General features: G+C 53.7%; 2 protein-coding genes across 5 annotated transcripts in view; one reads left to right on the top strand and one right to left on the bottom strand.

The window, feature by feature from the left end:
• The window catches only part of SCN4B (sodium voltage-gated channel beta subunit 4), a 22,484-nt gene extending 16,230 nt beyond the window's left edge, over positions 1-6,254 (top strand). For both annotated transcript variants that reach the window (XM_043579464.1, XM_043579463.1), the window contains exons 4-5: positions 425-554; positions 4,056-6,254. In XM_043579464.1, the coding sequence (XP_043435399.1) occupies positions 425-554; positions 4,056-4,149 (224 nt within the window). In that variant the 3' untranslated portion in view covers positions 4,150-6,254. The remainder of the gene's footprint in view (positions 1-424; positions 555-4,055) is intronic.
• Positions 6,255-17,838: 11,584 nt separating this feature from the next.
• TMPRSS4 (transmembrane serine protease 4) lies at positions 17,839-51,820 on the bottom strand. 3 transcript variants are annotated; one of them, XM_043579460.1, is made up of 14 exons: positions 51,513-51,820; positions 36,245-36,403; positions 36,023-36,056; positions 32,154-32,267; positions 29,508-29,660; positions 28,281-28,410; positions 26,193-26,294; positions 25,237-25,277; positions 22,918-23,077; positions 21,984-22,150; positions 21,104-21,202; positions 20,775-20,917; positions 19,470-19,619; positions 17,839-19,049 (listed from the first exon to the last, which is right to left on the bottom strand). In XM_043579460.1, the coding sequence occupies exons 2-14, from the start codon at positions 36,365-36,367 to the stop codon at positions 19,038-19,040; spliced, it is 1,428 nt and encodes a 475-aa protein (XP_043435395.1). In that variant the 5' UTR covers positions 36,368-36,403; positions 51,513-51,820; the 3' UTR covers positions 17,839-19,037. The 3 variants fall into 3 exon arrangements, with proteins under 3 accessions (XP_043435395.1, XP_043435396.1, XP_043435397.1); XM_043579461.1 differs by having other exon boundaries at positions 36,245-36,394; XM_043579462.1 differs by lacking the exon at positions 36,245-36,403 and having other exon boundaries at positions 51,513-51,815.
• Positions 51,821-60,270: the final 8,450 nt, after the last annotated feature.

Here is a 60,270-nt window from a genome sequence, read left to right as displayed (position 1 = left end):
AATCCTGTAGTTAAAATCCGGACGACCTGACCCTGAAGACTTCCTGCCACATAGAAGTTGTTGTTAGAGGGAGACGCTTCATCTTTCCCGCACGGACAAACGAGGCCCAGAGAGAAGCCGTGACATTCGATGTGGCAATTTGGGGGTCAAAAGCCGCTGTGGCCCCGCGTCTGGACTGTTCCAGAACGGTGTGTGTGTCTGTGAGAGGGTGTGTGCACGGAGGGGGCCGGGGGAGGGCCCCCTTCATGTTGTGCCTTAGCCCGGTGGGCGCCATGTTCCAGCTTCTACTTCCCGCCGCAAGGCCTGGGGAGGGCCGCGGACCCGGGGTTGGAGGGCTGTAGCCGCCGGGCTGCCATAATGCCAGGCTCGAGGTGGCTCCTGCTCCCCTCACCCACCCCCTCCTCTCTCTGCTCTGGCCGTGCAGTGGAAGAAGTGGACAACACAGTGACCCTCATCATCTTGAGCGTCGTGGGCGGGGTCATCGGACTCCTCATCTGCATTTTGTTGCTCAAGAAATTCATCGCCTTCGTCATCAAGAAGACTCAGGAGAAAAAGTGAGTTGGCTCCTGTCCCCGCCACGGGCCCACCACCCCGTCCCGTCTTCTCTCGTGGGTGTGCCCGGCGTTGTCTCATCCCTCTGCCATCTGCCCCCGTCCGCCTGCGTCCTTCCACGTGTCCCCTCACCCCGTCCCCGCTTCCCACTCCTGCCCCTCCTTCGCATCCCTGCGCCTCTCCTCCCGCCTCCCAGCCCCTCTGCCTCTCCCTCCTGGAGGAATTTATTGAGTTCCCGGAGTACACGGATACAACCTGCCTGCTCTCTCTCCTCTAGCTGTCTTCCCGTCCGTCCCGTTAGCTCCTTTCCTTCCACGTGCACCTCCCCAGCCTAAGTCTTACCAGAGGACTGACGACGCCTGCTTTGTCGAATCACAGAAAATGCGAGATTCCGTGTCCAGAAACTCTAAAGTGGGAAGACCCTGATTCTGAAAGTTCACACGGGGGAGACTAAAATCTAAGAAGGCCGATAGGGCCTTGCCGGAAACCCCAGGGCGAGCTCAGGTTTAAGGCCGGTGGGAAGGGAGAGAGGGTACGAGCCCAGCCCCGGGGCCCGGAATTGCCAGAACTGTGTCGGGCTCCTGAACGGCAGGAGGAGGATGTGAAAAAGGCGTTTGGAACGTGGGGCTCGAACCCGTGAACTGAGAGGTCATGACCTGAGCCGAAGTTGGATGCTTCACGGTCTGAGCCACCCAGGCGCCCCAGAACTGCTCTGCTTCTCTTCCCGTCATTCCGCTTTGTTGAGAAGAGGGAGTTAGGCTGGAAAGGGCAGAAACTGTACTGGTGAGAAGGGAGGGAAGCGGAAGGCAGGGGGGGCATTAAGGGAAGAGCGCTGGGGGTAGAGAGCGGGAGGCTGGGGGTATCACCTCCAGCGCTGGCTGGGATGAAGAAATCTTGGATTGTCTCCCTGCATCATGACCAGGGTTCTGGAGAGTTTGGAGAGGGACCAGGAGCATGGAGTTGGACCACATTTTGTTTTTAATAACCAGTTTTGCTGTTGATGGTTGGCAAAATTGGAGAACGGACCGTTCAGCATATGGTTTAGGAGCACTTAGAAAAGAAAACAGTGGTTCTCGGGAACCACCAGGGGTTCCTCAAGGACAAGGCAGACCAAATGTTTTCTTGCTAGGGCGCTGATAAATCGAGAGGTTGCTGCAGATGATAACACTTCACCCGGAGGTGCAGTAGAATGCTCCAGGGGTTCAGGAGAGGGTGGAACGCCAGGGAAGGATTTCTGGCCAAAGGGACATTTGTGATAGGCCTTGCAAGATGGATATAATTTAAGCCCTGGGGAGGGTCAGGAGAAGGGTGTTCCAGAACTGCTGAGAGCAGAAGAGGACAGTCTGGGAGGAGGGATGTGTCTGAAGAACAAGGCATTTTGTTTGTTGGGAGAGTGGGGCGTGTGGTCGGGGCGGGAAGGAGAGAAAAAGCCTGCAGAGGGGGCTGCGGGGAGACCCCTGGGGACCTGGGAGTCCGGGTTGAGATCGGTTTTCCTTCTGGCTGCATTGGAGCCTGTGAGAGCTCTCAGGGCCTGGCATGATCAGAGGGCTTTGGAAGAATGGGTCTGGCCTCGGTGAGCACAGGGACTGGGAGGGAGGGGAGGCTGGAGGTGGGATTCAGACCCCGGGGAAGCCTGCAAGGGGTCCTGTGAGTGCAGGAAAGCCTGCATTAACAGCAGAGATGGGGTGGCTTCCGGAGCAGAAGGGAGAATGCATGCGGGACAGCATCTTGGGATTAATTCTGGGCTTCTCCTCAAAGGCGCTGTTCCCTTTGCCTGGAATGTCTCCTCCCTTTTTTCCTGCTCATCTTTGTTGGACTCAACTTCTGCGACATGTCCAAAGAGCCCTCCCCGATCCCTAGGAGGAGGCTTCCTCGGGGAATCCCTCCTTGGCACACCCTTCACCCTATCATTGTGTTGGGGTCATGTGTTTAATGTCACATTCTCTGGAAGACTGCAAATTTTCTGAGAGCAGGCACTCAGCGCCTGCTAGTCTGACACAGTGCTGGGTACCGAGTAGCTTTTCAGTAAAGAAATCTGGAGTGCTTGGGAGTACAATTAGGTAGATTGTGGTTGTCTGGGTTGGCCATAGGTATAGGGATAGGTAGGTAGGCAGGCAGGTAGACAGACAGGTAGACAGGCGGATAGACAGACAGGTTGACAGCTAGATCCATCTGCATAGGGGTCTTTAGTGGTATGCCACCGGGCCCTGCTTATTCATTGTTACTAGGATTGGAGTGACACCAAGAATATCAAATTTCCGGGAACCGAGTGACTATTAGAGAACAGAATTGGGATCTAGGAGGAGCTCGAGAGGCTGCAGCTCTGGAGTAAATTTTGCAAGACAAAACCGACGAGGACAAAATAGCAAGTCCTTCCCGAAGGCCTCGAAGCCGGCTGCACAAGTCCGGGGTGAGGCGAAGATAGTCTGTGGCCACAGCAGCCATGAAAAAGCCTCGGAAGCTTTCACAAGCAGAGAGCTCGGAGTGATGTAGCGGTCAGGGCTTCTCTGGAGAGCCGTAGGCAGCCTGGGTACGGGCATCGAGGTGGGGCATTCTTTTTTTTTTTAAATGTTTGTTCCTTTTTGAGAAAGAGAGAGAGACAGAGCACGAGCAGGGGAGGGGCAGAGAGAGAGAGGGAGACACGGAATCCGAAGCAGGCTCCGGGCGCTGAGCTGTCGGCACGGAGCCCGACAGGGGGCTCGAACTCACGAACCGTGCGATCGTGACCTGAGCTGAAGTCGGACGCTTAACTGACTGAGCCATCCAGGCCCCCCCCCCACCCCTTTTATTTTTAATTGTTTTGAGGTGGGACATTCTTACCCTGGAACATGGCCAGTTCTGGGCAGGCAGGGTGGTGGCGCTCCTGGGGGATGTCTTCCCGTGTAACCATCTCTCCTTCCTCCTGCCGTCTCCCCATCCCGCCATACTCTGTCCACACCTGCCGCCCTCGATGCCCTGCTCTGTCTCTCCCCCTCTTCCGTGAGTGTTCTAACCTCTGCTCACAGCCGGCTCAGGGAGCCTTGAAGGGCCCGCCGGGGGCCTGGGGAGGAGCTCTTTGTCCTTGACGTACTGCCCGCTGGCCTGGACCCTTCCCCTGGGCTGGCCCAGCCTGGGAATTAACCTGGCTTGGCTTCCCCGGAGCCCTGGCCCCTGGGAACAGCGCCTGGTACTCTTTCTTGCCTTTTGCCACGTTGGGGCGACTAGGTGACGGTGAGCCTTACCGGGTCCTGCCCACGTGGCAGGCACTGTTCCAGGTGCTCGCTGATGCCTTGTGGCACCCCCACGAAGAAGGTGTCATCGTTACGTCCATTTTATAGATGAGGAAACTGAGGCCCAGAGAGGTTAGATGACCTGACCTCTCGCCACCTTGGCCCTCCAGAAGGCCAGAGAGAGGGCCTGGGGCGGGTTGTGGGGCCCACCGCTTCTCTCCAGAGCTGACCCCTTACTCCTGCTCCTGTCCTCACCACCTCACCAGTGCCCTCTCCTGCTCTCTCCCTCTCCAGGAAAGAGTGCCTCATGAGTTCCTCAGGGAATGATAACACAGAGAATGGGTTACCTGGCTCTAAGGCAGAAGAGAAAGCACCAACCAAAGTGTGAGCCCTTGCTGGGGGCCGAGCAGCCGCCGGGGGCCTCACTTTCTGATGATGGAACTGATGCTTGAGCCGTGTCTGTGAACCCACGTGCCTGAGACACCTGCTGCTTGGCTCCAGCTGTAGTCTTTCTGGGGAGAAACCGGGGTCCTGGCCAGCCTGCCTGCCCCCTCCCAGCCGGGGCTCCCCAGGGATGAGGGCCGGCCAGGGGAGGGGGCCTGTGGAAAGTTCAGGAAAGGAAAGGAGGGCTCGGCGGTGTGGAAGGTGGGTCCCCCGACGCCTGGATACATGCGGTCTTCTTCAGTCTCCCCACCCTGTATGAGCAACACCTTGGTTTTCCTCCAGATTTCTCTTTAAGAGAGGCTTGGGGGGCGATCAGTGAGGGCTGCCCCGGTAGCCGGACCCAAGTGAACAATAACGTGGAGATCTAGCCCTTTCTGCGGTGGCTGTGGCCTACAGGCCTCTGTTCAGGGTCGGGGGTGGGAGCCTGCTGGCGTGGGGGGGGGGGGGTGGCTACCGCGAGTGGCTTTGATGGCCACCTGACCCGCCAGGTCCCTCTGGGGAGGCGCTTCCTCCCCTCCACAGGGTGTCCCACAGCCCCTGCCCCATCTCCACCCCCCAGACCCCCCGTCCCCCACTGCTGGTTGGAGTCTGTGAACCTTCCCAACTGGGGCTGACCATCTTGGTCTTGGAGGGGGGGTCCCGGCCTTCCTGGAGCACTGGGGGTGCTACTGAAGCCTTTCCTAGCATTTCTTCTCGGGGAACCAGCACTGCGGACGTGGGCGAGCCGGCGTCCAGGGCCCCTCGGCCACTGGGATGCCCACCCCGGCCCCACCAGTGCTGGCTGCCCCTTCTCCTCGGCATGGCGGGACCATGGCCGCCCCTGGGAACTCCCGAGCTTGGCTCCCCTCTGCTCCTCTTTCCCTGATGCGGCAGGTGGCATCATCTTGCTTGAGGTGTTGCACTCTCAGACCCTCCCTTCCCGTGGGCTCACTCCCCCACCCGTGCCCGTGCCCGTCCATCACACCTTCTCCCCTGGCCCCGGGTTGTTCACCTCCCACCTGGGGTCAAGGCTCGCTTTCACCTCAGGGATCCTCTCGCTTTGGAAGAGAGGGCCCTTGGGTTTCCTGGCTGCTTCCCGTTCAGCTGTGCCACCCTCCCCCCTCGCCCCCCGAGGGTGGGGGAGGAGCAGGGAGAGAGTTCTCGAAGTCTTCTCTGCTTTTCTAAGAACTGGTTTGCACATCCCTGTGTGTGGGGCTGGACTGTGCCTTAGCTCCTCATGTCCTGGCTCATCCCCTCTGTCCCCTCTCCAGCCTGGACGTGATGGTCAACTCCGGTGTAGTGCTGCTTCCTCCCAAGACCACGCTGGGGACCAGGGAGCTGAGGGGGCCCACCAGTGGCCCCTTGGACAGTGATGGGATCATGGAACTGTCAGGGTCCCTGACAGGGAATTCAGCGGTGGTGTCCCCATGGGGCGGGAGGAGGGGTGAAGAGAGCCGTGTGCGGTTAGGGGAGGCCTCCACAATCTGTTCCCGCTCGCCCCCTCTCTGGCGCTCTGTCCTCTGGGCCTGGGAGGGATAGGAAGGGAGTACCCCCTTCCCCAGGGGCTAGGGGGCTGCCACCGGATTCTCCCTATCCAAAAGCGGCCGCGGGCTTCCCCCAGGGTGGAGGTGGGGGGCGCTGAATAACAGGTGCCTGGCTGTGACCCGTGGCCCTCACCCCACCTGACGGGTTTACAGGGTCCCACTCTGATCTGCCTCTAGGGCTCCCGTCCTTGGCCCCCCAGAACTCTAGGCTCGGGCTCAGATTTTTGCGGCTTTGCGAACACACAGCCTGCCAGCCTTTTGGAAAACTTCTTGTGGCCACCTTCGTGAAAGCTGCTTGCTTCTCCTTCCCGGTTTCAACGTTTGAACGAGCTGAATCCGAATCGGTTGGGCTCCTCTTACTCTCTTCAGAGGAGGCCAGGGTTTCCAGAGCAGGGGGGCGGTGGGGGGAGAGCATCATCCCGTCCGCTCCGGGGTCTACTGCTGACTGATAGGTGGTCACGCATCTGCTCTGGGCTCCGCTTTTCCCGTCTATAAAGTGGGTGTAATAATACTTACCTACCTCCCAGGACTGTTGTGAGGCTCGACGGGTTTTTGTTTAAAAAAGTCTCTTTGGCTTTGGAAAGGGATCTAGGAGGCCAGGCCTTATCATTGGAGGAGTCGTTCCAAGTCTGTCCTGTCCTCACCTCTGTGCCCCTTCCCCACGAGACAGACACAGACCCACATCGATGCACACGCACGCACGCACTTTCTCTTTCTCACCCACTCTCGCTCTCTTCCCCCTCCTCCCCCTTGGAATTATTTTAGTCTCTGCAGTATTAGAAACCTTGGCTCTGATGCTTGAAGCTTCTTATCCACGGCTTCTGTTCGGGAGTTTTCAGTACAGGGGGTAGAATGGGGTACAGGGAGGGCCCTGGCAGTGATTCCCCCCCCCGAGGGGGACACTTTGGGTTGCCCCGGTGCCTGGGGGCACCACGGGCATTGAGCGAGTGGGGACTAAGAATGCTCAGCTTTGTCCCCGCAACAGAGAATGTTCTGCCCCAGCGCTGGGAGGGCACCCGGGAGGCACACTGGCATGGGTTTGCCATAGAATGTAGACGGGCAAAGCCACGTTCCCAGGCCGTCCGTCAGTGCGCGCAGATCCCAGAGGGTGATGCGCAGGGGCTGGTGAGGGTGTCTCCAGGGCTCTTGGGCTAGAGAGAGCCATTCACAGCGTTAGGGTTGGGAGCCCTGGAGGCACGCAGCTGTGCCCACAGTAAAGTCCGCGAGACCCAACACGAGAGTCTCTTCCAATTCCCCATCCTTGGCCTCAAACGAGGACGTCAGCATTCTAGGCCTTGCGTCTCTCCCTGGGCCGGAATTGAGCAAAAGGCCGCCAGAATGAACCTGTAAGGCTAGAGTGGTCTGGGAGAGGGGCCGACGGAGCGCGGGCTTTTCCCTCCTGGCTGGCTGACCAGAGCTGGGGTGTGAAGGGAGGGGTGTGAAAGCGTGCTCCCGAGATGGTGGCAGGTGAGGATGTGCCCGTGGAGTTGGGGGGGGGGGGAGGGGCTGTGCACGGAAGCGCGGTTGTGTAGGAGGCGTGTGTGAAGGCTGAGTGTGCCTGAGATGGGGGGAGACTCGGCACATTTGGGGAGTCATCTTTCCAGGCCTGGGCTATAGCTGTTGGGCCACCTGGAGGCCGAGAGAGGATAAGAGACAGAGGGGAAGAGCAGCCATGCTTCTGGGCCCCATTACCCCATGACTCCCTCCCACGGTCGCAGGCAGCTGCCATGAGTGCTGGGAGTGGGGGGGATGGGGTGGGTGGGGAGGGCAAGGAGGAGAACTTCTCGAGAAAATCCTACAGCTTGCTTCACCTTACTCTGTCCCGGGTTGGAGTCCCTCCCCTCCCACCTGATATTCAGAGCTTTTTGACTATCTTATGCATGGTTTATTCCTCTGGCTTGGATGACAATACCCATAGTCAACTCTTTAAATATAACTATAGACCAAAACAGTGCCGCAACGGGTCCGGGAGGCCTCTGGTCCGTGCGTGCCTCTGGGAGGCACGGATATGCACGCCCCCAGCCATGACTTGTGTTCAAGCACAGAATGATGGATGCAATCAACTCTCTTGCCTTTATACCACGTTTGGCATTGTAGAACTTTATTTCGCTTTGCCTTGGATGAAATAAAAATTATGTTTAATAGAAACGGCTCGGGGCTTCCATTTTTGGCTTCTGGGGAGTTGGGTTCTGGTTTTATTACCTGCCAGCTGTAATGGGGACAGGTTCCTTTACCTCCCGAGCCCCGGTCTCCTGGTCTGAAATGTTACCTGCCCTGGTATGATCATACGTGGAAAATGTCTAAGAACGTGGGGCACGTTCTTTCACAGGGAAGTTGGAAAGCTGGCCCTTTAACACTGGAATCACTGCCAGGGCCCTCCCTGTACTGATGACCTTGGTGATGATTCTGGTCGGGCTTTGCTTGGCTGGTCCCTCCAGCTGGCTGTTCCAGGGGACAGGCTCTCTGGCGGTGGAGAGGAAGGGAGCTGTGGCTTATACCTCTGCCCATGCACATTCCATATTGTTGGTCTTGAACTATCCTGAACATGGATGGATTACCCAGGCGTTCCTGACTTCAGAAGAGTTTCTGCTGGGCATAAGGCCAGGCTGGGAAGGAATTGGGGGTCGTGTGTGTGTGTGTTTGGACCCAACGGAGTAGAGTCTGCTATGACTCCGTACTTTTTTTTTCTCACACCTGAAACCCTTTTATCAGCAGATCTCATCAGCTCTATGTTCAGAATACATCCTGAACTCAGTTGCCTGTCACCACAGCCATCTGTGCAATCCGGGACCAGGCCACCGTTGCCTCTCACCTGCATCACTACAGTACCTTCCTCACCGCTCTTCCTCCTTCCGCCCTTGCTTGTCCTCGATCTGCCCTCTCGAGCGGTCCTTTCGGCACAAATTGAGATAATGTCATCTGTGCTTCCGGACAAGATCGAGACTCGGGGACCCTGTACCTTTGGACCTCAAACGGCTGCAACACTGGAAAGAGTTTATGATATGGTGGTTTATGATATGGTCCTGTGTGGCAGGACGACAGACAGGGATTGGAAGGCGGTGACTCCCGAGAGGGACAAACAGGCGAGGTGGCCCTACTATTTCTTGGCCAAGCTTACAGCCTGGAGAGGATTTCCAGGCTGCAATGCAGGGAGGGCAATTTCGGCCAAGCCCGGTGTTTCTCTGAGTTGATGAGAGGCGCTGAGAAACTGGAAGGTGAAGGCGATTAGGATTCACAGGGCCGGGTACCCGCCCCCGGTCCTCTTGAGTCCTCAGCTGATACTCATGGTGGGGTGTGGGAGCAGACCACGTGAAGCCAGGGCAAGAACCACCAGAAAGGCAGGGGGGTGAGGACCCTGGGGCTGACGGGGCAGCCTTTCATCTTGGGGTGATCTCGCCCCACTACTGAGGCAGTACCTTTCCATACCCTTCCCATCTCCCATGAATTACAAAGTTTTCCCATGCCAGTTGGTGGCAATGTTTCTATTCTGGGCCGGTGTGAGCTCCAGATCATTCTCGCCACCCCTCTCCGGTGGGTCTTTCTCAGTCCCAGGTGATATCCTCACACACGCGGCCCCCCTTAGAAGCCAAAGACCCCCAGGGGACCCTCTGTGGGTCTCCAGAGTTCTCGCCGTGAAGCTCTCTCTGCTCCAGGACTTTCCGAGGTGAGCCCTACCTGCTTCCTACCCCCATCTCCTTGACTCCTGGAGGTTGCCAGGCTGTGCCCGGGCCCCCCTCCTGTACCGTAGGGTGCACCTCCCTCAGGGCTCACTGTCCTGTGTTGCTTCGTGTCCCACGTCTGAAAGCCGTTCTGTGTATCACTTCCCCAGCTTTTGAGTCGTTTCAGAGGGGAGAGTGAATTTACTCCCCGTCTTTGTCAGAAGAAATTTGTGAAAGGTTATGGGCGTGTAAAAACCTGTACGCAAATGTTTGTAGAAGCTTTATGTGTGATCGCCCAAAGTGGGAACAACGCCAGTGTTCCTCAGCTGGTGAACGGGTGGACAAACCATCGTATGTCCGTATGTGGCGTGCTCGTCAGCAATAAGAGTTCCGTGTGCCAGTGTGGATGAATCTCTAATGCGTTATGCTAAGTGAAAGACTTCAGCCTCAAGAAAGCGCCTACTGTATTGTTCCAGTTCTATGCCATCCTGGGAGAAGCAAAACTGTGGGGACAGAAACAGATTAGATGGGTGTGGGGAAGGCTGTAAATAGCAAGAGAGTCTTTTGGGGGGTGATGGGGCTAGGATCGCTTGTTTGTACGCAGTTGTCAAAATTGGCAGGCCTCTAGACTAACAAGGATGAATTCTATCGTACGTAAAGGACGTCTGAAAAAAACCCACAAAAAATGAGATCTTCTTTTGCTCAGAACTTTCTGGTATATTTTACCCCTCACAACTGCCTAGAAGGCTTTATTGTTCTGCCCCTGTTGCCTCTTTGATATCTTTTTCCAATACTCTCCTTCTGCTGACTCATAGCCTCATCGTGCCTCAAACATCAGGTCCTCTTGTCTCAGGGCCTTTGCACATGCTGTTCCTCTGCTGGAACGCTCTTCCCCCACATACCCACAGGAGTCATTCTCTTGTTTCAATCAGGTCTCTGCTCAAATGTCCTCTCCTTAGAGATTTCTCTGGCCATCGTATCTATAGTCATACCTCCCACCAGCTCAGACACTTGCTCCTTAACCCGTTTGATTTTACTTCAAAGCATTTATCTCTAGGAGGCCTATGTTTGTTTACTTGTTTATTACTAGTATCTTCTCTAACTAGGATGTGAATTCCATGGGAGCAAGAGCTATGTCCATTCTCTGGGGGAAATCTAGGTTCCTCCCCCTGCCCTTTCCTCGAAGGGATGGGATCTGCAGAGAGGCCTGCGGTCTCTAATGACGTGTCTTATCTGTTCAGAGGGAAGGCAGCCCTTTGAGGCCAGAATGGACTGTGAGGTCTGTTGTTCGAGCCCTTGACGTTGCAAGGCAGAGCATCTGGACATGGCTTTGAGGTGGGCCATGGGAGGGGCAGGGGTCCTGGGCCCTGGCTTCTTAAAGTACGGTCTGGGGACCCACAGCATGAGCATCACCAGTCCGCTTGTTAGAAAGGATTTCAGGCCCCACCTCAAATCCACTGAAGCAGAATTTGCTTCGTAACAAGTTTCCCAGGTGACTCGCGCACACATTTGAGAAGTACTAGTTGAAACTACAGGTGTGGGTCCCTGGCCCAAACCTGTCTCTCACCCTGGGCACTGCCTTTCCAGAGGCTTAGAAAAGCGGGGGGGGGGGGGGGGTGGTTGTGCCTGGGTGGCTCGGTCGGTTAAGCGTCCGACTTCGGCTCAGGTCATGATCTCGCGGTTCGTGAGTTCGAGCCCCGCGTCGGGCTCTGGGCTGACAGCTCAGAGCCTGGAGCCTGTTTCCGATTCTGTGTCTCCCTCTCTCTGCCCCTCCCCTGTTCATGCTCTGTCTCTCTCTGTCTCAAAAATAAATAAACGTTAAAAAAAAATTAAAAGCGGGGGGGTTTGTCCTGCCCAGTGTTCTCTTCTCCTTTGGCCCTAAACGGTAAGCGTGGAGGCCTCTGGGAGCAAGCTGGAGAGACCTCGACCCTGTGGGGTAATGACGAAGGCAAATATGGATCGAATCCCTAGGGTCCCAAGTGCCCTTCCTACAGCATATTGAAGTGTCCTTGTATTCCTGGAAGGCGAGTATAATTATCTCCATTTTACCCGTGATAGAAGCCAAGCACTGAGACGTTAAAAAGAAAAACAAAAGCAAAAAAACAAACACCCTTCCCGAAGATGTAACTCTTGTGTAGCAGAACTGGAATTTAAAGCCAGTGTATGCTGTGGAACAAGCAAACAGCCATTTACAGAAATCTGTAAATAGTAACGACGTGATCGTCACTGACCTACGCTGAGCCCCTGCTGGACCAGGGGCTTCTCTGAGTACCTTACACGGATCTGGTTATTTAACTCCGATGGCGAAACCCTACGAGGGGAGCACCAGTGTTACTGGCCCCATCTTACAGATGAGGAAATGGAAACCCAGAGAGGCTCAGTATTTGTACAGAGTCTGGAAAGATACGCATCCAACTGAGGTCAGTGGCTGCCTCTGAGGAGGGGGGTCGGGGATTGAAGGGGGAACTTTTTCTCTTTACTTGAACCCTTCAGCCTTATTTAGAACTGGGTAATCCGTTCACAACACGCGCACACGCACGGAGTTTTGGGTGGCGGTGTGCCTGCCTCTAAAGCCCAGATTCTTGTCGCTGCGAAGCCATCTTAGGGCTCTTTTCACCTTCCCGTTCTGTCCTCTCTCACCCTGTCCTCGGAGCACAGGGCTTCTCCCTTCCCTGCTTTTGTTCCTGCTGTTCCCTGCAACTGGAATCGCCTTATTCGGCCATTAGCTCTGCTTCAGATGCTGCCTTCTGTGGCATTTCCACACACCTGGATCACAGAGCTCGCCACATCAGGTCTCCCCTTAGCTCCCCCACCGCACTGATGGGCTGCACCCCCCTCTCCCTGTCAGGGTCACACTCGGTCCTCTATCATGCTGTCTCTGATAGCTGGCTTTCAGGTCAGTTGCTGGTTTTAGCCTAGGTTTCTTAGAAAACTTGTCTAAATTAAATGTACAACTTAACGCTTTATCGTGGGGTTCCGTCCCGGGGAGGCGGGAGTTAGAGGGAAGGGACTGGGAGGCAGGGAGGGAGAGAGAGCAAACACAAGGTGAGGTGCTCCTGAGCTGACCACAGCTCCATAAGCTGACTCACAGGACCGTCCCTGGGGAGCTCGGCTTCTCTGAACAGTTCCATCCTGGGAAGGAGGAGGAGTCATGTATCTGCTGGCTCCCTCCTGTCTCATCTTCCATTATTCAACATTTGTCCTGTAGATGATAATTTCCGTGTTTCGTTACTCAGCCTTTCCGGGCAGGCCTGGGGAAGCCAGTGGGGACACAGTCTGCTGGCTCTGGGTGCTAAAGCTGCCCGCGGCTCCCACCATGGTGGGCGCCATGAAGACCGACCAAGCCAAAGCCCGGCCCTGGCCCCAGTGAGGGGGTGGGGAGACTGGTGCGGTGTTAGAAGTGAGGGCAGTGCCCAGGTATCTAGAGCCATGGACACGAAAGAGCCGGGTCCACGCGAGGCAGGAAGGTGGGGCCTAGAGGTGGGGGGGTGGGGGACGCAGGCAAGGCTGGGTGGGGATTGATGGCACAAAACGGGGTGTGGGGTGCCCATACCACTTCTGAAACGTGTCGAGACTTGGTGGCCTAGGACATGGTTAACTTTGTGCAAATGCGCTTGAGAAGGATGTTTATTCTCTAAGGGTTGAGTGGTAGGTTCTCCCCTTGTCGGTGAAGCCTGCTAATCGGATTAATTCATCTTCTATGCTAATACTGTGCCCGCCTGACCCATCAATAATGGAGAGAAGTATACTGCAGGCTTCCTCTGCGATGGTGCATTTATCGACCTTTCTTTGGAGTTGTATCACTTTTGGGGCTATTTTTATTCTGTTTATATAAGTAAAAAAAAAAACCTATTTGCTGAGAAACATCTCAAACGTACAGAAAAGTAGAATAGTAAGTATCGCTGTGATTTCACTCGATGACGTTTTGTCATAACTGTGTCAACTGTTACTTTTCCCCCAAAGTAAATGACAACTTCATGTTACTTTATCCTCAATACCTCTGCACGCGTTCTACACATGAAGAATGTTTTTTTAAAAAAATTTTTTTTTCAACCTTTATTTTTTTGGGGGACAGAGAGAGACAGAGCATGAACAGGGGAGGGGCAGAGAGAGAGGGAGACACAGAATCGGAAACGGGCTCCAGGCTCCGAGCCGTCAGCCCAGAGCCCGACGCGGGGCTCGAACTCCCAGACCGCGAGATCGTGACCTGGCTGAAGTCGGACGCGTAACCGACTGCGCCACCCAGGCGCCCCATGAAGAATGTTTTTATAAAGTATAATGCCATTGTCCCACATAACGAACAATCCCTTCGTGTCCTCTAATCCCCGGATCCTATTCACGTTGCCCCAGCTACCCCTTTGCACAAATGTCCTTTGCTGCTGGTTGTTAGGCCTCTTAAGAGCCTTTCGTGACATTGCCTCATTGAAGAGATTGGGCCACCTGTGTGGTAGAATGTCCCTCCTTCTGGGTTTGTCTTCGAGCTTGCAAGTGGTATCATTTGTTCTTGCAACTTTTATATTTCCTAGAAGCTGGAAATTAGATGTGAAGGTGTAGGTTAAGCATTTTTGATAAGGTGCCTTTAGGTGATGCCACCTGCATAATTCATGCTCCTATTGGGAGGCGCCTAATAGCTGGTTATTCCGCTGGGCGGTGTGATGGCAGCCTGATTCCTTGATTTAAAAAAATTTTTTGTTCATTTATTTTTGAGAGAGAGAGAATGTGAGCGGGGGGAGGGACAGAGAGTGAGGGAGATACAGAATCCAAAGCAGACTCTAGGCTCTGAGCTGTCAGCACAGAGCTTGACGTGGGGCTTGAACTCCTGGACCGCGAGATCATGACCTGACCCCAAGTCGGATGTTTAACCGACTGAGCCACCCAGGAGCCCCTCCTTAATTTTTAAAGTTGGGTTTTCCTCTTGAGATCAGCAAGGCATCTGTGGGGTGACACTTGGGCGTTAAGCAAATATCCAGGTCTCCATAAACCTTTCATTTAATGGGTTTCGCCTCCACTGAGGATTCTTGCCTGAGTCCATTATTTCATTAGAAGTTGCAAATTTTCTATCATTCACTTATATTGATAAGCTACATTTTTCTGTAAAGAGCTTCCCCTCGCCACCTTGAGCCACCATGTTACCTGAAGGTAGATTTCTTCTTGCTAAAGTACATACTTGAATTTACCCAAAGGATGCAAAAACACAAATTCAAAGGGATACGTGCATCCCAATGTTTATAGCAATGTTGTTGACAATAGCCAAATTATGGCGACAGCCCATGGCTCCATCTACTGATGAATGGGTAAAGAAGATGGTGTGTGTGTGTGTGTGTGTGTGTGTGTGTGTGTGTATATACACAATAGGATTTTATTCAGCCATCAAAACGAGTGAAACCTTGTTATTTGCAATAATGTGGAGCTAGAGAGTATTATGCTAAGGGAAATAAATGACAGAAAGACAAATATGATTTCACTTCTAATGTGGGAAACAAAATTTTTTTAAGAGCGTGAGCACGAGCAGGAGGGGGCGATGGGAGAGAGAGGGGATCTTAAGCAGGCTCCACACTATGGGCACAGAGGCTGATATGGGGCTGACCGTGGGATCCTGACCTGAGCCGAAATGAAAAGTTGAATGCTCAACCACCCAGGCGCCCCTCGTATGTACTAAGAAACAAAACAAATGAGCGGGGCGGGGGGAGAGGGAGAGACAAACCAAGAAACAGTCTCTTAACCATATAGAACAAAACCGATGGTTACCAGAGCGGTGGGGGGGGTGGTGGGGGTGCTGGGTGCAGCAGGTGGTGGGGGTTAAGGAGGGCACTTGGGATGAGCACCAGGTGTTGTGTGGAAGTGTTGAATCGCTACATTGTACACCTGAAACTAATACACACGGGCTGTTAGCTACCTGGAATTTAAATCAAAACTTAGAGTACATACTTGAGATTTTCCTTCAGAGAAGGCCTGTCGGGGGCAAACTCGCGGTTGTCATTTTCCTGAACATGTCTTTATTCTTGAAGGATAGTTTTGTAGGGCTCACCCTTCTCGATGGACCTCTACTGTCTTGGCACACTGGAGACAGAATCTTCTCTTATGGCCGTGGGGGAAGTCTGCTGGCAGTCTAACTGGCGTCTTTATGGTGCTATAGACAGTCTGGCTTGTTTCCCTGGCCGCTCTAAAGAGTTTCTGTTCCTCTTTGGTGTTTTGAAGCTTCACTACCCTCACTAGGTGAGGGTTTATTGGCCTGTTTCTACCTTGTATGTGTATACGCTATAGTAGCAAATGGGGTACATGTAGATTCACACCTTTTATTGGGTTCTGGACAGTCTCCGCTGTTATCTCTTTAGATATTATTTCTCTTTAATACTTACATTCTCTGCCTCTGAGGGTTTAGCTGGATACGTTAGACCTTATTATTCTAGCCTCCACTGTCCCTAGCCTTGTTTTTGTATACATGTATATTTTATCTCCTTATCTCTTTCTGCAACAACCTTAGTGACTTCAATCTACCTCCCAGAGTCTTTGTCTCCATCTTAAACGCTATTTACCCCCAACATTCTGTTTTTCATTTTAATAATTATAGTTCTTCTTTCTAAGGGCTCCATTTAGTTCTTCAAATCTGCTTGTCACATTTGCTTGATTATTAAAATACCTACTTTCTTTTTTTTAACAGGAAGTAAGTGTTGGTGAGGATGTGGAGAAATTGGAACCTTGTGCACGGTGGGTGGGAACGCAAAATGGTGTGATCCTTAGGGAAAGCAATGAATAATTAAAAACCGATACCATATGATCCAGCAATTCTGCTTCTGGGTGTACACCCAAAGAGTCGAAAGCAGGGTCTTGAGACACGTGTACACCCACGTTTAGCCCAGCTTATTCACAATAGCCAAGAGGTAGATGCAACCCAGATGTTCGTCAATAAATGGATGGAGAAACAAAATGTGGTATAAATAATGGCATATTATTGACCCTTAAAAAGGAAGGAAAATCTGGGGCGTCTGGGTGGCTCAGTCGGTTGAGCGTCTGACTTCGGCTCAGGTCATGATCTTGCGGCTCACGGGTTCGAGCCCTGCATCTGGCTCTGCGCTGACAGCTCAAGAGTCTGGAGCCTGCTTCAGATGATTTGTCTCCTCCTCTCTCTGCCCCTCCCCTGCTCATGCTCTCTCTCTCTCTGTCTCTCAATAAACAAACATTAAAATTTTTTTTAAATAAAAAAAATTTTTTAAAAAAGAAGGAAAATCTGATACATGGCTATAACCATGGGTAAACCTCAAAGACCGTGTGCCAGCTGAAACGAGCCAGGCTCAAAAACGCAAATACTATATGATTCCACTTACATGAGGGACCTAGAGTTGCCAAATTTATAGAGACAGAAGGTAGGAGGGTGGCTTCCGGTATCTGGCGGGAGGAAAAGACCGGGAGTTATTGTTTAAGGGGATATGGAGTTCTGGAAGGGAAATACAGTTCTGGAGATGGACGGGATTGATGGCCACACAACAGTGCAAATGGACTTAAAATCATTGAACCATACCCTTAAAACGTGGTTAAGATGGTAAATTTTATGTATGTTTTAAAAGTGTTTAAAAAATATTTTAAAATGTGGAAAAGTGCCCTTTTTTTAAATTTTTTTCAACGTTTATTTATTTATTTATTTTTAATTTTTTTTTTTCAACGTTTATTTATTTTTGGGACAGAGAGAGACAGAGCATGAACGGGGGAGGGGCAGAGAGAGAGGGAGACACAGAATCGGAAACAGGCTCCAGGCTCTGAGCCATCAGCCCAGAGCCTGACGTGGGGCTCGAACTCCCGGACCGCGAGATCGTGACCTGGCTGAAGTCGGACGCTTAACCGACTGTGCCACCCAGGTGCCCCGAAAAGTGCCCATTTTTAATGAAAGATTTATAAGCTCTTGTATTAGAAGCCCTACAGTGTGACGGTTCATAGCACCCAGGAGTCTGAATGCTCTTATTCAACTTATCCGTGAGATCGTGACCTGAGCTGAAGTCGGATGCTCCACTGCCTGAGCCACCCAGGTACCCTATGGGTTTTTTATTATAATCTGATAATGTGAACATGTAAAGTGCTTGGTTTTCTGATGATTTGCTGTTTTTGATGATTCCCACCGTGGGGTTAAAAAATTTTTTTTAACGTGTATTTTTGAGAGAGAGAGAGCACGAGTCTGGGAGGTGCTCTGAGCTGTCAGCACAGAGCCTGATGCAGGGCTCGACCTTGAGGAACGGTGAGATCTTGACCTAGGCTGCAGACCGATTGAGCCACCCGGGCATCCCTCATGGGGTTTTCTTTTTGATAAATCTTGGCTGATCTTTGATTGTGAGCACTGGCTTTGGGTTTTGAGTTCTCGTCTCAACTTTCATATAGGTCTTGGTCTCCAGGACAACCCAAGATTTTAGTTAGCTCTTGCTCCCAATCTCTACCTTCGTTTCAGCTCGTGATTCTGATACTTTTGTTTATTTATTTATGTATTTATTTGCCTTTGAAGATTTTTATTATTCCTGAGAGCCTAGTAAAGCATCAACAAGTGTATTTATCTACGATCCGACCGAGAGGGTCCTCAGAACGCCTGGGCCTCCACACAGTGGCCCGAGAAGTCCATGGGGCTTAGTTCTGTGACCATTTGAGTTCTTATGGCCCCAGAAACCCACTTGGGCACCATCTCAGACTTTGCAGGTGATAAATGTCTTTTCTTTAAAGGAAGCAAGCAACCACGCCCTGGGCTCTCCAGGCAGGACTCAGAGGTGCAGTACCTCTTTGCAGCCACTGGGGGAGCCATGATTGACTTCAGCCTTGAATGCCTAAATTACCTCCCTCCCAAATCCTAGGTGTTATCTCTGGCCCATGGCTGGTAGGGCAGGCAGGAGAAACGGGAGGAGGGCAGTGGGAGACGGCCTTGTATGGGAAGGAGCCGTGCTCACCCTGGCTTCCCCAGTCCGCAAGTTCACTGTTGCCCTCACTCAGCAGCTCCAGTCTTGGGTCTCCTTTCTCCTTCTTCGAGAATCATTGGGCTCCCCAGGACCTTTCCCTGCCCAGGCCCAAGGATGATGCAGTAGGGGTGCAGTAGTGCTCGCTCAGTTCTTACCACGCAGCCCAGTCAGCCTGTGTCAAAGGCTTCGCAGGCCTTTTGAATAGCAGCAGCCACGGGGCTAACAATGACAACAGTAACATTAGTTGTGTCAACAGCAGGACAGTGCATCCTATGTTACGTTTGGTTTCCTGCTCTGAGTGTGCTTGGGGGTGGGTGGAGGAGGGGAGGGCTGGCTCAGACCTCTCCTCCTTCCGCTCCAGCCCTTGGTGATCTGGGCTCTCACCAGAGAGCCTACTTCCGTTCAGTAGAGGAGGAAACTTTCTTGGCTTAGCGATGCCTTCTGAGACCTTGGCGGGAAGGCTGGCCTGTTCAGTCTTTCTCCTTGGGATGCCTGGAGCCCCAGGGGTGGCCGGGCTGGGGCTGCTGACTTTCTTCTGGGGGCCTGTGGCCTGTGAGGTCTTTGACAGGAATGGAGGCCCTTTGCTGCACCAAGAAATGCTGAGGCTGTGGGCAGAGAGGTGCGTCCGAGGGGGCTCTTGCTCCGTCTGACTTCTGGGGAATCCCCAGGGAGGCAGGACACGGGGGAAGGAGCTCCCAGCAGTATGGAGGGGCGGAAGCATCATAGTGTAGACTACAACAAAAGACCAACAGAGAGGCAGGTGATTTGAAACTGGACAAGGTGGTGACGTGTGCAAAAATAGCCTGCTTTTTCTGAAGCGCTTTGCTCCTCTATTTTCGAGGAAAGTTTCTTAAGCCTTTGCACCCTCCTCAACAGAATCTGTTCTCTGGAAACTCGCTGATAGTCGCATTCTGCCAGGGAATAGAGAGTGAAAAAGCTGGGTGGGTTCCGGACCCTAAGCCGTTTGCATTGAAGGGGAATCTCTGATCCTAGAGACTTTCAGTCCTTCATGGTGGAATCTCAGGCTGTCACTGGTCGGGACAATTACTTAGGATGCAAGGCGTTATCTCAGAGCCATTTGAATCAAACCTGAGGATGGTTTGATACCTTGAGGGTAGAGGAAGGGAAGGAGGACACGACAGGGAGGCTCACCTTCCGGACACTGTAGATCCAGTCGAGATAGCTTGTGACCTTGGTGTATACCCCCGGGGTACTTGGACCCCCACAGCCATGGCCCCAGCTCACGATGCCCACCACTTGCCACAGGTCAGAGTGATACATCAGGGGCCCACCGCTGTCACCCTGTGAGACACCAGAACAGGGGCTGCTGGAGAGGGCAGGCAGGGGTGGGGTGGGAGGGTGGGCTTCTCTTTCCGGCTCCCCACCTCCACCCCCCGGCCTTGACCCATCCATTCTCTGCTTCCCAGTGCTCTGCGCTGTTCTGCCCTCACTGACGTTGCTCATGCTGTTCCTGCAGCCTGGAATGGCCTTCCAGGTGGGGCAAAAGGGTCTGTTTGTGGTCCGGTAAGTTGTCGGCCGCTGTTAGCCTTCTCGCAGGCATTCACAACACACACTAGCAAACTGAAGGCTCTAAGGGGTTCTGCGGTGAGAGGCCTGATTATCTTTGCTTAACCTAGCATTTGCCAAATTTATTTAGCTACTCTTGGGGTGCCTGCTGTGTGGCACCTACTGTTCTAGACAACTGGGATTCGATCAATGAAAAGAACAAAGATCCCTGTCCTTGGGGAGCTTAGAGTCAAGCGGAGAAGAGAGAGAGAAAACACAACAAAACAGATTATGAACATGGCAGTGAAAAGTGTGCTTATTTGGGTGTCTGTCCCAGCTCCTAGAGCCCCCGAGACTTCCTCCCCCCAATAACACCATAGCCTGACTGCTCCTGCCCCCACCACTGTGAGCTCCCCGAGGGAAGAAGACACTGTCCCCCAAACCTATTTACCTGACATTCAAGAGATGACCAAGAGATCCCTCTTGAGTGGAGGAATTGAATGACCGAGAATGGGGGCGGGAATAGGAAGAGGGGCTTTAATGCAAATGGATCGGGAGATCCTCTGGGAACATGTATTCAGGGACCCATCGGTGGGGTCGGTGGGGGGAGTTGCGCCAGGGCTTATCCAGCATCAGATGGTTTTCTCTAGGGTAGTTCGGCATCTTGACGCTTCTAGAGAACATAGACCCGGTGTTCCTGCCCTCGAGTGACAGGAAGTAAGATGAAGGGAAGTAAGAGCAGGTGAGGCGGGTAACGCCATCTTTGTATGCGAAATACACATTGGAAATCTTTCTGCTTGTTTCCATCCTTCCATCCTTGCCTTCTCTCTGTCCCCCTTCCTCGCACATTGAGTGCCCACCGCACGCGAGGCCTCAGGCGGGGCAGTCCGCCTCTGGACTTTGTCTCTCCAAGACTAACATCCCATCCAAGGAACTCCCTCGGGATCCCACCTGGCAGGTGTCCACGCCGCCCTCCAGGATGCCCGCGCACAGCATCTTCTCGGTCACCTCCCCCTGGTAGGCGTCCTCTGCGTTGCACCGAGCGTGGTCAATTACCTGCACTGACGCCTGCAGCAACGTGTCAGACATCTTTCCTAGGAAGGTGAAAACACACTCACGTTCCCATTTTTGCCTTCTACCCCCAGCCCAGGACAATTCTCTGGGTTGCCTGGCACCTTGGTGCTTGGGCTTCCAGGATGATTTTTCTGAAGCACGGCACTTCTTCCCATCACTTCCAAGAGCCGCTCCCTCAGCCCTGTGGTCCCGAGCCCAGGACTCACCTCCATCCTGCTCCGTAAAGCCCCATCCAATGACCCAGAGTGGGGTGGCTGGAGGGAGCTCCTCATCAAAGAAGGGCAGGCAGATGGGCCTGACTGTGCCTGCCAGGAGCAGAGAGAAAGAGGGGGAGAGCCTGGTGGCTAAGCCCTCTGAAAAGGTTGACAGCAGGGTTTCTAGGACATATGTTCCAGAGGACGTTAACAAAAATGGCACGAGAAAAAAAGTTCTGTGGTCAAATAAGTTGAGGAGATAGGGGTTAGACATAATAAAGCAAATTAAATATTAAAAAAAAAAACATATCTTTAATACACTAGTATGGCCCAAGAAGAGAGCTCTACTATAAAAATGTTTCCCAAACGTACTTGGGGCATAGAGCCCTCTTTTCTCCCAAGGGACGAGTGTCCTGTGGGAATGACATTTAGAAGTGCTGATATAAATACTATGCAAGCATGAGTCATCTACCAAGCTGTTCAAAGATTCCACGGGCTGCCCTAAAGGTAATGAGCTCCCCATCCCTGGGGGAGACCAGATGGGCACAACCCCTTGGCAGAGATATCGTGCGGGCTCTTGGCGTTGGTGGGGGTGGCGGATGGACTAGATGATCTGTCAGGTCCCTCACGACTCCAAGATCGGATGAATCTACGGTTCCCACTTGAGGTGCTGCACATGGAGAAAACAGACCCCAAAAGAACCCAGCAGGAGCTGACGGCTTGAGGGGGCCTCAGGGCATCACTGACGTTAGGCTGGTATATTCACGGGAAACAAATGCGCAGCTGAGGGCTTGAGAGGACAAGCGAGGTGCCGAGGCCACTTGGTGAACGAGTGGCAGGATGGGAGAATAACCTGCCCTACGGGGGTCTGTTCCCAGATGCCGCCTCTCACCGGAGAACGTGAGCGGGAATTGCAGCTTCACGAGGGCAATGTCCTTCTCTTTGGGGTACGTGCTGTTGAGCTCAATGACGAAGATGTCGGCCACAGGCAGGGATGGGAAGTTGCCCAGTTTGTCCGAGCCAGCCCTCACCTTCCAGTTGGGTACATCGAGATGCTTCCTAGGGGCAGAGACGACAGGGTTCAGGCCTGGGCTGCGCAGCCTCTGGCAAAAGCTGGGTCCTCAGGGCCCTGGAGGCTGGGGTGCTGCATGTCCCTGCTTTAGGAGACAATGATGGTGTCGGCAGGGGTGGCAGAGAAGGAGCGGGTGTGAGGAATCGCCTACCACAGGCCCAATTCTAAAAGGGGATTTGATCCTTTCCCCCGGTGAAATCTCTCCAAGGAAGCTTCTAACTGGAGGCCTGGGGAAGAACTGCTCCCTGTGCCTGAGCCCTGGGGTCCTGGCACTCTCTCCCACGATGCTTTCTACGGTCTGTGTTACTCACGTGGTACTTGTCAGTTGCGTTTCGTACTTGGCTTTCTTCCTCCTGACTCCAGACACTCCTGCCCGCTGAGTGTGTGGGGGGGGGGGGGGGGCGGGGGGGGGGACGGTTTGCAAGCAAGAACTTGGAGTTCATCAGATCCCAGAAAAGGTTAAGAATCACCGGCCTACCCTGTGAGTTCCTCTAAGGCACTGATGGGGTCTAACACACATGGGCGCATAATATAGTACTCATCATTTGACGTTGAGTGGAAGGAAGGAAGGAAGGAAAGGAAATAAGTGAAGAGGGCCTGGGAGTAGTCCTTCCCCAGAGGTATGGGCAGGGCTCTGCTAACCTGTAAGGGAAGGTGAGGGCATCGAAACACAGGCTGGGAGACAGGGGACCCAGGCACTCCGGCCCCTCCAAGGCTTTGATCCCCCAAGGCCTCCTTGCGGTGTGGGCCTCACCTGAAGCAGTGGGCTGCGGTGAGGATCCAGTGGGGGTCCAGGATGCTCCCTCCACAGATGTGTTGTTTGTTGTACTGGATGCTGACCTGCCATGGCCAAGAATCCACAGAGGCCGCCTCCCCGCCCACCACCCGAGGGGACTTCAGGCTCTCCCCGCAGGCTGGAGGCAGGAGGAAGGAGGGAGAGATCAGAAGTCAGGCTCTGGAGGGGATGGCCTCCCCCTTGGAGCCCAGAGTCTGTCCCCTTAGAACAGGGCCCTGATGACGGGGGCCTGGAGGGGTGGGGAGGACCAGGCCAGTTTTGAGCTATTCGTAGGAAGGCTGTGAGAATCTCCAGACCATAGGCTTCCCCCTCCCGTCCCCCACCTCCTTTGTTCAGCTTTGGGTGTGTTGAAGAGTTTCTATCGTGGGTGTGTCCATTGTGCTGGGAATTCAGGACCTTCCAACCAAACAGGGACGCAGAATTAGGAAAGTCCTGCCCAGGTGGAGTGTCCCCAGCCGTTGCTGCTGAGTGTAGGCAAACAGATGCCCACGAACCGTCCTGGGAGAGTGGGGAGGAAGTTCCACACACTGGATCTTCCTATCTTAAACTCCCCGCTCCCGAAGTCCCTTCCCCCGCCACGCTGTGTGAGTCTCCCAGTTTGACACCTTTCTTTCCCGTGCTACCCTCCTTGGCTTTTCCCTCGTGCCCCTCAAGCTCTTGTAAAAGCCTCCGTTCCCGCCTCCCTGACCTGCTCTCCGCCTCTCCAGTCCTGGAGGTCACTGCCACAGCCGTGCTTCTCAGAGGAAAAGAAAAAGCCTGCTATGCTTTCGGGGCCTGGGCTAGCGAGGGGCTTTACGGACACCTCTTATTCCAAACTCTGCTTTCTCTCTGAGTCACCTCACCTCCTCAGAGCCCCGAGGTATCACTCTTTTGAGGGTTAGGTAGAGTTTAAAGTCCCTCCTCCGGCAGCTGCCTGCTGTCCTACCAGGTTTCTGTCTAGCCGAATTGATCTGCTTATAGCTCCCTAGAGAGTCATTCTGTTTTTGCTCAAGGAAGCCCCTGTCCCTGAGATGCTGTCCTCTTTGCTGTTTATCTAAACCATTGATTCATCCGGCAAATTTGTATTGAGTGCCTACTGTGTTCAAGGATGCAGGGAAGAGAGCAGAGGACCAGACAGACCAACAGATGTGGTCTCTCCCTTCTGGGAGCCTGCAGCTCAAGGTTCGGCCTGGGCACCACCTCCAGGCCACCCAACCCCCTGGGGATTTTTTCTTGGCTTGGCATTTCCACAGCCTGTCTTGGGTGTCGGCCAGCCGTTCATTTTGGCTGTGCTTCAGTCTTCCCGGTGAGACTCAAGGGAGGGTCTGTGACTTAAACCTCTTTGTGACTTCAGTGCCATTCAGCGCAGGCACCAGATGACGTGACGGTTCGGTCATTGGCTAGCCACCATGCGTCAGCCCACCCACGCCAGGCATCGTGGGTGTCCCATGACGACAAAAAGTCTTAACACCCAGTGGGGAAGCATGTATACTGCCCGACTGCAAAAGCAGTGATGATGACCTCGTGCTACTCAGCCCGTCCAGTTTCTGGCCATCCTTCCAGGCTCTGCTCGGGTCTACCATGAGGCTGATTGGGTGAGCGGGACCACAGCGCTTGTTTTCTCTTCTGGTCTCCTCTGTAAGAGCAGGGAGTCTCCCAGGATCCCCTTGGGCCGTTGGACGAAAGGCCTTCTTGGGAAGTGGGACCTCACAGAGGTCAAGTGCCTTACTCAAGGTCACGCTGGAAGCCAGTGGGTCTCCTGGCCTCCGCGAAGCGCTCTCTGTGGCATGTCGGCTGTGGCCACTACTCAGCTGGGGGCCACACGTGTAGCCTTGCCTCTCGCTCTCTGCTCAGACATAAGCTCCTGAGGAGAGTGGCCATTTCTTTTACTTGTCGGGTATTTTCTATTGCTCAGCAGCATCTGACCGTGCTAGACATAGTCTAACTGTTCGGTGTATTTTTGCTAGACTGGATGCGGATAAGTTGATCTTGGATAACGGGGCAGACTGTGACCCAGTGACTGGGGAGGGAGCCTGGGGCGGCCCCGTTCCGTCCTTTCCAGTTTTCTGTTCCCTGCTGGCTCTCTGCTTAGGTTGGAGGGATGTGTGTGGATGGTGTGGAAGAGTTCTTAATGTCACCCACTTGAAGGAGCGTTGACCTACAAGCCCAAGGCCCAAAGAAGGAAGTTTGGGACGAAACGGAGAGAAACTTAGTCTGGGAGATCTAAGAGTGAGGCTGAATGTCTCCCTGCTCATTGCTGGCCCAGGGCCCAAACCCTCAGAGATGGGGTGTACTCACCAAGACAGTGCAAGGAGACCAGGGAGCCTGAGAGACAGGGCCTGGAAGGGACAGACAGGGCCTTGTGGTTTCTGTCGCTCCCTTGGATGAGAGGCAAGGGCTCGGGTCCCCTGACACTGTTGACCCCAGCCCCCTCCCGACACTTGGGAAATCTGGAACCCACATACTGGGGGACTGCATGGAGATGGCTTGACCACTTAGTACAGTTCTGCCTGTGTCCGAGCCCATCCTGAGCTCTCGGCAGCCTGCAGTGGAAGAGGAGAGCCTGGGACAGTGTCTGTTGTACTGTGGGCTTTCCAAATGGACCAAAAAAAGGGGGGGGGGAAGGGATTTCAATGGAATTAGAGGCAAAGGATCATTCTGCCACCATCTTGGTCCTTTTTAAGAGTCACTCTTTGATGAATAAGCAGCCCTCAGCAGCATCCTTGAACGCTAAGAAGCTCGCGTCCTCTCTGAGGCTCTCTGCTGCATTGTGACAATTTTTATCTAGCTGTTGGGCTCTAATGCAGGGCAGTGAGGCATAGGAACAGGCCACTGCCGAAGGCCATGCGGTCTTTTCTCTGGAGAGCTGGGAGTATGGAGAGGTCTTCCCCTGGCCTGGGTGGGTGGCTGGGAAGGACAAAGTGGCCTTTGGAGTCTTGCCTATTGGGTTTAATCGGGAATATAAAGCAGTAGGAAAAATTTTGGTTTTAGCCACCGACATGTGGACTGCACTCTTTGTCCTGCTCTCTATTATATGTATAAAAAAGGGAGTCAACCCAGAGAACCTCTCAGAAATCTGGTAATCTGATTCCCTAGCCCTTTCTGTCTAACCATCTGCATGGCCTGGAGTTCGTCCCGTTGTCTGGCTTACATCCCCCTTTGCTGCACCTGCTCAGGGGAGTCTGGCTGCCTCCCTGATGGCAGCCTCTGTTACCAGAGCCTCTTGTGGGCCAGAAGGCATTTTTCTCACTTACCCACTTAGGTTTCGCACCTGAAGCTCCTGGCTGTTCTCTGTGATTCCAACAACATCCAGATCTTGGTCTGGGCCAATCCCCACAGCTTTGAAGGCGGGTTTGCTGTTCATGTCGGGAGGGAGGGAGAGAGATGTGAGGTGGGGTGGGAGGTTAGAAGGTGCTGGGAGCGGCCCCCACTCCCAGGAGACGGGGGTGGTAAAGAACACGTCCCAGGACACTGCTCTGGGCACAGCGTGGATGTGGTCTTGCTTCTCCAGTAGCAAGGCAAGTGGGGGAGGGGCAGAGGGAGAGGGAGAGAGAGAGAGACAATATGAATATCCCAAGCAGGTTCTGCACTGTCAGGGCGGAGCCTGATGCGGGGCTTAAAACTCACGAACCTGTGAGATCATGACCTAAGCCGAAATCAAGAGTTGGACGTGCTTAACTGACTGAGCCACCCAGGTGCCCTGGTGCTGGGTTTATTGATGGGTAACCTGGACAGGTCACACACACCCTTCTCCGGGTTTCCTTAAGCCTCAGTTTCTCCCTCTGTAAAATGATACGTGGACCTGATGATCTCCAGAGCCCCTCCCACTTTGAACCATCTAGGGTCTTAGGGTCCTGAGATGAGAAGGGCTTCCTGTCTAGGCGGAGGAAGGAAAGTAGAGAGATCTAGACCCAGAAGGAGGGACGGGGGTGGAAATGGACAGTCCCAGGACAGTTGACCTCTGTTCACCACTTACATCCTAACGAATAACCGACCAGCTTTGATTTTGTAGAACTCAAGAGCCGGCTGGTTTGGTGCATTCGTGAACTCTGGAAGGACAGAAACTCCAGGAACCTATTACCTTAAGGAGCCCCGGAGACACCTTGGTTGCATAACCCAGCCGCAGCAGCCTGCAGGGCTGGGCGCTCCTGCTGCTGACGCCGCAGTGGGCTGGGCTGCAGGGGGGAGGAGGGGCTGGCTGCCAGGGAGGCTGGGCTGGGTGGCTGCTGGAGGAGCCCAGGGAAGAGCAGGGGCAGGGCATGGCTTTCCAGCTCGCCTCAGAACTGAAGGAGGCAGAGGTGTCCTGTCCGGGGTTGTGCACTGTGGCCAGCGGGGAGCAGCAAAAACCTGGTAACTAGGAAGCAGAGGGGGCGAAACGATCTGATGGATCAGTGATGCTGCCTGGAGTATTGATTGTAAGAAGGACCTCGAGGCTGCTTTAAGGGTCGACAGGAGAGGGTTCTGTGATTGATTGATGATGTCTGCCTGGCATTTCTCATTTTTGCCTCCACTCTGGGTCCAGTTTCTTAGAATCCTTGGGGCTTGCCAGGGAGCAGGTGCCCCACTCTGCAGCCGAGTAAACGGGTTCTTTTCCCTCCTCTCTGGTTAGGCTCTGTGATCAGTGGCCTCCCCTCTCCTCCCTTTACAGGTAAAACCTTGGGAGAGGAGAGAATGACCCAAGCTAGAAACAGAGATGCTGCTGGAACTCGGGATGCCCAGGAGTTCAGGGGTCTTGGGCACAAATTCCAGCTCTCTCCTACCCAAGCAAGTTACTGATTTTCGCCAAACCTATTTCTAAAATAGATACAATAAAAACGACCTTTTTGCTTTTGCCAGGATCAAACGAATATAAACTCATCATGCAGATACCCTTGTTATGATTACGTAACTCTTCATCCACCGAAGGTTTGAAATTGCTTTTGAAATTTGCTGAGAGAGCTGGGGTTGCTGATGGGGCTCAATGAAATCAGGATCATTTAAACAAGATTTTAATTGACGGGACATTGAATAAGTAAATTATATTCTGGGACAGGGTGGCCTCCTGCACAGCCAAGAAGGAGCGAAGCTGGCAAGGAGCCAGAACTGTGCGTTGGGGGTCATGGTGAGGCTTACTTTCTCTCGCTGCACCTCATAGGCATCCTATGAAGTTGCTGGTACTTTCTCCAATTGACTCTTGGGAAAACTGAGGCTTATGAGGTTGAACTTCATGTTGTTGTATGTGAAAGTGCTCAGATTCAAGACTGGTTCTGTTTGACTCCAGTATCTATATTTTTGGGAAAGGAGGAGGCAGGGAGGAGGTCCTAAGGGTGAGGGGACAGCCTCTGGAGGCTTGGGGTGGATACCTGTCATAGCCCATCTGCCCACAGGCTATCTTGGCCAGAGCTTCTGTGAAGTTGTCGAAACAGGCAGAGACCCAGCTTCTTGTGGCCGGGTCTAGCACCTGCAGAGTGGATCGGTCCCTGGAGAGGCGGACTGAGAAGGCAAGAAATTGGGTCAGCTGCATGTGGCAGGGGCCCGTCTGGCCCATCTCCCTCAGAATTCATCATGAGACCAGCACACCCTCCCTACACCCAGACCCTGGAGCATCATAGAACACCGACCCTTTCAGCCCCAAGGGAACTTCCATTTGGCTTTGCCCAACTGAGCCTCGTTTTGATGGTAGCTAGGGTGACCCGATGTCCTGGGAACAACCTCCATGTTGACCTATTGTCCTGGGACAATTACTAATAACGTTTCCTTTTGCTCTTATAGGTAGCAGTTTTGGTGATAGGTTGTGGCTCTACTCATGGTTACACACAGCTTGCCCAGCCCAGGGAACTTCTCAGTGAGGAACCTAGCTCCTTTTTCCACGTGAGGTCAGCGGGAGGGGTTGAGAGGGAAGTACTATTGGCAGTAGAATGGCAGGTGCCCATATGCATTTGACCTTCTGGTTTAAAAAATAAAAATAAAAAAGGATATATGCAAGAAGTCCCTTCGTCCTGCCCCTCAAAAGCCCCAACACCCATCTCCTGGGCTATCCTTTCTCTCCAGAGCCCAAGTACTAGATGGATGATGCCGGGCTGGCCCCATCCGAGAAAGAATGGGAGTTTTTGTTTGAAACCTCCCCTATTCCTTTGAAGGACCTCAGTCCTTGTTGCATAGCATCCTTGTTGCTCAGTCTTGTTGCGTAGCATGTTACAGTGAGCACTTACCTGATGGATAGAGGAATCAGTAGCTAGTCAATGGCTATGGCTATTGACCTTACTTTCCTAGTCCCCTTTCTGGTCTCCTGTAGAGAGGAGGAACCTCCCCAGGGTCATCCAATCCAGCCCCCTGCCTCAGTTCCACCCCGGTGCAGCAGAATGGGACAGACTGTGTTGCCATTTCCTGTCCCCTCTGGTCCCCCACTTGTTATCAGGTATTCACTGAGTATTTGCTGCATGGTAAGTACTAGGATCTAGTTGGCGAGACCTGGTCCTGTTCTTGAGAATCTTACAATAAGGATGGGAATTGACCAGTTGGCAGATGCTATGCTGTGGACCAAGGGGACCTGAGCTGCTTTCCTGCTGTGCCCGCGCCCCTGGACTCACCCGTCACCGGGGACCCATCGGGGAAGTTCTTGACACAGAGCTGCTCATCCTCCCCTGAGGCACAGTCCTGCTGGCCGTCACACACCTGCTTCCTCGGGATGAAGTGGAGAGGCTGCCCGCACAGGAAGTAGTATTTGTCCAGAATCACCTTGACTGGAAGGCAGGGGCAGGGAGGGGGCTGTGAGGGCTGACGGTCAAGCAGGCAGCCGGGGGCGGGGGGGCGGGAGAGGCTGTGTGTCCCCTAAAAATATGCTGGGCTCTAAGGCAGATGAGGGTTCCAGACCCAGTTATTCCACTTGCTAGTCCGTGTACTTGGTCCTGAGCCTCAGTTTCCTTAGATGTCAAGTAACATCTGTCCTGTACCTGCGAGATGGGTGAGGAGTTCAGCGAGAGAATGTGTGGGAGAAATTTAGAAACAGCCCCCACTGGCCTCCTGCCCTCCGGTGCTGGTAACGAAAAGACAGCACTGGGCCTGCCCCCTCCTGTGTGACCTTAGACCCATCAATTCCCCTCCTGGGGCCTCGTCGCCTCATCTGAGCTGAGGTTGTCGATGGCATTTGGCAGGCTGGTGGTTGTGAGTGTCTTGTAACTGTTAAGTGCAGTTCTAGAACTGGGTGTTTTTATCTGGGACTGAAGGACCCAGGAAGAGGCTGGTGTTTTGTTGGGTCTTCTGCCCGCTGCTTTCCAATTCGGTGGCTCCTTTGCTGTCTCGGGCTGATGGGAATGAGTCTCGCGTTTGTAACTCTTCAGGAAACAGATACCTCGACACACTTCTAGGTCTCCTGGTAGGAAGAGAGCCTCTCGCCTAGCTGAACCCTCCCCTGGCCCGAAGCTCCCCCCTGCAGTCCACCATCACTCCTGGTGGGTCCCGCAAGTGGCGGTCATCGGTCTGACCATGGCCTTGCTTGTCACTGCTGAGAGCTTTCCCTGCACTGCCTCATGTAATCTTGACAAGTTCGGAGGCAGGTGCCATGAGGAACTCACGTTGTAAGGGATGACACTGATCCATCAGCTGATGAATAGATAAAGGAGATGAGGTTTATATATACAGTGGAATACTACTCGGCGATGAGAAAGAATGAAATCCTGCCATTTGCAACCACGTGGATGGAACTGGAGGGTATTATGCTAAGTGGAAAGAGTCAGAGCAAGACAGATATCATATGATTTCACTCATATGTGGAACTTGAGAAACTTAACAGAAGATCATGGGGGAAGGGAAGGGGAAAAAATAGAGGGAGGGAGGCAACCCATAAGAGACTCGTGAATGCAGAGAACAAACTGAGGGCGGAGGCGGGGTAATGGGTGATGGGCATTGAGGAGGGCACTTGTTGGGATGAGCACTGGGTGTTGAATGTAAGCGATGAATCACGGGAATCTACCCCCCTCCCCCCAAACCAAGAGCTCACTGTATACACTATGTTAGCTAACTTGACGATAAACTTAACAAAATAAGTGAGGACGCTGAGGTGTGGAGTGTTAGGGTTGATTTCCCAAGGCCACACAGCACTTAGGTGAGAGCCAGGATCCCAGCCAAGATCTAACTCCAAAGCTTGCTCTCTCTCTGCCTCTCCACACCTTTCCTGAGGGGTTTCGCGATGAGATCCACTGGCCTTGGTGGCTCTGGTGCGAGTGAGCAAGGGAGCAGCAGGCTGAGTATTTCCTAGACCTTCAGACTTGGGATTATGGTCCGGAGCCAGGGTAAGGCAGGATCACTCCAGCCTCCTGGGACAAAGCCAGGACACAATGTCGCCAGTCGAGACCCCGGAAACCAAGACATTGAGGGAGCCTAGCCTGGGACGGAGGCTCGGGTTACCTCCTCTGGTTGCAGAACCTGGGGGCCCAGGGCATGGACGCCCCACAGGGCCTTGTGGGACGGGGAGACCCCCGTTCTTACTCTGGCACCACTGCCTGCCTGGCGTCCCCTGGAGGAATTTGGCTCCTTTGTCCCTCTCCAGTGTGGCAGGACGTGTGTGCAGAGAAAGCAAGCTTTCCTTCTTACTAGTCTCCGTAGAACAGACCTAGGACCACAGCAAGTCTGCTGCTGCTGCTGCTGAAAACCCATTGCCAAGGCCCCCCGTGCCCTGCTCCCCACCCTGAGTGTGAGTATGGGGAGGTGAAGGCAAAGGCAGTCACAGGAGTGGGAGCTGCGAGGAGGGACTGCGGGCATCACAGGTCATTCGGGTCACCCTGTCACAGAGTGCCTGGGGGAGATCACACGGGGTCTAGGCACTGGCCGAGAGGAAGACAGCGCTAAAGGCAGGGATGGTGTGCTGTCTGCCCCGGGGGAGCGGGGTGGGGGGGTGGCTTCCCCAGGGTCTTTTATCAGTGTCTCTATCTCACAAGCCAGGGGGCTCTCTGCTGCTCTAGCCAGTAGGGCTGCTCAGGGGTCTGCAGACCCCCCCCTCCCCCGCCGGCCCGGCCAGTGGCCTGCGTGGGTTTGTAACATGTGCTGCTGTGTTTTCCCCGTGGCAGAGATCATCTGGGGGTAGGTGGGGGCTGAGCTCACCTCCCCCTCCACTCCCTTCAGCGCAGGGGTGGATGCAAAGCACACAAGCTTTATGCAGATCACCTGTCTGTGACTGCTGGCTGGAAGGGTGGAGGGTAGGACTGTGCTCAGAGAGGCGGGTGGGGGCGGCCACTTACTGAGGACAGCTGTGATGATGATGGTCGCCAGGCTCAGCAGTGCTGCGATGATGGGGACTCCCACCTTTTTGAAGGTCTCCAGGGGAGTGCGGGGTTTGCGCAGAGGGGTGACATCTGTGAGACGGAAAGAGCCTACAGTCAGCACTTGAAGACTGTCCCTGCCAAGGCCCACAGCCTCCCTGCCCTGTGGCCCTGGTGCTGAGCCCCAGGATGCTTTGGGGACGGTTTTGCTTCGCACTGGGGGTTTCTTCCTGCAGACTGGGCTTAGCTTCAGTGGCACAGGGTCACTCCACCTCCTTCACTTACCCAGGCTTAGCCATCTTTCACCTGCGCCCTTCAAATGAGCCTCCAGACCATGATGTCCTTCCCTTGTCTTGACTTAGTCTCTTCTGGGGTGTTTCACCCTGTCCCGTCTGCCCCGTGCCTGTCCCAGGAGAGGCAAGTACTCACTTTCCTATCCTTGATCCTCTTTTCTGACTTCTCTTTTGATGAAACTAGAAGCTTGCGGAGGGCAGGGACCTGAAGCTCTTAATGAATACTTGTGAATGAATGTGCCCTCGTGGCCTCCATCTCCAACTCAACAAACCAGTGAGTCCCTAGAACGGTCCTTGTCTTTAAGGCGACGGAGGTTTGGGGGAAGAAGCGAACAAGGAAGTAGTTGCCGCTAACCCCAGCTATCATCAGAGCTCTTAAATGGGTCTCTGTAGGTGAAGATGGGTGGGGGGGGGTGGGGGCTAGACCAGCTGGGCAAAGGCCCGGGGGTGGGCCTCCATGAGCTCCCCATGTGCCTGGGGTGTGACGGGGGCAAACGCATGTTGTGGAGGCAGGACTGGCCTCGTCACTTTGTAGAGCGTCTTGAATACCACGCCAGGAGTTCGGATTTTATCCTGAAGGGAGGGTGGAGCTAGGCGAAGCTTTTGAGCAGCAGAGAAACACGATCCCATTAACGCTTAGAAAGATGAACAAGTTGGGGCGCCTGGGTGGCGCAGTCGGTTAAGCGCCCGACTTCAGCCAGGTCACGATCTCGCGGTCCGTGAGTTCGAGCCCCGCGTCGGGCTCTGGGCGGATGGCTCGGAGCCTGGAGCCTCTTTCCGATTCTGTGTCTCCCTCTCTCTCTGCCCCTCCCCCGTTCATTCTCTGTCTCTCTCTGTCCCAAAAATAAATAAAAAACGTTGAAAAAAAAATTTAAAAAGAAAGATGAACAAGAGTTTGGAGTTAGGAGTTACAGGTAGGAGCCTGGAGATGCCTAAAACGGAAGTCATAATGACTGTCCATTTCACATCGTTATCCAAGGAGGTGGTGCGGGGGCCAAGATTTGAAAAAGTTAAATTCTCAGGAAGTTTCCCAGAGCGGTTGGTTCTCTGACACCCCCTCATCTTGCAGGCAATAAGCTGGAGGAGGTGCCTCGGGATTTCTCCTCCGGGGCGAGCTAGGGCAGGAAGTGTGGCAACCCTGAGAATCCCTGGAAAACAATAGGTCAGCTCTCTGCCCCTCACCTCCCCGTGGCTTGTTCTCTCATCTTCTTCCAGTGTCACCTTCCACGTGAGACCTTCTTGACCTCCCGTTTTCAAAGGTAATTCTCCAACTGCCTGTCCTCCTCCCCTATTTTTTTTAAACACCTATCGGCTCTAACACACTCTATAACTCTACAACTCTAACACACTCTGAAGGGAAGGCTCCACGAAGAGAGGGGTCTTTGTCTTTTTTGTTCACTGCTGAGTCCCTGGTGCCTCAACAGGTATTTGCTGAGAGAATACATGAATTCTCTTTCTTACGGGTCTTGTTTTCTGGCTTGAACGATGGCTAGTTCTAGGTCTGTCTTGCTCTCTTTCCTCAGCTTTTCAAAAGCAGAGAATGGCGCCCAGCCAGAGACTGGGTGCCCAGTAAGTGCTGATCTCATTGAATCTGTTGAAAGGGAAAGCACAGAAAACTTTGTGTTTCCTCCAAAGGGAGAGTTTAAACCTTAGACACAGAGCTCAGGCCCTGGGGGGGGGGGGGTGTGGGCTGGTATTGCCTGTTATCCCCAGGAGCTGGCGTGAAGGAGGCTGTCAATTTTTTTTTTTAAAATTTTTTAACGTTTATTTATTTGAGAGAGACAGATGAGTGGGGAAGGGGCAGAGAGAGAGGGAGACACAGTTGATCCGAAGCCGGCTCCAGGTTCTGTGCTGTCAGCATAGAGCCCGACGCGGGGCTTGAACTCACTGACTGTGAGATCATGACCTGAGCCAAAGTCAGTTGCTCAACTGACTGAGCCACCCGGGCGCCCCAAGGGGAGGAGGCTATCAATCTTAGCAGATATTGTTTTAGAGTCCCAGTGGTCAGTGTGCAGAACTGTCCTCTTTCCTGTGGCCGTGGATATGGTGACATTTTGCTCATCCATTCATGCATGATTTCTTTACTGAGCACCTACCACTGGGGACACGAGGTGGGTTTGTTTTCTCAGAGGTGAATCAACTATGGGGAGCCCTTGGATGAGTTCCCGTGTCCAGGTCCTGCTGTCTCTGCCTCCCTGAGGTTCTCGGAGAGCATCACCAGGACGGTTAGAGTTTTCCTGGTTTGCATTTCATACTTAAGGTTAACAAAGCCACCGTGAGCTATGAAGAGCCTCTCTGCCTGCCACTCTTCCTTCCTCCAGCCTGCCCCGCACACTGCTGCCAGATAGAGCCCCCCCAAATATCGTTGCCCTGTCATTTCCCTGCTTGAGAACCCTCCATGGCTTCTGTCTCTAGACCACACTCTTTGCCGGACTTTGAAAGCCAGTGTGATTTGGCCTCCCTCTCTTCATCACGTGGACTCTGCACTGCCCATCCTCGCCAGCATAGAGGCGCCACACAGGCGACTCATGTCCTGGTCATTCTTCCCTCTGAACTTTTGCACCTGTTCTTTCCTCCGCCCCTGAAACCCCCATCATTTCCTTCTGATCCTTTACTCCCATGGGACTTCGTCAAAGCTCACCCGACCCACGACGCTATGGTCTCTGATCACTTGGCACTAATCTCTCGCTCTTGAGCTCCCTTCACACGGACGTTGGTGGCAAATTTAACTTGTTTTCTGGTTTGGCAGTTCTCGGGCTTTCTCAGCTGGCGGAGCGCTTGGATGTCTGGTGTTCTCTGGGGACACTGTGGTCTTTTGCTATATGCGGTTCCAAAGTAGGTACCATCTTACTTGTGGGAGATTGTGTGGTTTCCGATCATTATTAACTTGGGACCCCGAAATTGTTGAAGGAAGTGGGATCAGTTAATTCCTTGTTGATCTGCCGTATTAATTTGTTCTTTGCTCCCCTGTTTCGCTGATACAGTGGGCTATCAGGAGTAGCTATCAATGGTTTAAGAAAATGGAATGGGAGGGGAAAAAGCCCCCTAAATTTGGGAACACTTCATCTCTTAAATTATTCAGGCAAACACTATACTTTTCTAGTCTGGCAGGGAAAATAGCTTTGTCCAGCTTGTTCCGTGGCAGCATGGTCAGACTGTAAACTTCACGAGGGCAGGGACTTGGCTGTCTTATCTCCTGCTTTAGTCTAGCACCTAGCCCAGAGCCTGGCACATGGCAGGCACCCACAGTGTCGTTGAATGAATAAGAAAAGCAGAAACTGAACGAATGAGTTGGAGAAGAAATGCTTTTGGGGGTTTAGGTTTGTCGGTCCTATTTCTCCTATTTGCTTCCTACTTCTAGAATTATCCTGGACCTTAGAGTTGCTTCATACTTTTTTGTTGAATGATGAATGGGTGGGTGGATGGATATCTTCCATGCCATTTAGCCGCTGGTGGTGGCAGTGAGGGCCATGCAAGAGGGGTTTAGTACCTATCTGGTAACTGATTGAAACTTGGAGGCTGAGGTGGTCAAGGGAAAGCCGGACCTGAGCTTACCGAAGCTGTTCAGGGGTTGATCGCTGCCAGGATCCTGTAATTGAAGGAAAAACAGTCAGTGAGTTGAGTGAGGGAACCTGTCAAGCTGGGGCTAAGAGCCCAGGGGAGGCCCTTGGTTCTTATCTCCATCCCCTTTTTCCTGATGAATCTAAGTGGGGAGGGCTCTGTGGGCTCTGTGATACCTAATTGGTTCAAAAAATAAAACTCAGGCATCTATATTACCTGGTACAACTCGCTTACTAATTGTAGCAACTGGTCGGCAACTGTAGAAATGACTGGCCGTTGGGTTGTGGTATTGCTGAGTCTCTGAGGACGATTCTCTGCTCTGCTGTTTTGGTCAACCATTTGTCTACTTCAGTCGATGTTGTAGTTCTGTAAATACTTGGACACGTCACAAAAGGGGATACTTCAATGGCCAGTCGGTGCCAAAAGGCGCTCAGTATCCTTACTCGCCCAGGCAAATGCAAATTCACACCGCAATGAGGTAGCTCTCCACGGACACCAGAATGGCTAACGTTAAAAAGACTGACAGGGCTAAGTGTTGACGAAGATGTGGAACAGCTGGAGCTCTTACACTTTGTCGTTGGGAGTATCAGTTAGCACGGATACTTTGGGAAATGGTTTGGCTGAATCTGCTAACGCCGTATGACTGTTCTACGGTTCTGTGACCCAGGAATTAGCCAAGAGAAGTGAGTGGGTGTGTGTCTAGCAAAATATCTGTATGTGAATGGGGGTAGTGACTGCACTCGTAATGGCTAAAAACTGGCAAAACCCAGCGTCAATCATTGGTGGAATAGATACATAAATTGTGGTATCTTCATATCATGGAATGTGTTTCAACAATAGACAGGCATAACCTAGTGCTAAGTGTAATGAATCTCATAGACATAATGATGAAGGAAAGAAACGCAACACAAGAGAATATATTCTGCACTATTTCATATATATGAATTTCACAAGGTAAAGTTAATCTATGGTGATACAAGTCAGAATAGGGATTACCACTGGGGGGTGGGGCAGTTATTGGAAGCGGCACGATGGAACCTTCCAGAATATTAGAAAACACATAGATCTTGATTGAAGTGTTGGTTACACGGGGGTACATATGTTGAACGTTCATGGAGGGGGGATACTTTAGATCTGAGTACTTGACTGAATGCGTGTCATGACATCATGACATCAGTTATTTACAAGCACACAAAAAGCCATACGAGAGCACTACGGCATTTCTGCAAGTGTCGCCTTAGGTCACCGTTGACGCACATCCCCAAATACACGCAAGCCTCTGTTCTTCCACTTATACCACTTCACGTGTGCACTCGGCACACACACAGCCACACAGGGTCACACACAGGAGCCGCGCACGCAGGGCTCACATACGAAGTCCATACACCCCCTTTCCTGCAAAGCGAAGGTTTAGGGGAAGCAGTGGGTGCGGGGGGACTGCCAAGGCTCATGCCTCACTCTTGTTCCTCCCAGAAATCTCTCCTCTCTGCTCCGTTTCCAGCTGGTACAGGATCTGGAGTCCTTGGGCTGGGGGAGCGGCGGGCCTGCCTGAGGTCTGGGTCTCCATCCTGGGACCGGTCTGCCCATTGTGCTGAGGTCATGACGGTTCCACTGGCTGGTGGAAGAGTTGCAGGACCCCGAACACTTCCGCCTGGGAGTTTTTCTAGTCCCGTTTGGGAGTGACCGGGCTGCTCCTAACCCCTGTGTGGGGGTCCCAGATTAGGTCTGGTGGGGGTGTGTGCGTGTCCCTGGTGTTTGCCGTGGCTGAGCGTGGCAGACCTGGTCTTTGGGAGAGGGAGCCCCTTCCTTATCTCCCGGACTCTCTAACCTGCTGGAGGGACGTGCCTGGCTTGGCCCTTCGGTGACGTGGGGCCTTGGGCTGCTGGGGGACGTAGCAGAGACAGCAGGCTGTGGGGTTCGCAGGGGCTGAGTTGGAATATAGGTCCTGCATCTTTTTTTTTTTTTTTAATTTTTTTTCAACGTTTATTTATTTTTGGGACAGAGAGAGACAGAGCATGAACGGGGGAGGGGCAGAGAGAGAGGGGGACACAGAATCGGAAACAGGCTCCAGGCTCTGAGCCAACAGCCCAGAGCCCGACGTGGGGCTCGAACTCACGGACCGCGAGATCGTGACCTGGCTGAAGTCGGACGCTTAACCGACTGCGCCACCCAGGCGCCCCAGGTCCTGCATCTTATTACGTGTGAGCCTTGGGTGTAGCATGGTTAACCTCTCCGAGCTTCACGTTCACCCTCCTTAAAGTGGGGGAAATGACACCTACTCAGAAATGCTACCACGAGGCTGCAAGTGAGACGTGGAGCAGAGAGGGGCTGGCTCACGCGTGGGAGCTCCCTTCCCTCCTGGGCCCCCTGGCATGTGCTGCAGCACTTTCCCACTGGGCACCCGCTTATTGCCTTTGTGCCCTCAGAATTTTGCACCGGGCTCGTCCCCAGCAAAAGACCGGATAAATGGTTGTTCGAGGGAACTGGACTCTGGGCTCTGTCCTGTGGATGACTCCCAGCCACCTCCCCTCCACCGTCTCCAGGGCCTGGGTGGGGACTATTTCCAGGATACAGATGAGCACAAATCCTGCACCACTGCATTGCTGTGGCTGCAGGGTTGGGTAATAATAACATCAACGGTACTTAATCTACATCTTGGCATGTAACGCTTCACCAGATTCTTTTGTCTGACTCAGTTCAAGTTCAGGGGTGCAAAGGATACCAGCTGTCTGATAACCAGTATGGGTAGTTAAGTGTTCAATTAAATATTTGACCAGGCCCTGCTCTAGGGGCTGTGGATTCAAAGACAAATAAATAAGTGTAATAGGACGGGAGAGGTGCCCAGACAGGCCGGGCCGGGCCCGTCCTGCCCTCACCTCTGGGGAATGGGGAGTAGAGGGTGTTGGGAGGCAGGGGGAGGGCAGGTGTGAACAGATGAAGCCCGAGTGGCAGGTGCCATGCAGAGTGAAGTGGGCCATGGGAGAGCACGCCTGGTGGGTGCTTAGGGCCGGACGCCTAGGGAAGGGGCCAGGGTGGTTAGGGACAGCCTCCGGGCTGAGATCTGAATGACAGGGAGGAGCAAGGTTGACACGGGAGGGACAGAAGATCAGCAAGGGCAAGAGGAAGGAGAACAAGGGTGGTGGTGGGGAAAGTCACCGTGTGTTTGGAAGAGAAAAGCGGCAGCCGTGGCCAGTGGGTTGGACGCTCTTCGGTCTTGAGTGAGCAGGTAGGAAGGTATTTGCTGAGATACAAGGGCTGGGGCGGGGGGGCAGGTTAGAGGGGTCAAGAACACCCATTTAGTGGCCCTTCCCTGTCCGATCTTTCTTTTTCACTCAGTCTTCCTGTGCTCACATGCCTGCGTTAGTTGAGGTAGGTAGGGCGAGTCTCTTTTGTTTGTTATTAATTCAGCAAATATTGACTGTATGCCTTTGACGGGCCCTGAACTGTGCTGGAGGCTGAGACACAGAGGGAACAAAAGAGGCTTACAGTCTGAGCTCTCTTGGTTCCTCGTCTGTGAGTGGAAGTGACCTCAGTGCCCCTTCAGCTGATACGTGTTCGACTGTGGCCCACGGAACAGTGTGGTTGCACAGAAAACATCCCACACCTTTTTGAAAACAAAATAAACTAAATCAAAACCACAAGCTTGAATTACAGACTGTGACTAATCGGTAATTATGGCATCCCAGGTGTCTCCTACGATGCCCGGCATAGAGTGGGCGTTTAATCAATATTTGTTGAGCGAAAGACTTAAGGAAAGTATCCTGGTTTCAGGGCTCAGTCCCAGGCCAGCCTTGAAGAAGCTGACGGTGGCATATGCATACAATGGAATATTAAACTGCCGCCAAAATGAACCATGGGGCTACAGAATAGTACGGACGGCATTAGTGATTTAACGTTAGAGGAAAAAGCAAATCCCAAAAGATGACACGGAACACAGAATCTTTTTCATAAGGGAGCAAGGAAGTGATCAACATGGGGTTGGGGATGGTGCTTACTTTCAAGGGGGCTCCTAGCACATTTCCTGGCCTTGCAAATATGCATAATCAGTATTTGCTGAATTATTAAACATCAGACTTGCCCACCCACCTGAGCAGGGGAGGGAATGTGTGTGTTGGGGTGGGGGGGGGGGCGCAGGGGAATCTCATGGTTAGATGCAGCTTTTGTCTGGGGAGGTGGATTTATGGAGGCTTACATTGTTAGAGCCATCTAATGAGCTGGAGAGTTACAAGGGGGCCCTGCAGGGACCGACAGTGGAAAAAGAAAATGGCATGAATCCAGGATTAGGATTTGTCCTGTGGTGTGCACCTGAGGTTCAAAGAGAAAATAAAAAAGCAGTTGCCTGGCTGTGCTGAGGGGTTAAGGAGACAAACTCCTATCTTCCCATCCTCCTGAGCTCTACTCTGACTCTCATGCTGCCCAAGTTCTTCTGTCAAGGGGCCTGCTCTTTGTCTGGCTTTCTGGAAGCTTCTCTGGCACACATCTCGGACACAGTGAGATCAGAGATGCTGGGTTGCTAAACTTCTGGGAAGGGGAGCTGCTGAAGGTCACAAGCATCCGGGGTCATGGGCAGGGAGGTGGGCACACTTAGGTCTAAGAGTGGCAACTGGGGAATGTCCATGTCAATGACCTTCCTGAGGAGGGTGGAGATGGGAGGGGACGCACGGTAGCTGTGTTGCCTTTCAGTCCACAATCCATCCCGAGCTGGGGCCGAGAGACAAGGGCACCAGGTAAGATTCAGGAGCCTGGCCATCCCCCATCACTGGGTGAGTCCATGCCGTGATCAGAGGGCACAGAGCCGAAAGGGGTTCTGAGGACCATCCCAGGCAACTCCCTCATTTCCAATAACAGGCCAGATGGGGGAGATGCCTAGCCCTGGAGTTGACAGAGGGAAGGAGATTGAGAGGCCACCCAAGACCAACTGTGCTGCCTTGTGCGAGGTGTCTCAGTTTATCTCCAACTTGAACTCAGCCTCAGACCACAACTGCCACAGTCCAAGCCCAGCCCAACCCTAGGAAAGGCACCGGCCTTTCCCGTGTTGTTGGGGCTGCTGGCGGGGCAGGCCTGTCTGCTGTGTTGATTCAGTCTGCTACAGAGCCCTGACTCACGGGTCCAGCCCAACCGGTGTCCGACTTAGGGGTTCATCTGGGAAGGAAGCTCCTGCTGTCTGGATTACAATGGAAGGGCAGGAATGCCTGGGCCCCCAGAGCCCAGGAGTGCTGGACTGGACAAGGTGGGGGTGGGGAGTGGGGAAGGAGAAGTTAGCAGGTGGGTGTTAGAAGGCAGAAAATCACCTATTGATTGCCTCATTGCTCAGAGAATCACCTTTCCCTGTTTTTCAGTTGGTCACTGGTCACAGAAAGACGTTAATCCAAAACCCAAAGGTTGAGGCAGAACAATTAACTACTGCATTTGGGGATTATTACAGAGCTTACGGTATCTTTCGTAAATGCTGTCCCTTTTTTAAAAAATATTAAAAAAAATTTTTTTTAAGTTTATTTACTCTTGAGAGAGAGAGAGAGAGAGAGAGAGAGAGAGAGAGACAGAGACAGAGCATTAGCAGGGGAGGGGCAGAGAGAGAGAGGAGGAGACACAGAATCTGAAGCAGGCTCCAGGCTCTGAGCTGTCAGCACAGAGCCCGACGCGGGGCTCGAACTCACGAACCGCGAGATCATGACACGAGCCGAAGCCGGAGGCTTAACCGACTGAGCCACCCAGGCGCCCCTAAAAAATACTTATTTTGAGAGCTAGCACCCCAAGCAGGCTCTGTGCTGTCAGTGCAGAGCCCAACGCGGGGCTCAGTCCCACATACCGGGAGATCGTGACCTGAGCTGAAATGAAAAGTCGGATACGTAACCAACTGAGTCACCCAGGTACCCCAGTGCTGTCCCTTTTAATCCTCAAAACAACTCTGAGAAACTGTCCCCATTTTCCAGAAGAGAAAACCAAGCCCCATGTAGATTAAGTGGCTGCTATAGCCTCAGAGCAAGTAAGTAACCGATCCAGCTCTTGGGGCCAGGGTTTTGGACTCGGTGGACTATTGTTTTCACCCCCACCTCCCCTATCCAGTTGCAGAAACCTATTTCGGGAAGTGATATTAGCTGGCACTGGGTCCTTTCGGTTCTCTACTCCCTGGCACGAAGTTTGGTTGCATATAGTTAGCGTGCAGTTGCCGTGCAGAGGTCACCCCGGCATCTCCTCCGCCCTTCATCGGTTTGAAGGCAAACCCCCGTCTGCTTGGTTCCTGGCTCTGCCGCCGAGTCTTCCAAGAACGAGGGTCAGAAGTCCCCTTATCTGGGGAAGGCGCTGCCTTGCTTGGTGCCGATAGCAGGGACTTCACTGTCCTCAGCGTCCCTTCCTCCCTCTCTTCTGTTAGGTTTGCACATTTCTCCGCTCCTCCTCCTCCCCTCGCTTCCCCTCAGCCCCTGGTGTTGCACATCTTGGAGAATCCTGATCGGGTTTAGCTCGGCTTTAACCTTCCAGCTCAGAGGTGATGAACCCGGACACCAGGCAGCTCTTGTTTTTAAGTGTGCTGCAGAGACAACTCAGAAGACCGGCCCGGGGAGTAGAAATTCTCTTACTGCCTTGTCTTTTGACTCCCTGTGTGGCCTTGGGAACACCCCTCAACCTCTCTGGACCGCAGGGTGATTGGAAACTCTCTTTGAGGGATGGTAAAGAGGGTAAGAGGGTTAATAACCACACGCCGAAACAGGCAGGCGCTCCACCAGCCTAATAATGAGGGGAAGCGGAGGTGACCGCTCGTAGAGGCCGAGGGAACAGAAGGCCTGGCCAGCTCTTTTGTCTGCTCTCCTTGCCAGGCAGCCTGCCCCTGGGCCTTATTTCTCTGTTCCTCTCTGCAGCGCTGACTCTGAGCTTCTTTGTTCTGGAAAGAAGTCCACAGGGGCAGAGCTCGGATGACCGGGGGTGTAGAGGAAGGGAGAGAAGCAGAGGCCCGCGGTGAGGGGCTTTCTGGCCCTGCTCTGGTGTGTGACAGTCTCAGGCTCCCATGGGGGCTCCAGCCCCAGCTTCCCAAGGTCTCCTGGGGAACACCTAGAGGCTAGAGGCAGGGATGCTGCTGTTGCTAGGTGATGAGATAAACAGGCCTTCTGTGGCTCTAGCAGGTGGCGGCTGTGTTGCTGAGGTCAGGGACACGGCAGCAGGGGCGACCCAGGGGACCAGGTGGGGAGAGTTCTCGGGTGTGTCAGGAGACCCAGAGGTTGCTCTTTGCTCGCAGAGAAGGGCTCGGCCACTGGCTGGCTCAGGGGCTGCTCCGAGGGTGCCTTGCACGGTTCCCTGACCCCGAAAACACATCCCGCTCCCGACCTGGCAGCAGGTGGCTGTGAGCTCTCCACCTACAGCAGAGATAGGGCTGTTTGATGCCTTGACCGGGGCTGAGCAAGTACCCTCTGTCTTGGGTGCTTCAGCCATGACAGGTAAGGCGAGGAGCGGGGCCATGAGGGCTGGGCGGTTGTGAGTCACAAGAGGGGGGTATGAGTTTCTGGAGATGGGCCTGGCTGTGACACGGCAGCCCTGAGTGTACAGAAAGTTCTCAGAGATGGAAAATCAGGCCGGCTCTCCAGGACCTTCGGAACTATCCAGACAGGTCCCCCTCCCCATCCGGGGCCACACACGGGTGGGTAACCAAGCTCTCCCTTGCAGGGGTCTCTGCGAACGTTCTCACTCGCTCTGCCTTGTGCCAGGTGCCCACGGCGGCGCGTTTTCCTTCAGGGCTAACCTCCGCCTCAGCTGCTACACGAGAAACCGCTGGGCCTTGTTCTAAGCCACATAGGTGCTGACCTGTTGGCAATCGGAGCCGAGCACCTCGACCCCCACGGCGGGCACACAATGGCTCCAGGGCGGGGCCTGGGGCAGCCGGGAGGTGTCGGGTGACCTGCCATTATTCTGCTGCCCGCCTGCTGCTCAGCTGCCCTCCTCTGCGGATCAGACCTTGTGTTTAGGCGTAGCTCTTGATTCCAGCTGGGGTTACGGGCGAGGTTGAAGGTAGAGCAGCTCTTCTTGTTTCACAAATGGGGAAGCCGAGGCACGGACTCGTCCTGTTGTCTCTCCCCGGGTCACGTGGCAAGACGACGTGCCGTGCCAGAGTGAGGTATTAGCACATGCCCGTTGGGTTGAGTTGACCTTGCCTCCAGGTGATGCTATTGTTAACTCTAACGGGTACCAATCCCTCCAAGGTCCTTCTCGTGGTGCAGGGGTGGGGAAGTAGCCCCGTTCTCTGCAGCCTGAGTTCTCCACCATTCTATTTCATTCTACTTACTTTCTGCCCTAGGGTGGCGGGCCAATCCAGCCCCGCCTTCCCTCCCAGGAAGGTCTGTTGGAAAGGAGGACCTTTGCACACCCGAGGGCACTGCCTGGGCAGTGGCTGAAGGGGCCATGAGAGAGCCGTCAGGAGTCAGGCCGCTCAGATCGAAGACGACCCCAGGGGTTTGCCTGATGGGGACTCTTGGAGGTTTGCCTTTAGGTGCTGCTGATGGAGCCTAAAGTTTGGGGGAGGGTTGTTTCCAAACACTGCAATTTACCTGAACTAAAGAGCTGCCATCCCAGGTGGAGTCTGGCGTTTATAAAAGAATCCCGTGAATTTTATACTGCATTTGAAAAATCATGCTCTCTTCTGCTTATTCCAAATTGCCCTTTAAGTAGTGGGGTCATAAAGTCAAACTCTACAATTTACCCGCTCAGCAACCTTGGGCAAATCACTTAATATCTCCCGGACCCCGTTTCTGCTTTTGGAAGTGGGTGTGATAAACCTGTGATGATAAGACCAGAGAGAGAGAGAGAGAGAGAGAGAGAGAGAGAGAGAGAGAGGTTGTGGGAAGGGTTCTACCTGCCAGTGATGATGCACGTTTTCAAGGTCACAGGAACCCTGTCTGGTCCTCTTGTGATTTCACAGACTTCCTCACGGTCGCCCTCGGTTGGTCTTTACAGTTCGAGGGGTCTCAGCTGCTCTGGGCAGATGGAGGGTTGACCTTGTGTCTGCTCTTCTGAGCTCTGTGTCGGGGGCTCTGGCCTGAGTCCAGCTCTGGCCCTGACCGCTCATGTGCTTCTGACACGTTCGTTTGCTCATCTGTAAAGTGGGTAGAGTGTGATCTGCCTCCTGATGTTGTGGGTGACGATGAACAAGGTAGTGACCCTGGCGAGATGCTCAGCATAGAGACAAATTTAAATTTAGTGCTTGGGCATTGCCCTCGGCTCCAATTACCTTGGAGGCTTGGGGAGCAGACCTCCACATGGCGTTCAAGGAGGGTGTGCATGGCGGTGCTGTTCAAGGGCAGGACTGAGTGTTCTGGATGCTCCCGGGGAAGCAGCCCCAGGGGGCACTGGCTTGGCTGCTGCAGCAAAGAGCCGCCGTCTCCTGGCCAACGTCTGCAGTGACTCCTGGGTCTCTCCTGTGAACTCCGAACTCGTGATCCCGTAAAGAGTGCTGCCGTGGTGTTCCAGTGACTTCTCTGCAGCTAGTGCTTGGTGATTACATAACCGAAGCTCCCTTTTGCCACTTTGACCACCTTTCCTGCCCACTCGGTAACTCAGTGAGGCTTCGTAAGATTTTCCTCTCCCGTCTGCCATTGGCTAGGCAAGTTATTTAGGCACTGGGAGCCACATGTGTGCGTGCGTGCGTGCGACAGAGAGATTGATTCTAAGTCGTCTTAATGAGACCCAAATATGCGTAGCCTATAGCGCATTGCCTGGTATACAGTAAGAATGCGATAAATGTCAGTAACAATAAAAATAACAACAGGGGCGCCTGGGTGGCTCGGTCAGTTGGGGGTCTGACTTCGGCCCAGGTCATGATCTCGCGGTCCGTGGGTTCAAGCCCCGCGTCGGGCTCTGTGCTGACTGCTCAGAGCCTGGAGCCTGTTTCAGATTCTGTGTCTCCCTCTCTCTCTGCCCCTCCCCTGCTCATGCCCTGTCTCTCTCTGTCTCAAAAATAAATAAACGTTAAAAAAAAATAACAACAATAAGACTATTTTATCCATTCAGTGAAGCACTGTTCTGGGGGCTGGTTATACAGCAGTGAATAAAAAAGGCAAAGTCCTTGTGCCCATGAAGCATATGTTCTGTTACTTCTTATTAGTAATTAATAACTATCACCATAGAACTATTACTATAGAAGCTAGTAAGGGCTTGGCATAGCCCATGCTAAAAAATCGTTAGTTATTAGTGGGAAGAGCCTGGCAGGGGGCCTCACACGTAACAGGTGCTGGGCAGATGGTGGCCATTTCTGTGATTTCACTGGGCCCAGAGGCCTGCCTTTAGGAGGGAATCAATGAATGCAGTGGAGCGCACTGGGTGGAGAGGCGCCAGGGCAGTTAGGCGCCCTGAGATGTCACCTGACCTGTCTATGAACAAAGGGAGGAGGCTTCAGGCCAGAGAAGCAAAGACCTTTGGTAGCACAAACGTGGTCCCTGACCATGTGGAGGGCTGTGTCAAGGAAGTGGCCAAAGGGATGCCCAGGATGAATGAGGGACATTACAGAAAGGAAAGATCTCTCTCTCTCTCTCTCTCTCTCTCTGTCTCCCCCCTCCCTCTCTGTCTCCCCCCTCCCTCTCTGTCTCCCCCCTCCCTCTCTGTCTCCCCCCTCCCTCTCTGTCTCCCCCCCTCCCTCTCTGTCTCCCCCCTCCCTCTCTGTCTCCCCCCTCCCTCCCTCTCTCCCCCTCCTCACTCTCTCTCTCTCTCTCTCTCCCTCTCCTCACTCTCTCTCTCAGTGAAGGGCAGATCATCTAAGCAACAGAAGGTGTGTGAGTAGAAGCTCATGTAGATGTCCACAGTAGACAGGGCAAGGCCAGATGAGAGCTCTATGGCACTCCTGGGGACTTGATGGAGACCCGTGAGGTTGTTGCAAGAGGAGGGAGGCAGGGCAGGAGTGGGTGGGGGTCTGTTTTCCATGTGGGGGTTCTAGGTTAGATTTTGCTGGGCAACAGGCTCTGAGGCTGAAACAAATTTGGGGAAAACATTGACCAAGAAGACCTCTAAGGTCCTCTCCTGAGGGCCTGTGACTCCAAAGAGCTCGCTTGATGTTAGCCTGCAGCTTCCGTTGCCTCCTCCCACAGAGAAGACTAGTTCTAAGCCTGATTTACTTATAATTTCCTCTCTCTCACTTAGTTTTCTATCCTCAGTGATCTCATGGTAACTTGCGTGTTTTTTTCCCAAGCGGCTTTGGGTATGAAGCTTTTCCCTGGTATTCTTGAAAGTCTAAGTTAATTCTGTCCATTGGTTTCCTTTGTCGTGTGTTCTTTTCCTCCTAGTGACCTTTGGCAGGGTAGTGAGGGATGAAGGTCTCTGGACAGAAAGGACATTATCTTTCCTCCACTTGGTCACGCCAGCTGATACAGTCTTCACTCAATGCACACTTTATATTACAAAGTTGATCAGCTTCTAGGTAGGGAGATACGGGGCTCCCTGGCTCTGCAGTTTCCACTGCAAGTTCAAGTTTGAGGTCTAGTCTCAAGTTCAGGTCTATGGGTTCACATCTGGGAGGAGAAGGAGGGCATTATGAAAAAATCTGAGCACTTGATATTGAAGTCCCAGAACTTAGAGATCTTGGCGGAGTGACCCTTTCAAGTCATTAGCCTCTTGAGGCTTGGCATTTCTCATCTCTAGAACGAGGACCATGATGTCTCGGCTGGTGTAAGATGCGGGGAGATTCGGGAGGTGAATGTGCTTCTCAGGCTGCACTTGCTGCGTTCAGGTAGGGGTGACACATTCAGCGAGTCCTACTCACCGGGAGAGGTGCTCCCGATGGCCTGGCGGGGTACCCTCCTCCCTGGGGATCCGAGACGTGATCATGAGAGAAGGCCCCGGTGTCAGAGTGAGAGTAGGCTGGGGTGGGGTGACCTCAGCTGCATCATCCTCTTTGTGTTGAGGTCTGTGGGTGACTAAGTGGCCTGTTCTGCCTGGGGTGGGGTCAGCACTCGGCTCTGCCTCTGTTCCATCTGTACGGAACCGAGGGCTTCGCTTGAGTGTGTTCTTCTCTGAACCTTCCGGAGTCCTGCCAGTGCCTGGCACGCAGTTGATGCTTGAGGAACACGCGACGAACGAACGAGTGAATGCGTATTGTAAAGGAGAAATTGAGATCCCAGGAAGTGCCTAGCCCTGTGGCGAGCTCAGCCACACCAGCAGGCAGAGGCCAGCCTGACCGATGTGCGGGACATGGCACAACGGGAGACTGCTGCCGCCCTGGACAGGTGCCGTCTCAGCCTCTCGCCCCCCTCCCTCAAGCGTTCCATTCATCCGCTACACTGTGCGCCTCCCTGCTTGTGCATGGATTATGCCGGGGAGCTGGAAGCTGCTTTGGGAAGGAGTGGTAGGGGAGGGGTGTTGCGGTTTTGAGGCTTGTTTACAGATTTCTCTGCTGTAATCAAGACAGAGCCGCCGCAGGCTGTGAGGTGGAGTCGAGCACGTCGCAGAGGGATTGCCACATTGGTTCTGCTCAGACTCTCTTTCCAGTCCCTGGGGTTTCCAGACAGGCTTGGGCTTGTCTCTCTCCACTTCCGCACCCCCCGCCCCCCACGTCTCCAACCCCCCCCCCCCCCGCCCTGATTGGGATGAAAGCACTTTGGTGACACCCCTGGTAGGTTCTGGCATCTTTTCCAGTCGGACTTGACTGACTTTGTTATCAGTGTCAGATACATCAGCAGGTTCTGGGAATTCAGTCTTTTGTCACTTACTTGTTATTCACTCGCAAGCATTCATCACATGGCTATTGTGTGTCAGGCCCTGTGCCAGGTTTGGGGCTAAAACTGGGAAAAACCCAGTCCTCAAGAAGCTCCCAGTCTGGCGGCCACACGTTTACATGAAAACGTGGCAGCTGAATGCATTTTAGGTTGTGAGGAATTCACCGTCTTGGGGATGGTTGCTTGGGCATTTGAGGGGTGTTATTGGGTAGATGTTTTTAGGTGAGCAAGAAGGAAGCCCCGGGGGGAGCTGCTGGGAAATGTGAAACGCAGATTCTCAGTCCTGAGAGCCTCTGTCTCATGCCATCTCCTGCCATCTCCTGCCATCTCCTTCCAAGTTTGTCCAGAGTTCCTGAGACCTGTTTTTATGTCTCCCCCCACCCCCATTTTCCCCCTTACTCTCCCCCGCCCCCCGCTTCCCACCCTATCTGCCTGGAGAGAGCCTGTTCATCCGTCAAGTTCCAGTGCAAATAGTGTTTCTTCTGGGACAACTTCACAACCACCCTGGAGAGGATTCACTGCCTTCTCTGCTCTAGGGGTCCCTTGTCATCATCTCTGGTATTGGACTTGCCACAGTCTCTTTGGATCCTTGGCTTAAGGAGCTCTCCTTCCTCTGGATTTGGGGAAGCTCCAGGGCAGAACCAGGGCATTGTACCCTTGTGCCCCCCTTGCTGCCTTCGGGAGGCTGGCCAGTTGTAGGGACTGATTAAATGGCTACATGGAGGGAGCTACTTCGGGGGTCACAGCAGCAGCAAGCCCCCCACCCAGGTAGGGAGGGCACCGGGGGAGCAGGCAGGGGCCTTAGCCCTTCTTTGCCGAGCTTGCCCTCTAGGGTCTTTCCGGAGCCCAGGATGGCATCACCAGGGCTGAGTGGTGGGCCTGCCCGTGCTCCTAGACCCCCCACTGCCGCAGGCTGGCCCACTGACCTGGCACATTCCTGAGTCCCGGCCAAGCCTCACAAACACCTTGGTCTGAACCAGCTGGAAAAGGGGAGAGGGAAGGAAGAACCTGCTTCCTCTAGCGCAGCCAGAGGGCTGGGACTGACCTCGGGTGTTTAACACTCTACTCTGGTGGCTCATGGTCTGTCTGGGGCCTCGTGGGCAGTAAGGAGTCAAGAGCAGGATGGCCAGTCCCAGGGTCCCAGGCTTCCCTCCAGGCCTCAGCCGCAGCTGAAATATCAAGGGAAACGTTCCCCTCGGGGACAGAGATGGGGCTCAGACCTCTGCCCACTGCTATGAGGTAGTAACTGTGCAGGACTTGTCTGTCCAGGGCGGGGCTGGCAGGGGTGAGAAGAGGCGGGGAGGGGGAAGGAAGGGCTGGGCCCCAGCATGAATTGTTTCATCTTTCCCCAGGGCTGGGCGCTATGGCCCTCCCAGCCTCATTAGAGGGAAATGACTGGGTTATTAGGCACAGGTGGTTTCACGGCTGGCTCAGGGGCCAGAAGCTCTCTGGTCCTACCCGGGACCCCGGCAACGCCACTGCCAGCAACGCCCGGCTCCTTGCCTGGCTGGTGAAGTTCAGTGGGGCCATGCCGCCCACCTGTCACTTCCTGGAGGGGATTCCTCTTTGGCCCCACATCCTTAGGCTTACTAGCCCGATCGTCCCACTAGCCGTCGGCATGCATAGGCGTGGCATGGATAAGATTCCCATTTTACAGAGGAAGAAAAGGAGTCTCAGGAAGAGCAAAGTCTCAAGAATTATACGCTAAGAAGGGAGCTGGCCGTTCGACCTTTTGATTCTACAGTTTGTGCTCTGGTTAAGTGCCTTAGAAACTGCCCCCTCCCACGTCACTCCCTCGAGAGGCACTCAGACCGCCTCGGTGTCACCAACAAGCAGCTCACAGCCGCGCAGGCAGGCAGTGCCTCCTTTCTCTCCTGAGAGCCCAGCAGGATGCAGCTTCTAGGCACACAGGCTCGGCTTCCAGGTGCTTCCTTGGATGGGGCTGTGGGAAGCTGGTGCTTCCATCCTGGCTGGATCGCAGAGGAAAGCAGGCAAGCCCTTCCCCTCTCTGATCCTCAGCTACCCCAGCCCTGGGTCTAGAGTTTTGCCAGGAGAATGCCACTTGGGGGGCCCCAGCAGGTCACCTCTGTTCCCCTTGGACGGAAAGCTTCCCCTTCCCTCCCCTTTCATTTTCGTGTTGGTTTTTGGGCAACTGCAGCATCTTTGCCAAGAATTAGAGATGGAGAGATTCCCTGAGTTCCGCCTCGGACTCGGATATGATCTCTTCCCCTCCCTGTCCTCAGATGTCCTTGAGAGATGGGATTGATTCTCTTTGTCCCAAGACAGTGCAGGTGCTCTGGGCGTTCGGAGGAGGAGGAGAGAGGGCAGGGTCTAAAAAGAGGCCAAGTGGATCTCCACAAACACCTTAGATTGTTTTGAGGCAACTGTCCCTTGTTTTCTGTAGGAAGAAAGGGAGTCCATTTCCCCACGGAGGCGGCAGAGGGCCATCAAAACAGCCCCTTGCCCTTGGAAAAACAGTGCCAACCTCCAGCCAACAGACCAGGAGACCTTGGACAAAAGAGCACGAAGGATTTAGGAGGAGGATCAGGGAGGGGAAGCCTGGCCTCTGTGTCCCTGCATCCTCGGTGCTGGTGCAGGGGCTGCTGGCAGGGAAGGGAGAGGAGGGCAGACGGGCACGGAGACTTGCAAGGGCTGGCATGTGGGGGTGATTCACTGTCCCCTCTTTTTTTTTTTTTTTAACCGGGAAGGTGTTACAAAACTCTCAGGCTGCTTGAAGGGCCCTTTCTGGGGAGACCTGCCCTCCCGCAGGACTTGGAGCAGGGGACCCCCACACTCACCATGCCGGTTCTGCGATCTTCCATATTTCTCTACGGGCCGGAGCTGAGGTCGGCAGCCCGTCGGGAGGAGGACCTCCTGGGATCGGGCCCTGGCTGGTCCGCGGGTCAGAGCCGCCCTGGGCAGCACTGGCCGGAAGAGGCCTAAGTGCAGGGCAGGCGTTGGTCCCGCGTGTCAGGCATCCCTCTCCCCTCAGCACCCCGCTGCCTCCACCGCTGCATTCCAGGAGTGATTTGGGGACTGCTGGCCAGTTGATTAAAACAACCCTACAGGTGAAGTTGCCAAACTGGAATGATTAAGTGTCTTGTAACCTCACACCCATTGTAGGGGCTGGGACACACCTGGAGTCATTCATGGCCTTTGGCCCCTGAGCAGGTGACACACCTAAGATGTTGCAAAAAGCCTTCCCGCCTGAATGACATCCCCCCCCCCCCCCCCCAGCCGGGTGCTGGCTGGTGGAGGTGTCCGGAGGCGTGCACGCTCGCTCGCTCGCACTCTCTCTCTCCAGGTTGCGTGACTTCTCCATGTGTGGGTGCTTTTGACTGGGGTTGCGGGGAGGTGGAGGAGAGTGGGGCGCTCAGCAGAACTGGCTCGTTGCCACGTGTGGAGCAACAGGATCGGAGCGCCCATGGGGCGGTTTCTACCCCGTCCCTTGCCCCCCCCCCCTCCCGCGGACCTGGCCCACGCGGGACTCATGCCCAACGTCCCTGCCAGCATCCCTCCCAAGGGTTTCTTGCCCCGCCTCACCGGTTATTACTTATTTGAATATCTTGGCCTGAGTTGGCCCCTGGCCAGGGGATATACAAGGTGAAACCTTGACCCACAGAGCCAGGGAGCTGGAAGGAACCGGGGTGACTGTCTTCTCCCATCTCTCCATTTTGTGGGCGAGGAAACGAAATTCCAGAGAGGCGAAGCCACGTGGCTCAGATCCCACGGTAAATTAGCGCCCGATTCCGAACAAATCCAGACGCTCAGTGCCTCCTGGAGACTAGTCCAGGGTGGACATGTGCCTCGTCCCTTCCAGCCATGGCACGCTTGCCGTCCACGTGCAACCATGTGAGGGACGTTCTGTGTCGCCGGTCGAGGAAATCCGAGCTCGTGCACAGGAAGTGACCGGCCCCCAAATCACACCGAGGTTTTGGCAGAGTTGGGACTTGAATCTGGTTCCCCGTGTGGACGGGCTGATGGTAGTACAAGTGTCTGAGGCCCTAAGTCCACGGTCTGGGGAAATATGGCGTCTGGATGACTGTAGTGACGTCTGAGCGGGAGGATAGTTTGAACTGATTGTTGGCTCCACCACCGCTGCTCAGTGTGGTGTGGCCTTGGACTTGTCTCTGAGCGGCAGAGACCCAAGGCTGGTCTGGAGGGTCTCTGGGGCCAGTATGGCACCAGCCCTTTTCCCATCTAGCGCAATGGGCCATTCATTCATTCATTCATTTATTTATTATGAGTGTTTTATGCTTTATTTATTTATTTTAAAGGGGGTTTTTAATATTTATTTTTGAGAGAATTAGAGAGAGAGAGAGAGAGAGAGAGAGAGAGAGTGAGCGAGTGGGGGAGGTGCAGAAAGAGATTTGGAGACACAGAATCCCAAGCAGGCTCCAGACTCTGAGCTGTCAGCACAGACGTGGGGCTCAAACCCACGAACCGCGAGATTGTGACCTGAGCTGAAGTTGGACGCTTAACCGACTGAGCCACCCAGGTGCCCTGCTTTATTTATTTTTTTTAAAATTTAACAAGTCAGTTAACATACAGTGTATAATAATTTCAGGAATAGAATTTAGCGATTGATCACTTACATGTAACACCCAGTACTTGTCCCAACAAGTGTTCCCCTTAATGCCCCATCACCCCTTTAGTCCTTCCCCCCCATCCCACACCCTGCCAGCAACCCTCAGTTTGTTCTCTGTATTTAAGTTTCTTATGTTTTGTCCCCCTCCCTGTTTTTATATTATTTTGGCTTCCCTTATGTTCATCTGTTTTGTATCTTAAATTCCACATGTGAGTGAAATCACATGATACTGTCTTTGACTGATGGATTTTACTGAGCATAATACCCTCTAGTTCCATCCATGTTGTTGCAAATGGCAAGATTTCATTCTTCTTGATCGCCAAGCAATATTCCATTGTATATGTGTACCACATCTTTTTATTCATTCATCAGTCGATGGACATTTGGGTTCTTTCCATACTTTGGCTGTTGTCATTAGTGCTGCTTTAAACATTGGGGTGCATGTTAGGGCAGCAGGCTTTAGAATTGGAAGTCTGGAGTGAAGTGGCTATGACCTTAGAACAGGTGGCTTCAAGGGACAGGCTGCAAAGACCTAGGCAGGTGCCTCCCTTTTCAAAAGAACTTCCACAGTCAGATAATGAGGGGCCGATGGGCCATCCTGCACAGGCTTTCCCTGGGCTGGAATCCTCTATATGCCAGTCTAAACATCTGGCCCCAGGTTTTGAATCGCCTTGCTGGGCACTCAGGTGATGAACAGGAAAGAGCGCTGCACAAGAGTGCTGCTGGGTGTGACGTGTTGGAGGGAGGATTATTCAACCCTGCTGGCTCAGCTCTGGGCCCAGCTTCCAGGTGGGTCTGGGAGCCCGAGGAGAGACGGGGATGTTGTGATACCTGGGGAAGAGGCTTGCAGAATCTACAGGGGGAGGTACAGAGGCTGGAGTGAGCAGGGAGCCCACACCTCCCAGGGCCCAGGCAGGGGGCTACCACTGGACCCCCCCCCCCATTCGTCCAGGGGCAGCCTTAGCTCCCCACTCGACCTCTTCTTCCTCCCTCTTTCTTCCTTCCTTCCTTCCCTCCCCTCCTTCCTTCCTCCCTCCCTCCCTCCCTCCCTCCCTCCCTCCCTTCCTTCCTTCCTTCCCTCTTTCCCTCCTGCCTTCCTTCCCTCTTTCTTCATTTCCCCCCGGGACATTTTTACTTGGATATGCAATTTTTAGGACAGTGTATTAATTTGCCAGTTGTTCTGATGGCACATTCGACCTTCGTATCGGCAACCATCCACTCAGCCATCCAACAATTATTTTCTGTGGTGGTAAACAGCACTGTGGTTCGATCCGTAGTTGGAAAAAATACATAGCCTGTACCTTGGGAAGCTCAGTCTGCCCACGCCCTGCACGCCTGCTATGCAAGCAGGAGCTTCTGAGGGCAGCAGGCCTTCCAGATCCTTCCTGCTCCGGGTGTGTCTGTGGAGCCACCAGCATCCGTGCATCACCTGGGAGATGGTTAGAGAGGCAGAACCCCCACCCCACCTCCCCCTTGCCCCGACAGACCTACGGACTCAGGATCTGTATGACAAGATCCCTGGGAGTTTCGTATGTACCTTGAAGTTTCAGAAATGCTGTTCCCGATCTCTTCCCACGCTTGGGAGTGGGTAGAGGCTGTTATTTCTGGAGTGAGCTGAATTTAGAGATTGGAGCTTGCCATCGATGAACCTCTGGGGTTCCTTCCAGCCAGCAGAGCCTATGGTTCTTTCCTCTGAGCCCAAGTAATTTGAGCTCGGTTTCAGCGACAGACCCTTCTGTTGGGACCTCTCCCGGGAAGTTCTGTGGACAAGGACGCAGACGGTGGGTATGTGCCAGCAACGGCCCATAGCATCCAAGCCAAGTGGCTCTGAAATGAGGCGGATGGGGGAGGCAGTGTGTGTCTGTGGGGACAGAAGGGACGCCTTGGCTCACCATGAGGTGTGCAAGTGTGGCTCTCTGTGGATTCGCTAACTTTTGGGAGAGGATTTTCACGGCTCACCAACCCTTCTCCCAGACATGGTTTAGGCCCCAACGCTGTGGAATGAATCCTCACATGTCTGCACCAAAGAGGAACCGGGGACATCGAGAATCCCTAACTGTGGCTGATCTGTTCAGGTGGGAGCTGACCTTGTCTTGTGGTCCTTGCTGGGATCAATCCCCCTCAGGCTGAAGGTAGGGAGTGAGGGCAGACAGGAGTATCTGACAGAACAACAGGTCACGTTTGGTTCAATAAAGCTGCGGAAGTAAAACATCGCTAGCATGTAACGTGTTCCTGTGTGCCAGGCTTTTATGCTTGTGTAAAGAAATTGCATTACCTTGTTCAGACCTCAGGGCCACCCTAGGATGTGGGTGCTTCCGTTAACCTCCGTTTTATAAAGAGGGAGGGGTGCCTGGGTGGCTCAGTCAGAAGTGTCCAACTTCGGCCCAGGTCATGATCTCACAGTTCACAGGTTCAAGCCCCGCATCAGGCCCTGTGCTGACAGCTCAGAGCCTGGATCTGCTTCAGGTTCTGTGTCTTCCTCGCTCTCTGCCCTTCCTGCACTTGGGCTCTGTTTCGCTCTCAAACATTAAAAAAATCTTTACAAAGGGGGAAACTGAGGCCCAGAGAGGGCTGTGCCCCAGGCTTGTGTCACCTAGGATGCCTGGGCCTTTTCCACTTTTTCATGCATGGTTGGGTCCTGCATGGGCCGTGGAGAGGGTCTGCAAGGGCCTCGGCAGTTCTCCAGGGCCCTTGAAAAGCCACTCATGCCCCCGTTGCCCCAGAACTCTGGGCCGTCCCTGGGGACAGTTTCCACATTGCCCATGTATTTGAAATTGGTCTCAGAAAAATACCTTGCCATTCGGCCTTCTCCCCACAAATTAGGCAAAGACTGAATTTCCCATTATTGCCGAGTCCAGCCTTTCTTTTCAGGTGTCTCTAGAAGATGCTCTGAACTTTACCCTGGAACTGCTTGTGGTTGAAAGAAATAGGGAGGCTGATGGGGTGGGCGACATTGCCTTTCATCCTAACTGCTATGCATCTGAGACCATGAACATATAGGACTTGCATGATTTTTTTTTTTAAGAGCATGGTTAGAAATTAAATTGTATAGATGAAAACTTTACTACATTTGTATTCCCAGCTTGTACACGGAATAATCACCATGCATGGTCTTACATCTTTTTAAAATCTTTTCTCTTTGTTGAATGTTTGTTTATCTTTGAAGGAGAGAGAGAGAGAGAGAGAGAGAGAGAGAGAGAGAGAGAGAGAGACAGCGAGTGAGCAGGGGAGGAGCAGAGAGAAAGGGAGACACAGAATCCAAGGAGGACTCCAAGATCCTAGCTGTCAGCATAGAGCCCGACCTGGGGCTTGAACCCCCAAACCGGGAGATCATGACCTGAGCCGAAGCTGGAAGCTTAACCGACTGAGCCACCCAGGAGCCCCTTGTGGGCGTTACATCTTAACTTTAATGGCTCTGTCACTTTCCAACTATGTCACCTTCAGCACGTTATTTAACCCCTCTCTGTCTCACTTTCCAAATCTCTGAAGTGGGTGGCAATAAATAAGCCCCACCTTCTGGGGCTGCTGTGAGGGTTAAGTGACTTAATGTCGAGGAAGTGCTTACGGCAAGACGCGGCACACAGTAGGTGCCATGGAAATACTGCCGGTGAAGGAAAATGAGGATGATTTCAGTTGTGGGTTGATGAATCGTCACTCTTAGAATGTGTTTTTTGATTACCGTGGGCCCTGTATTCTGTGCACGTCGTTCATTCTTTAAAGCTTCATGAACAGTACGTGTTGGTAACTCACGTTCCAGCCGCATCTTCTGCCAGTTGTGTGGGTGAGGGAGGGACCCTTACCCTTTTGAGTCTCTTCACGGTCTGCCCCGCAAGGTGGCTGGGAATACTGGGGAGCAACGTGGGTGGGGAACTTGGGGGAGCAACGTGGGTCGGGAGGCTCCGCCCACCCCTGAGCGCAGGTAAGTGACTAGCTTGAGAGGCCTTGTGAATTTCAAGGACCCGGATGTAGATCCCTCCGCCCCGCTCGGGGAAGGGCTGGACTGTCCCGCAGCTGCGCCCCCTCTCGGTTCTGAGAGCTTCGCTGGGCTTTGTTCATGCTGTGCTGGGCTCCTTCTCTGGGCTCGTTCTGCACCTCACTGCCTCTGTGAACCAGGCGGAGGCTTCACAGGACAACACCCCCAATTCCCTGTGGAGCAGCTGCTTAAGGGTGCCGTCTAGAAGCCCTGAATCACATGATTCAGCTTTGACTTTCTGCAGAGGTACGTTGGCAAAGGCTTGTTCGTGTGATCAGGGCAGGTGCTCCCAGTTCACCCAGGGAGCCGGCTCGTGGCTCATGCGAGATTGGCCCCATAGTTGAAGAGGGTATTCTGGAATGTAGACACCGTGGACCTAGAAAGGAGGCAGGCAGAGTATCGGTGGTGTCTTATCTGGCATTGTTGAGGGAAACATCACCCGTGTTTCCCGGTACAGAGCTTTGCAGTAACCAAGCTTTTTCTTACGTGACCTTCAAAACCGACCTTGTGCAGTTGATCAGAGAACTGAGGCTCAGAGAAGCGGAGTGACTTGGCTGGGGCCACTGAGACGTCCACCTGGAACTGACCCGTCCCAAACCCCTTCACATGGTACTTTCTTCTTCTGCCTTTTGTTGACAACCGGGCAGGATAGCTTTTTGCTGGGTTGGATAGTGTCCTCTAGGAATTCACGTTCACCCGCATGCTCAGAATGCGACCTTATTGGGAAGCAGGGTCCGCGTAGGTAGATGTTGTTAGTTAAGATTAGGTCCTGTTGGAGGAGGATGGGCCTTGAATCCAACACGATTCATTAGAAGAGACAGGGATGGACATGCACAGAGGAAAGAAGATGTGAAGACGGAGGGATTGGGGGAAGACTGATATGGGGGGGTGGGCAGAGATGGGAGGTGCAGCCACAAGTGGAGGAACACCTGGGGCCACCGGAAGCTGGAGGAGTCAAGGAAGGATCCTCCCCTAGAGGCTTCAGAGGGAGCCTGGCCCTGCCAGCATCTTAATTTCAGACCTCCAGCCTCCAGAACTATGTAACCCTAGGTCTCTATCGATTAAGCCACCTCATTTGCGGGCCTTTGTCACTGTCGCGCCAGGAAAGGAACACAGCGGCAGCTCCCAGGTCTTTTTCTTCTCTGTGTTCTTCCTCTTTCCTCTAGAGTTGCCCTGTGTCCTTGAGGATTATACACACAGAACAGCTAAGTCCTGGCAGCTCGTGTCCTCTGTGGACAGGAGTTTTGATCCTTGACCTAGATTACATTTATTGCAGCAAATTCACTTGTCTACTCCTATTTGGCTCTGGCTTTTTTTTTGCCCCAATGTAACTTGTACCACGTCAGCTACACCAAGCGTCCTGCATCCGGGTGAGATGATGCCTGGGGGAGGGGGTAGGCAATGTGGCCATCGCGCATTGGGGGTGGGCTTTTTTTCTCGCAGCCTGGGACTGGTGGTCTCGGGCTGAGGCTTGGGGCTGCGCTGGCTCTTGCTCTTGGCCTTCAAGTCCAGGCTGGACCAGTACTGGCTGGCTGTTTGTCTGGGGTCCTGGGCTGGTTTCTCCTGAGGTAGGCCTGCTGGGGGAGGAGGCCCTCCTGGGCAGGGGGGAGGCCCTCCTGGGCGGGGGGAGGCTCTGAGCTTGCTCACACTGCCACCTAAAGGGAAATATTGAGCAGGGAGGTGGCCCCCCTGCCCCCTCAAAAGGCACTTCCTCCACCAAAGCCATTGAGCCGGATGGTTGGAGATGTTTGAGTCCTATCCTCTGCCTGTTTCTGTCATCGCCCCTGGACAGCCTTTTTTATGCTGGGACTTCTGCTGCTAGTCCTTGTGCTGAAGGTGGGCTGGGAGGGAAGGGGGGGCAAGCGAGGGGCGATGGAGTTGGGGTGGTGACCAGTTCGAGTCCCAGCTTAGTGACCTTGTACAACAGCCTTAAGTACTTAGGGACCCCGCGCAGCACTTCCTAGGAGGGGCCGTGTGTATCTTTATACCTGCAGCCCCAGTTTGGCACGTGCACGCGAAAGGCGCTTAAATGCTGCTTGGGTAAAAGTAGCTGAAAACACAACTCCTGCCACAGGGGAAGATGATTCTGGCAGCGGCACAGGGCAGAGGAGGGAGGTGGGGAAGAATTGGTCGTAGTAGTTGAGGTGAAAGATGGAGAAAGCCTCCATCACTGCTTGGTCCACAGGGCCAGGGAGGATGGAGAAAAGGAGACCTGTTCTCTCTGGCTTTGCACTTTGCGTTTTGCCCTGTGCTGCCTGCAGTGGGTACCGTGGCTGCTGTCGTCCTAAGAGCCTTGCAGGCTCCGTCTTCCGGTTCCCATGATGGCTGCAGAACGGAGGTGACTGGCCTAACAGCCCGCAGCCCATACCGGGCGGGCCGGCCTGGGACCCAAGCTGGTGCAGGATGCTGGCGCAGAACCAGAAGGGCCCCCTGGGGGAGGGGTTAGGGGTGGCTGAGGCTTCTGTGTGGCTGCCGGTGTTGATGGGGGGCCATTAACAAGTGAGTTCGTTGGGTTGACCCAGTTGGAAGCAGGAATGCTTTCAGATTGCCTTTGTCCGCGCTTTGGCAGGTCCCCCACTCCATCATTTAATGATGGTGCTGGTGCCTCTCCCTTGACTGAGTGCTTTTGGCCGCAGAGCGATGCTTGGGGGAGAGGTTGCTTGGCTCCTTGAGGCTCCCTGGCCTCCGTGGGGTTGCAGGTGCCGCCACGGTGCCTCCAGTGCTCACTCCCTCGCCCAGGGTCCCTACTTCTCCAAGTAGGCTTCGTGTCTCGCATGGAATGCCATCAGTGAGCAGACTTCATGAGGTTCACCATGCAGACATGGTCCTGGATGTTCCCCACGCCATCTCCCTTGGCCCTCATCCTCTCCCTGCCTGGTGCCCTGAACCAAAGTTCTTGAGCCTGGAAGTCTCTGGCCTGGACCATCCCTTGACCTCATTCCTGGCTCTGTGAATCTCTGATTCATCAGACATTGACTGAGAACCTACAGTGTGC

This window comes from Prionailurus bengalensis, chromosome D1, assembly GCF_016509475.1.
Source record: "Prionailurus bengalensis isolate Pbe53 chromosome D1, Fcat_Pben_1.1_paternal_pri, whole genome shotgun sequence".
NCBI lineage: Eukaryota > Metazoa > Chordata > Mammalia > Carnivora > Felidae > Prionailurus > Prionailurus bengalensis.
Note: the sequence above shows the minus strand (reverse complement) of the source record. Positions and strands in the feature narration are given on the sequence as shown.

Bases quoted from the DNA above. Each gene is read 5' to 3' on its own strand.
- TMPRSS4 (XM_043579460.1), bottom strand. From the start codon at position 36,367: ATGGTTGACCAAAACAGCAGAGCAGAGAATCGTCCTCAGAGACTCAGC. The intron at 26,295-28,280 runs GTATCCACCCCA...CGACATGAACAG, and splicing joins GGGCAGATGGGCTATGACAG to CAAACCCGCCTTCAAAGCTG. The intron at 21,203-21,983 runs GTGAGAGGCGGC...TGCTCCTGGCAG, and splicing joins ATTCCCGCTCACGTTCTCCG to GCACAGTCAGGCCCATCTGC.